General features: G+C 41.3%; 2 protein-coding genes across 2 annotated transcripts; one reads left to right on the plus strand and one right to left on the minus strand.

Moving 5' to 3' along the window:
* Nucleotides 1-8,666: 8,666 nt before the first annotated feature.
* On the minus strand, nucleotides 8,667-36,299 carry haus7 (HAUS augmin-like complex, subunit 7). Its single transcript, XM_078224471.1, has 10 exons — nucleotides 36,202-36,299; nucleotides 32,213-32,328; nucleotides 25,717-25,799; nucleotides 20,382-20,443; nucleotides 18,389-18,498; nucleotides 15,350-15,499; nucleotides 14,448-14,550; nucleotides 13,885-14,091; nucleotides 12,962-13,073; nucleotides 8,667-10,483 (listed from the first exon to the last, which is right to left on the minus strand). Exons 1-10 carry the CDS (start codon nucleotides 36,256-36,258, stop codon nucleotides 10,416-10,418), a joined length of 1,068 nt encoding a protein of 355 aa, XP_078080597.1. The 5' UTR covers nucleotides 36,259-36,299; the 3' UTR covers nucleotides 8,667-10,415.
* A 6,945-nt stretch (nucleotides 36,300-43,244) lies between these two features.
* Nucleotides 43,245-60,141, plus strand: LOC144500973 (deoxyribonuclease-1-like). The gene is made up of 9 exons (XM_078224472.1): nucleotides 43,245-43,382; nucleotides 43,455-43,543; nucleotides 44,462-44,545; nucleotides 47,040-47,155; nucleotides 50,630-50,742; nucleotides 52,639-52,796; nucleotides 53,650-53,746; nucleotides 53,950-54,001; nucleotides 59,936-60,141. The coding sequence occupies exons 1-9, from the start codon at nucleotides 43,245-43,247 to the stop codon at nucleotides 60,139-60,141; spliced, it is 1,053 nt and encodes a 350-aa protein (XP_078080598.1).
* The last annotated feature ends 6,878 nt before the right edge of the window (nucleotides 60,142-67,019 follow it).

Genomic DNA, 67,019 nt, shown 5'->3' on the forward strand with positions numbered 1-67,019 from the left:
AGAGAGATAGTAGACTTAATGTTGCGTGTCTGTATGACTCTTCTTTAAAGCACTGAAGAGTCATACAGACGCAAATATTTTCTCTCTCCACAGTTGCTGCCAGACCTGCTGAGTTTTCCCAGCATTTTCTGTTTTTGGTCAAGAAATAATATCTGTTCAGTTTGCTAAGTCCATACCAGAAATGAGGAAAACCACATGTAAAAAATAGGGGCTTTTTTATTACTTTTTACTGCCTCGGGTGTCAATAAGCAGCACTCGGGTGGTTTAGATGCAGTGTACAGTTCTGTCTGATTTAACACAGCTAAGTAGGGAACTTGGACATTTTGTTATGTTGAAGGCGCTATCTAAATGCAAATTGAGGTCATTATGCCTTAGTCCAAAATATGGAGAACATCACCTACTATATACTATTTTTATTTATCACCATCCCGGTCGGTGCAGGACTGTGAAATGTTTGTGCCACATAATAGGCAGTTTATACTACTGTTGTGCTTATGAGATGAATTCTCCCATTCCGCCTGCCACGGGAATCGTAGCAGACGAGGGGCAGACCATGGAAGGGTCCATTGACCTCGGGCAGGATTTTCCAGTTTTGGAGTGAGTATGGCTGGAAAATCCCACACTTGGTGTACTAGAAAGTGCTCTGAGGCTCTGAAACATATGTTTCTTTAGACTTTTACGATTTTCATTTAGAAAATGACCTCGATGTGGGTACTGTTCTCAAAGAGCAATGTTTTGAGATATTCAAATTTTGCCCCTCCTATTAAAAAAAGAGCTTTTTCTTTCATTAGAAATTGAAAGCCTAAAAAAAATTAGCAAAATAGAATTAATTAAAAAAAACCCTCGACTATCACAGTTCTCTTCACCAAGCTCCAAATGTAATGAAAACATACAGATTTTGTGAAGCCACTGTATGGGCAAAACTTTTAAATTGATTTAATTACTAACTTGTTCATACCAGAAATAATTTACCACAGTAGCAAATATCCATTTTTGCGTACGCTGCTGTAACTGGATTCAATCAATGCTTTGGGACTGTGGGAAGTTCTATAATGTAGTGCAGCTTGAATTTCCAGAAAGCATTTGGCAAAAGCCCATATGAAGTGTTGAGCATTCAAGGTAAAACACAAGGACAGAGGAGGGCTTGGCAGAAGGGTAAGGTGGGCAAAGGGGTAAGGGTCCCTGGGTGAAGGTTAAGGAACTGTACTGTAATAATCGTGGCGGATGGCAGAGAGAGAAGTGTCAAGTGGGATGCCTCAGGAGTTGGATTTGGAACCCCTTTTGTTACAAATTTAGATCAGAAACTGGCACTCAGAAGCTCCATGCAAACTAGGCAAAAGAACAGTTCATGGCAAAACGGGAATAGTCGAATAGTCGAATCTGAGCAGGTAGTTGGGAAACTACAAAATGAGTTGGCAATATGCAAACGAGAGGGACAATGCAAACTAAATTGAATATCATTCAGCAGGCAGTGAGTGATTCCAGAGGATATGATCAAGCTCAACTTTGAAAAATCAACATTACTAGTTTGTTTTGGTTGCACCATTCCAGGAATAACTGCTTACATGCCTACCATGAACTCTCTTATCTCTTGCAAAGGAAATTGTATCCCAACCACACAAAGAGATACTAGTGCCGTTGTGCTGGTGTTATAGACAAGTATGGGAGCATTCAAAGCAGTTAAGTTTGAAGAAGTCAGTCCAAAATTGCCTGATTTGATATTCTTTAACTTAGCAGAGGTACAACTGAAGTTTTCTTTAAGATATTTTGTCCAGTGCAGCTGCTTGCAAGGGAATGTTGATAACTTGTACATTGAAGACTTGGAAAATTGTTAAAGTTAAAGTTTATTTATTAGTCACAAGTAAGGCTTACATTAACACCGCAATGAAGTTACTATGAAATTCCCCTAGTCGCCACAGTCCGGCGCCTGTTCTGGTCAATGCACCTAACCAGCACATCTTTCAGACTGTGGGAGGAAACTGGAGCACCCGGAGGAAACCCACGCAGACACAGGGAGAACTTGCAAACTCCACACACTCAGTGACCTAAGCCGGGAATTGAACCCAGGTCCCTGGCATTGTGAAGCAACAGTGCTAACCACTGTGCCACCGTGCCGCATTGTGTAGTGAAGATGACAACTTGGAACACACAAGTCACTTTTTCTGTCTTTCAGTGTTGTTATTTGAATAGAATGAAAGATTTTTGATTCAACTTTAGTTTCTTCAAATTCAAAATGCAAACATTGAGACTTTAGGGGTATGTTTTTATGCAATCTTTCTTGAAAGCATCAAAATATCGTTTGCCCAATGCAAAATTATAGTTTGGTGTCAGGTAACATGCGTGCCCTGAGACAGAGGGCCCGATTTTACCATCAAGTTGCACCTGTTTTTGGGCACGAAAACTTGGTAAAGTCGGGCATGAAGCAAGTAGCACGATTGGCGCCCTTTTACCAAGACCCGAAAATGGCCATGATCGAGACCGTGCCCGAAACGGGCGCGACGGCCTTTTAAATGCATTTGCATACATTTAAATTGACTTAATGGGCTGCATGCCCAACTTTACCAGCACTTCCTCCTTTACCACTGTGTTCTCCCATCCGAAATCGGCACAAAACAGACATGCTCCATAAAGGTGCGATTCGGGTGCTCCAGTTAGTGAGGAGTTAAGTGCCTAATGTCCAGTGGCTCTGTGTTTGAGATCGGTGGAGGGGAAGGAGGGGGTCCGCTGCCACTCTGCCTGCAATCAGTGGAGGGGAAGGGGGGTCTACTGCCACTCTGACTGAGATTGGTGGAGAAGGGGGGGTCCACTGCCACTCTGCCTGAGATCAGTGGGGAGGAAGGGGCCCGTGATCAGTCTGGGTGGCAGGTGGGGGGGGGGGGGAAAGAATAAGGGGGTCAGTAATGTTGGGGGGGGTGGGGCAATGTCTGTGGAAGCCAGGGGGAGGCATTATCCAGCCCGGGAGGGATGTGGCAGGGAAGTCGCATTCTATTTTTTTTTTCTGCGCATGCGCAGTTGGAGGCACCAATCGGAGCTGCAGGGTTTCGGGCGCGTTAAGCCCCGCCCACAGGCTTCTGCAGTGCGATTCAGAATTGCTGATATTTTTGGAGGCAGAGCGAGTATGGGGGCGCCTAAGAACGGGTCTAAAAGTTGGATCTGAAACACTCCCAGTTTCAAGTCCACTCAACACTTAGAATCAAAATGGTAAAATAGGGCCCAGAGAATCCCTTCCCATAACTGACTAAGAGATTTTGAAACGAGGCCTTAGCGTAAATCGAATTCAAGTACTACAAAGTTAAAGTGAATTTAAAACAGTCACTCGGTTCAAAATCAAAGATTGCTTGTCTGCAAATAAGCTGTGTAATCAAAGCTAAATATATTAAGTGAAATCAACACAGTCCCGGATGACCATAGACTGCTCGCCCCTTTGAGGAGGAGAGCTGACTGATGGTGATTTAACCTGAAGATCACCACACCTCAGGAGAGGGGCAAGGTTGAGGAGACAGGGCCATGAATAACCATTCCCAGCTGGTATGGGAATTGAACCCACACTGCTGGCATCGTTCCACATTATGAACCAGCTGTCCAGTCAACTGAGCTAACCAACTCCCCTAAGTATGGACAGGTGGTTACTTATATTCAAAAGAAGGGACAAGTACACCTTAATCTGAGTTACATGGTTTACCTTTCTGATGGTATGTGCAGAGAGTAACAAAAGTGAAAGAAAAATACATCTTAAAATTCTGCTGTAACTTTACCTCACCAGCTTGATCATTGATGCTGTCACCTGAAGAAGTAAAAATAATTTTTGTAACAATGTACAAAGCAGAACATGAAGCAACTTTCAGAATAATTAGATTTCACCTAAGGTATATTGAACTTGCCACGAATAAGTTGCCAAGCCAAACCCAGAAATCACCGGTAGCTGTTGTAATACTTTTAAAGTAGAACTTTAGGACATTCTACTTCCATTATTGGATAAGAGGACATCCCTTAGGCAACTACGTTGATTTTCAAATACGATACAGATAGTAATGTCTCAAAACTAGCAATCTCAATGCCGAGTCTCTGTTGGATTTTGGATCTCGCTGGTTTTTGGGTCCAGCAGTTCTGTCTGGGCAGATCAGTTAAGAGGCGCTCGCCCACAGGGAAAGACAGGCATGTGAAGCCAACAACTTGTTGGTGTGACACTATGCCAATGGAACACCTAGCCAGTAAATTTTACACATCTAAGAATAATTAAAATTCACGCAAAACAGCTTAACAAAAAGTGTCATGTTTTGAGCACTCGTGTTCTGAATTTGAGACACTGTACTGGTACTCATTAAAGTGATGTTAAAAAAATGAAAAACCAAACAACTTTACACTTGAAGAGGGAACTATGTAATGAAAGAATTACAACTTAATTCACCTCAGGTTACTTTTACAGCGATCTATACGAGATGATATTTGCATTGAGGGTTGGCAAAATAGCCAAATTAACAACCTTAGACAAATCTAAGGTTGTTGCAGAGCTGGGAATAAATCTTCAAATAATTACTATTAATACACTAATGGTTTAATATGAGACTAGAAACTGCAGTTGACTAAAAATTAACATTTTTCATCTGCTATTTTAGCTGAGATATTAACCTACTTTAAAGAAGCTTCTCAGATTGATACCAGCCTACCTTTTGACATCATCTCTACCTCCTTCAGTAAAAGCCCATCCCTCTGAAAAAATCCATCTTAAACCTTTCAACTCTCCATCAAAATGTCTTCCTCAGTGCACTGCTGCCCACAACACGTGCATCTTTCCTATCACTCCAAACCGAGGTATGGTTTCTGACAGCAGAGTATTCTTGACATCGGTTACATCTGTGACTATACTCACTGCTCCTCCTCATGCTCCTTGACTTTCCCTCTGCCTTTAAACCCCGTTGATCATTCTATTCTCCACAATGTCTCTCCTTTGCAGGCAACCTTCAGAAACTGTTCTCTCCTGGTTTGGCTTTTAACAATGGCACTACTCAAAAGGTTTCTTCTCCCTGGTCCTCTCTTCTATCCACATGCTACCCCTTGACAGTATCTGAAAGTACAAATTCCATATGCAAGATAAGACAAAGATTCACATTTTCACTTCCTGTTTTGATTCCAATATTGTTAGTCTACTCTCTAATCTCCTGTTCAACATTAAGTCTCACGTCAAAGTTTTGACAGGTTTGAAGTAGATGAAACGAAAATAAGACTACTTTGGCTTGATCTAACTCCTGACTGCCACTTCTGGTCAAGTCTGGTAATGCAAAACCTGAAGAGTTTCTTTCACTACTTCAGCCCTCATCATTCCCCTAGCTGGTCTTTCTGTTTCCAGCACCACCAACTACAACTATTTCAGAAAACCATCAACCATGTCTTTAGATCCTTGCATAATTTCTCAACTGCAGTCCTTAAGAGTCTGTGTGGAGTTTGCACGTTCTTCCCATGTCTGTATGGGTTTCCTCCGGGTGCTCCGGTTTCCTTCCACAGTCCAAAGATGTGTAGATTAGATGGATTGGCTATGCTAAAATTGCCCCTTAGTGTCAAGGAGACTAGCTAGGGTAAATGCATGGGGATAGGGCCCGGGTGGGATTGTGGTCGGTGCAGACTCAATGGGCCAAATGGCCTCCTTCTGCACTGTAGGGATTCTATGTTTCAGTACTATTTGAAGAGATCAAATGCTTATAGGTTAGCTGCCGCTTGATTTCTTCCAACTATTACTTCAATTCTACAAGTGTTTGGTGGTTTCTATAGTTGTTAAAATTTTGAAAAAGTCTACAGGACTGTAAATGCTGAAGGCATCTTTTGCTGACATCAAGGCTCTAGCATAAACCATTTGCTGCCCAACATGGGTGCACTAATAGCCATTCACCTTGGAATACAGTATGCCTTGAAGCATGAAGCCACACAGAGGACAAGATTCTGGAAGAGGGAGGAGTAGGAGAACAGCTCCCAGCAAGTACCTACATCTTCCCCAAGTGTATTCAGGGAGCAATTCAGTTATCTGAACCTCAGCGAGGAATGACGTGTTGGATTTCAGTGCTTCAAAAAAGATATCCTCGTTGAAATCTATCACCTGCTGCTGCCATAACTTCAACCACTGCCACTGGCTGTTAATGTTATTGTGGCCAATTCAACAGTGCAGCTAAAGCTGGCTGGACACTGAAATCATTGAAATGCGCAGGCAGCTAAAAGTTGCTGTGCCACATGCATCACAATCAAAGGGCATGGATTAAATCACACATCCCTGCACCTGTTTTCATGAGCTATCAAATCTACCCTCTGCCATCTTCAGATTAGTCATTGCCTATTCCCAAAGAGATTTTCCTGTTTAGAAGAGACCCAATAGAAATTGAGCAACTCTGGAGCAAGATGCTCTAAATAACTGAGTGTATTTAACCTTAAGAGCATCAAAAAGATTTTAAACCCATTTAATCTAACAGATAAAAATGCAATATTGGAACTAATCCTGAGACACCTTGGTCATTTTGTAATAAGACTATATCCAAAATTTTAACCGTTAGATTTTATTTAATGTGCATTTTTATCTATCAAGTATTTAAGAATTATATGATTCTTCCCTAATAATCCAATTTCTCAACTTTTCTCATAGGATACAAGCTTTTATAATTTGCTCTAATATCTTACGGAAATAAATAACAGAATGCAAAAAGAGTTTCCTCAATGGTAATTGAGATTCTAAATTGATTATCTTAATCTGGTTTGCAAATTTGACCAAGGCCTTCAAATCAAAGGCCTTGATAGAGATGGAAACATATACTGAAGCAAGTACAAATCCAGGGAAATCAATTTGATTTCTCTGATATATTGAGTATTAAATTGAGCTCCTTGTAAGGATAAGCACCAGAGTGGTACTAAGCATTCTTGCACTGCTTTCCTCTTTTGAACCAACATCTTGTAACCATCTCCAATTAGGTGAACCAGCACCGAAGGCTGCACAACAATACCAATGATCCTTCCAAACAGCATACTGTGAGCATTAAAATATCAGAAAATGACGAGAACTACATATTGTCCTGATAATTAACTCGTGATGAACGAATGAATGTGTATTTGGTGAAGTCACTCCATTTCATGAGAGTTCCAATAGTGTGTAAAAAAAAATTGAAAGTTGGGGAACCAAGTACTAAGCTCTTAATTTCAGAAAAAGTAACTTTGCTGTATACATTGTAGAAGAAAGCAGTCTACATCGGTGAAAATATTTACACTTCACTTACATTCCTACAGTGCAGAAGGAGACTAGTGAGGTTTGCATATTTTGTGAATATCATGAGATGTACAATATATTCTATGTGTAGCTTTGCATGCAAACAGAATTTTGTCATTCAAAAACCCAAGTTATGTTTCTACTTTGTCAGATCTCTGGCAGCAGAAGACTCTGATTGAAGCCTGATCCTTCAAGAGTACCTTCTCCTATAGAATCACAAACTCAAGTTGTTAAAAGGACAACTGTCAGGAAGTCAAAGCACTACTCCAAAAAATGCAAGGAAAGTAAATAACAGTAAATGAGCTGATTAAGCATCGAATCCCAAAGGTTCGGTAATTGGCACCATGATGTAATTACAGAAGACACCAGTGATGAATGGTGCAAATTTAGATAACAGAACAAACAAGTTTACATAGTCTCTAGATAATCTGATTTTTTAGCAGTATTAAGGATGTGGGTAATTTGAATAGCATACTCAAATATAAGAAATTGCATCATCAGGTGTGTGCAATGTTACTACAGAATTCAAGGACTTAACAGTAGTTGATGCAATTTGTCTACTTATAATTCGTATTGTCAACACATACAGCACGTATTACTTCACTGGTGCCATCAACATTCAGTGATTTATAGCTTTTTCTAAAGTTTACTGACCGCTTCCTTTGTTTGTAGATTTCAGATTTGAGGGAACCTGGTCTGTACCAGCCATGGTGGCTCTGCTTATCTGATCTTCCTGTATAAAAGGTGACTGATGAAAGAGAGACGTCACAAAACCCCATCATAGGATCGATATAAACTTGCCCGAAGTAGTTGCTGTGGACACTGCCATTATTACATCATACAGTTAAAGCATTTACTAATGGACCTACTGTGCTGCAATGCAATAAACCATTACCTGAACCTTTGTGATCCATGACATCATAAAAGGTGACCATAACCAACGATACCTGATTAGAATCAGTAGCTATCTGTCAATTCAACAATGGTCCACCATTTACATATAAGCTTACAATAAAGATTTTCTTCAACAAGGAACATGAGAGACAGGGCAATAGAAATACATGGTGTGCGATCAATGATAGTAAACAACAAAATATTCTTATAAAAATTATTCAGCTGAATAAGGTGTCAGGTCTGCCTTTAGTCAGATTTCAAAAACGATGGAAGGCTTCAGCAGCCCCTAGATGAGGGAGAAGGAAAAGAGAACAAAAAGGATTCCAGATGGCTCGATCCTGTATTGGCAGTGCATGTGTATGGACACCAGGTGACAACTGGGCTCCACTGGATGTTCCTGTGGCTAAATTATCTCCCACAACTCTCTGCTTATGAGATTGAAGAATTGCTATTTCAAAAAGGTATTATCTGATTATTAGTGCTACAGAAGAGTATCCAGATGAGGATTCAGCACCTCTGGAATAATCTTTTTAAAAGCAATCCTTTATTTAATTCACTGATATGCCTTGAAATGCCCATATTAACTGCTTGCAACATCAATTTTGATAAACATCAAGAATATTTTATATGCTAAAGGGAGAGATACTTCGTTTATGGAGAACATATCCAAGCACCGATGTAGGGTAATTTCTAAAAGGACACAACTTAAAATAATGCAAGTTTCCATATTAACAAGACCGGTACAACTGTGAAACCCATTGAAAGGACCCGATGATAAATTAGTTTCAGTAATGGCCAATTGTCAACTGCTTGTTCCTTCTCCAAAAATGTTCTGTTTCTCCCTTTAATTGTTAGTGACAGATTTCCACACACACATTTATCTTGATTAACTCTTCCAGCTTTCTAACTTATCAATTGTTCATTTTCTTCATGACCACCACCCTGCGCTATCTGCACTTTTTCGCAATTTTACTCTTCAATTATCTGTTTCACATATTTTCCTCTTTTAATGACAGTAACAAATAGTGGCATCAAAAACGGAGAGCGATGACTAATTTAGTTCGTCTATCCTAGCTCATCTGCTATTCACATTATTCATAATTTGAAGGAATGTGCTGTCATATTTATTGAAGGCAAACTACACAATATGCAGAAATACTTCAAATTGGAAAATGTATATATTCATACATTTTATAAATCATAAACAAATTGAAGAAAGCACACAAAAAAGTATGGTTCCTGGTTCTTCAAATATAAATACTTATATTTGTGGCATTAGCACTGTATGGTTTCTGGTTCTTTAAATATAACCACTTATATTTGCAGCATTAGCACTTAATCTAAGGCATTCGGATTGAACATCTTACACAGATGTTGTACATACAACTCAAATATGAAAAGGTTACAGAAATTTAAAACATCAGTCTATAAGAGATGTAACAAGGGCAAGAATTTCATCTGCGTTTTATCTTTGATTTCAAATTTTGATCAGTTGCAAAGAAAATACTGCCCAGAGTTCAATGGAGAATGTGGACAAGTCATATTCTTGCATGCTTGGAGTGTGAATGCAATTCTTAAATTTATACTTTCATAAGACGTGGACATCGCTGGCAAGGTCAGCATATCTGTCCCTAATTACTTGCTTGCTAGGCTAGTTCAGAGGACAGTTAAGAATCAACCACATTGTTCTGGGTCTGAAGTCACATTTAGGCTTGACCGGGCAGATTTCTTTCCCTAAAGAAGCTTAATGATCCAGATGGGTTTTTACAACAACCGACTGTAGTTCCAAAGTCACTATTACTGAGGCCATTAATTTCTAGATTTATTAACTGAATTTAAATTCCACCAAATGCTGTGGTGTCCATACAGCATTAGCCTGGACCTCTGGATTACTAGTCCAGTGACATTAGTACTATGCCACCATCTTCCCTATTCATTCAATAAGATGTATTCAGGAAAATGTAACACAGCCACACTTCACAAATCTCAGGCCACCAACCATTAAACCAATAAAAGTTTCTGTAAAAAAAATCAACTTGCTCCACTGGAAAAAGCATAGATCTTAGGGAAATCTTATTTAACACCATTTATACCTTGTAGTCTGCTTTAGTCAGCATTTTACCAGCAACTTTTGGCCAAATCTCTGCGTTGTACAGTAAGTTTTAGAAATCAACATTCCAGTCTAGAATTGTACAGTTTATTTTTAAAGAATAAGTGAGAAGAGCTTTGCAGGTGTCAACATTGAAAGAACACACTATGTACATACAGAATTACAATTTCACTATGCATGGCTCCGAAAGACTTCTAGAAATTCTGCGTATTTCTTCTTCATTTCTGTAACCCGTACCGCTGAAAAAAAAAGAAAAATGAACAATCATATTCTTTGACAGATTTCACGTGCTTAATATTCATGTCTATTAATAATTTAGAAACATTGCCTTGGAGTTTGCTACTTCACTTGTCTCAATGACACCATTTTTTAATAATAACAAATTGCTTATATTATGTAGTTACAAATACCTGGCCACCGGCAAACTCTGTTTAACTATAATTGTTACTGTTTTATGTAGTAGTCTGTGGCAACATTGATTTCTGGACAAATGGCAGAGTAGGGCCAGATATCCAAAGCAAGATGATGGGCATAAATTAGATGTGCATTTCATTGCAATCAAACACAATGCAAGTAAAAATTACATATTTAGGTAAGGCAACTTGGCGAAAAAAGTGTTTGGAAATAGATGATGTCCAATGCCGATCAGGCACTTCTAACCAGATAAAATGAAGATCAGATTAGATGAGAACATGCCTAATACACGTGTTTCAATTTTTTCATTTCACAAACTACCTCTTCCTTACAAAGATATGTGGCTTGCAATACCTTTTTACACAATTTTAACCCGTATTTACACCAATAGTAGAATATATTTAGCTGCATTGTAAGCTTCTTCACCAATGAATCTCTGATTCAATGCCTCCACTGAGAGGATGCAAAATGAGAGGATACACGATTACTGCAACCGCTGGAATTACAGAAACAGCAATCAGATGTGTATCATGACACTCACTGAAAATGTCCTCCACCCCAAATGGATCATAGATTTGCACTGGCTGTAAATTTGAGTTGTCCACTGGTTGTAAAATAATCTATATAAATGCAAGTCTTTCTTTGTATTTATTCATTTTTTTAAAATTATGACAATAAAAATCACATTTATTCTTAAGGATATAAAAGCATTAGATACAACTCAATAATATTACATCTTATCTCAACCATTTTTTACACTGGTGTATTTAAGGTGCAGTTGCATCAACTTGTTTGTGAATATTTCTGATTTCTGTTCCCAACCTTTGCATCCTATTCACCTTAACCATATTTTCTGACCCCACATACTTTCTAGTACAAAGTTTCATCTCCATAACATAATATGCTGACATTTCTTACTTTCCCCATCTACTAAAACTCATTTGTGCTTGAAACGGCCAGACTTCACGACTCTAATGATCTCTTGGACAACCCTGTGCCCTCCCTAAACTGCAGCTCATCACAAATTACTGCCCAAATCTCATTCTATGCTACATCCCAAACACCCATCACCCCTGTCCCTCACTGTCAGTGATACTAGCCTTTTGTGCAACCTCTTCCCCATGCATTACTAGTGGTGACTTAAAGTACCTGTGCTACAATTGCTGGGGTTACCTCCAAAAGCTCTTCCACCTATCTCTCCTCCTTTTAAGGATCTTATTTAAAACCAGTCTTTTTAAACAGTCTTTTGATCACCCCTAACATTTACTTTGTTGAGTTGATGCTCAATTAGTCCATACAGCTCTGAGGCAGCTTGAGTTATTTTCTATTTTCAAGGCACCACATAAATACAACTTATTATTAATGACGAATATTGTAACCTGTCTTGTTTAGTATTGCAATGAATTTGTTAAAGGGATATTTCATAAACAGAATGCTCAAGGCAGCTGAAAGAATGATCAGTTTGCCATCTTGACAGTTCCACAAATTCGACAGCAATTAACAGAGTAATGAGAAGTGTCTCAAGTTTGATGTTGTGTCTGTTAGCATGCAAGCTAGTCGCGTGCAACTGAGGTGATAACAAAAACTTCAATTTGTCCAAGATCTTTTAAGCTAAGTCAGAGGCAGGACAAAGAAAAGAAAAATTAGTCAATTAGTGCTCAACATTAGTGACCCCTGCTGGAAATGGTGCATGGATATTATACTAAACTCCTCTGACCTCATTCTGATGCCCCCCATGTGATCAAATGGCCACTGTTCCACTGAGCTATGCGCATGCACAGCTACAGAGCAGCAGGTAGCATGTGTCATGTTAAATACTGCGTTTGGGCAAAAAAATTGACAAGTACACAACAACAAAATGTGAGTAACAGGACACTCCTCATCATAGGTTACATGAATAATGATCCAAAAAGCAATTAACCCAGGGTGCTTAGAGTAATACAACCACATTCGAAGGAGCATACTCCTGGAAAAAAGTGATGGAATTTTAAAAACCCTGCTGTGCACTGACAACTGAACACATAGTTCAACAAATCAATTAATGGGGAATATTAAGTATAATTATAACATGTCAGGTGATATGTACACCAGAGATACATCTTCATGCAATCTTGCAAAACACTGAATATGCACTACGCCTGTGAAGTGTTTTGTCACAATTAACAGTGACTATTTACTGACAACTAAATTTATATCCCAAAGTCAAAGAAAAATTAGCTCTATTTCCTCAATATTTATGTACAATTCTCTGCTGGAAAAAATCAAGCAATATTAAAAGTGGTTGCCAGATTCCTTTTACTTACATAATGTGGCAACTTCACCACCTTCCCAGTTTATCACATCTTGCTGCAATCCATTCACAATTGTCTCCAACTTTCCGCATGTGTCACTTATCTCCGCTAACGCAGTAAGCTCCTTTGTAAAGAGGTGTAAGAGGACATCAGATTACAAGCACTTCAGGATTCTGATATTGTCTAGACACTAAATTTTGTATCTTCAACCATATCAGTCGCAGTAACAGTACAGTACCAAATAGACTGGCCAACTAATATGTGCACAAACTATCATCTGATTTGACTTGATGGAGAGCTCATTTTGTGCAAGGCAGGCAAATTTTATACAATAGGCCTTACATTTAAGTGCACCGATTGCAACTGTGAAGGAACTATGTCAACTCACTGCAATTGCATCAAGTTCATGTAATCAAACCGCAAATCTACTGTCAACACATTCCAAGATGTCATGTGTGTTTTTTTCTCAAACCAGAACATTTCCATAGAAATTCAAGAACTAATATCTATCATTACTGTCATAATGCAGTTCTGTCACTTAGGAAATGGATATTATAGGGGTTAGACTGTACTTGAAACAAATAGTTCTGTTTAAAAGGTTAAAAAACACCCAAATCTTGTAAAGAACATATGCAAGATACTTTATCAATTGTTCAAGAAGTTATCAATTGTTCAAGAAGTTATCAATTGTTCAAGAAGTTATCAATTGTTCAAGAAGTTATCAGAAGCATCCCTCCTCAAGGCAATAATTTCAATTGCAGAAATCAGCAATTACATTTTAGTTTTCCAAAACCTATTTTGCAACTATTTGGACTACCTTGACAGTTACACTTACTATACAACACCTATTAAACAATCAATAATTAGACAACATTAATTATGTTTTAATAATCTCAGTACTGCACTTTAGACTCATAAGTAAGTAAAAGTCTTACATTAATACAAGATGTCAAGAGTTTATGTACAGTTTTGCAGAGTGATCCAAAGTTGCAAAGTTGAGGTGGTGCCTTATTACAATGCACACCAAATTCATGCTCAAATGCTAGTGAAAACACGGTCATTAGCTGATGGAAGTCCGAAAGGGTAAGCTTCAAGGTTTGAAAAGTGGTATCATTACTCTCTGTGGGGCCCAGGAAAACAACCTAAATAAAAAGCAAGGTTAAACATAAAAGTTACTGGCGTTGTTACCAAGGTAATTCCTTACTCAAAAAGTATGAACAAACGGAAATTAATACAAAATCAAATACTGCAGATGCTGGAAATCCAAAATAAAAATAGAAAATACTGCAAAAGCACAGCAGGGCAGACAACATCTGTGACCCTTCATCAGGTCTTTTAGTCACTGACCTGAAATGTTAATATTGTTCATTCCCACAGATGCTGCTGGAACTGCAGCTAATCATCGAACAATCATCGATAGGTTCTTTCTTGCCAAGGTCAAACATTTTTTTCAGGATGCGTCAGGTCTAAGAAGTTTGAAATAAGCTGCAAAACTTACTGTTTTCTTCATCTCTTCAAGGTGTTCATTTGTTTCCTTTAATTCCTCAGAAAGTTTCATCAACAATTTCTCCATGGAATCAATTGAAGGTGGCGAGCATTTCCTGAAAGTATTTTTAGATAAGGAATATAAATAGCAGAACACAGAATTGCTCGTCTCTATTGTAGTTTAAATTTATTGCAAGTCTTACTCTTTCCCGAACATACTGGGTTTATTGACTTCAGGAAAATCAAAAGAACTATAATACATTTGCTAGGAGTCAGCTTTACACGAGTGGTAGGATTCTATCCTTTGAATGAGAAGGTAGTTGATGCAAGTCACACTCCGGAACTTTGAACATTGAATCTGACACTTTAGCGCACTGCTGTTGGAGTGCGACAGTTGCAGAAACCATCTTTTGGATGAAAGGCAAGCAGAAAAACTCAAAGCTTCCCAGGTGGGATTTAAAAACCACATGTTATAATTTTTTTTTAAAATCAGAAGCCAATGTTCTATCATTCAACACTACCAAAACAGATAATCAGTCACTTATTTCATAGTTGTTTGTGAATTTTGCCGTGAGCGCATGAGCTCCCATGTTCCCTGACTACAACAGTGACTCCACTTTGAAAGTACTTAATTGACTGTGGAACACTTTGGGAGTCCCAAAGGTACGGAAGTCACAATATAAATGCAACTTCTGTTTTTACTAGTTGTCTATAATATTGTCTTTAATATTCCTATAACAAACTTGTAGATTCAAAGTAACTTTTTGAAGGGGTTTATCTCATCAATATATGTTTTCTAAGCTTCAGGAACAACTGCATGCACATTTGAGTGTTATAACAACAATTTGTAGGTGGTAAAATGTCGGATCAAAGTCTCTTAAGAGGTTCAGGGTGGCAAAGCAAAATTCTACTTGCTTTCTTCCTCGTAATTCAAAGTTGGCCTCAGCTTTTTTAAGAAGTCTGTGTGCATCAAGAGAAAGGTTGAACTCGAAGTTTGCCGGTGAACGAAGATGAGGGTCATTTCGAACTTCAATCAGCAGCTGTGAATTCCATGCATGAACAGAACTTAGAAAGACAATAAAAATTAGAACCAAATCATAGAACCATTGAAATCCTACAGTGCAGAAAGAGACCTTCCAGCCCATTGTGTCTGCACCGACTCTCCAAAAGAACATCCCACACAGCCCCTCCCCCTCCTTCCTATCCCCATAGCCTCATGCATTTACCATGACTAATCCACTTAATCTATACATCTTTGGACAAGAGGGGGCAATTTAGCACGGTCAATCTCGGTTCATCAGCATGCTTTAAAGTTTCAAAGAGAAGTTTCAATTCACTGGCCCTGGACCCACTGGATTTTCTCAGCACATAATGTTAAGAGTCCATTTTAAACTCTTTGCTTAAAATGGAAAAAAGCATGTCAGCACCAGGCTTATTTAACACATCTGATACACTTCTAGTAGGATACTTTTCATTAATTTCAGATAACTCTCACCAGCATTTAATCATATAGTTTCAAGTGCTCTCTCGACACTTTAACAAAGTCTTTGGGCCGGATTTTACCATTTTGAGTCTAAGTGCCGAATCTGGGCGTCAAATAGGTCCGCGCCTGGAATCCTCTTTCCAGCGCGCCCATACGCGTTTTGTCAGCTCCGGTCCTATTCGCGCTGTGGGCCGATCGGAGCTCTGAACTGCGCATGCGCAATTCAAAAAAAATCTGACAGAGTGCGCCCAGGCGCGAAAGGAAAAAAAAGCAGCTCTCTGACGATCATCCTCTGGTCGGAGGGGTCCGCTGCCACTCTGCGGGCGATCCCTCCTCTCGGAGTGGCCATGCCATCCCACAAAACCTTCAGGATGAAGCGATTCCTCGCTAAGAAGATGAAGCAGAACCGTCCGATTCCACAGTGGATCCACATGAAAACCGGCTACAAGATCAGTACAAGTCCAAGAGGAGGCACTGGAGAAGGACCAAGCTGGGCCTGTAAAGGGATACGCCATCACTGGTACACTACCAGCCACAGATTACTCTTCCCTGCAGGGGCAAGAGAGCGGGAGAGATGGCTGTGGCTGGGAGTGTACCAGTGATGGTGTACCCCAGCTTGGTCCTTCTCCAGTGTCTCCTCTTGGACTTGTACTGATCTTGTAGCCGGTTTTCATGTGGATCCACTGTGGAATCGGACGGTTCTGCTTCATCTTCTTAGCGAGGAATCGCTTCATCCTGCCCCGCTCCGCGCCCCCCCCCCCCCCCTCCTCCCACCCCCCCAACCAGAGGATGACCTGGGTCAGAGAGCCGTCGGAGGCTGCAGCGACGACTTCAGGCTTTTATTTTGCAGGTCGCTTACAGCGCGGATGCGGAATGGACCAGAAGACGGTGAAGTGGGATTTAGCGGTAGCGTTGGGTGCGCGGTTCATTAAGTCGATTTAAATGCATGCAAATGCATTTAAATCGTCGGGCCGCCCGATTCGGGTGCGGGGGTGTCGGTAAAGCCGCGATCTGTTCGGAATCGGGTGCAGATCGCGGTATAGGCCCGACGTCCTTCTTTATCGCGATTTCGCGCCCGAAAACGGGTGCAAAGTTTTGGTAAAATCGGGCCCTTTGTATAGAAAAATTGACCAGAAGTATAAAACCTATAATTGCATCGCATGTTTTTCAGAATTCAAGTGGATTAAGCACAAAAGTTTCTTATAACCATCTTTAGACTTGATTGAAATCTCAGCTGAAGATGGCTACAATACAGGTGTATTAATATTTACACCCCCATTATGCTTTATTAAAATCCTACAAATGACAGTGCAGAAGGAACTTAATGCAGTTGTTTTTATAAGTAAGACATCACATGTAAGAAATCATCATTTCTAACTTACATTAAATGGTATCACAGTATACATTTCTGAATATGTTCATTATTGCTTTGTTATTACAATTCTAGCAGATTTCCTCTGGCCTTCAGAGTCAAAACCAATTGAAGTCTACAAGTGTACTGTGTGAAAGAGCATTGGATAATTGGGGAATGCACAGGCATAATTCAGTCCCTATGTTAAAATCATACATTCAGACCTTATAGAATAGAATTTCATAGAAACCCTCCAGTGCAGAAGGAGGCCATTCGGCCCATCGAGTCTGCACCGACCACAATCCCACCCAGCCCTACCCCCACATATTTACCCACTAATCCCCCTAACCTACGCATTTTAGTATTCTAAGGGGCAATTTTTAACCTGGCCAATCAACCTAACCCGCACATCTTTGGACTGTGGGAGGAAACCGGAGCACCCGGAGGAAACCCACGCAGACACGAGGAGAATGTGCAAACTCCACACAGACAGTGACCCGAGCCGGGAATCGAACCCGGGACCCTGGAGCTGTGAAGCAGCAGTGCTAACCACTGTGCTACCGTGCCGCCGTATCTTTATATATTCTGATTTTATACCTTTTATCATTTAGTAACAACATTTTCAGCAATTTGGAAAGTAGAGTTGGTTAGAGTATAGCAATTTCTCTAAAGTGCAAGTTGAGGTATATGTGCATGTAGATGTCAGTTGTCAACAGGATTATCTGTCACTTTCTTCACCACACCCCAGTCAAATAGCCTACTGACACCTGAAGACAGGTAATCCTGAGATTAAATGTAAGCCAGTTAGGGACTCCATGCCTTTAGGAGAGGATGAGAATGGATCAAAGACAAAAGACAAAAAAAACGATTTGACATAATCAGGGGAAGGGAAGCAGGTGTGGACAATTGGAGTGCTAGAAATAAATCCAAATATTTATGATATATCAATTTTTGAACCTGCCTGCAGAATTGTGATCTACATCAATGCATGACAAATGCATACAGGTCTTGAAAGATAAACAGGAAATGGACTATTTTTTGAAAACAAAAATAGCAGAAATACAAAACAGAATCACAAAACGACAGAAGGAATTTACTTACACAATACTACTCTACTTACCTAATACTTTTAAAATCTGTGGTTTCAACTGCAGTAATTTGTTTATATTGTTGGAGGCCACCCAGCATTTTATCCATCATCACCAACTGTCTATCAGGACTTGCCCTACCCTAATGAAAATATTACAACTTTGTAAATGTTGGTCAGAGCAGCATTTAACATACCATAAAAGCAACGATAATGATAATACCTTTTAATTAACCTACTTCTGCAAACAATGTTGTGTGCACCCATGTAAACTGCCACAATTAAGAATGGCAGAACAAACTGGGTCACAGGTTACCTAAACATTGTGGAACACAGGGAGTTTACATAGATACAGCGCCAACACAAGCATGTTTAGGTCAGTAGTACTGCACGATGCCAATAATTTCAGATCTATAGTCTGAAGACCCAGAGAAGAAATCAGGCTCAGTAGCAGCCATTTGGAGTTTAAACAAAATTCATGGCACACACGCACACTGCTGGTGTGAAGGGTGCCAGACAATATATTGGTAAAGGGGTTACTGGCCAGTGCTCTTCATGCTTGTCTTAAATATGGAGAGCAGGCCTTTGAACAAAAAAAAACTCAAACTGGGCATCCATGAAGCATTGCGGGCCATCAGCTGCAACAGAACCACATTTAGTCACTATCTATTACCTGCAGATCTGGCATATCCCCCACTCCACAATTACCATCGAGCCAGGGAACTAGGAGTGGAAGAGAGCATGCCGGGGTAGCACCAAGCACACCTATAAATGAGGTGTCAGTCAAAAAGCTACAAGAGAAATGCATACTAAACTGCAGAGTCAGCATGCCACAGACAGAAGTAAATGATCCCACAACCAACAGATCAGTTCAAGCTTTACTGACCTGCTACATCCAGTTGTGAATGGTGATGGACAATTAAACAACAGGAAGAGACGGCTTCACAAATAACTCCATCCTCAATGATGTGGGAGACCAGCACACTAGTGCAAAAGACAAGGCTGATGTGTTTGCATTCATCTTCAGCTGGAAGTGCCAAACAGATGATACATCTCAGCCTCCTCTTGAAGTCCCCAATATCACAGATAATAATCTTAGCAAATTCAGTAAGTTGCTTCATCAATGACCTTACTTCCATCACGGCAGAGTGGGAATAATTGCTCAATATTCAGTACCATTCACAACTCCTCAGATACTGAATGATTTTGCGCCCCCATCAAGCAAGATCTGGACAACATTCAAGCTTGGGCTGACAACTGCCAGGTAAAATTCGAGCCAGGTAACGACCATTTCCAACTAGACAGAATCTAACCAGCTCCCCATGGCATTCAACTGCATGACTATCTTCAACATACAACTTCTGACCTTGAGATGTCATTGATGGATCAAAGCTGACATGAGGCCAGGAACCTAGTGGCCCTGACAAAATCCAAACTGAGCATCAGTGAGCATGCTATTGCTGAATAGGTAGGTGCTGCTTGATCACATCTGGACTTGGCCATTCCTTTACTGTCGCTGGGTCAAAATCCTGGAATCCTTTCCCAACAGCAGTGTGTGTACCTACACCAGATGAACTGTGGCAATTAAAAATGGCAGTTCGCCACCCCTTGCCAAGAGCAATTATGGTTAGGTCAGTGATATTCACATCACATGAAGAATTTTTAAAAATCTTCTGCTCATCATGTTGCAGTAGTCTTCAAATGGGCATATTGGGCTGCCTTCCATAACATCCGAATCTAGTGTATTTGCAATGGAAGTCCTGCATTGCCCTTTATGGAAGGAAATTCAATTGTTGGACTACTATAAGCAGCAGAATACTGAAGAAATTCCCAAATCAAAATGCTAACCAAGAATGCAAGGAGATAACTGAAATAACTAGCAGTTAAATTATCCATTCATCAAAAAGAACTCAGCTATGCTATCCTAGTACATCACCCCATGGGAAATTTGAAATCTGATTTTAGAATAGTCTAAACATTAAGGCAAATGAGGTAACTTTTAAAAAAAAGCAAGAAGATACATTACCAAAAAGAGATCAAAGTCCTCAGCACTGCAGACTCCCAAGTTATGCCCAAGCCAGGTCATTTCTGTGAAACAGAAGTGTTAGTGTTTCTCAAAATAAAGCAATTTTATATCAATTTAATGAGGAACAGTATCAATATTCTTTTTAAAAATTATTCTTTCAAATTTGATTGCAGTAGGTACAAGAAAGATATTTTGCCCTGTATTCCTTTGAGTATAGCTGAGCAGATAATTGATACATTTAAAATGATATAAAAAACATTTAATAAGATAGATAGAGAAACTATCTTCCTGATGGGTTCATCTTAAAACTAGCACTAAATTTTCTGAGTGAAATTAGGAAAAACTCCCTCCACACAAAGGATATTAGAAATCTGAAATTCACTTTCCTAAAGGACTGTGGGAACTAGGTCCAATTATAGTCATGGAGCAATCCAGAAACAGGCCCTTAGGCCCAACCGGTCCAGGCCGACCATGGTGCCCTCCCAACTAATCCCAATTGTCTGCGTTTAGCCTATATCCCTCTAATCCTTTCCCATCCATGCACTTATCGAAATGCTTTTCGAATGTTGCTATTGAACCACTTTCGATGGTAGCTCATTCCATACACGCACCATCCTCTGCGTGAAGAAGTTGTCCCTCAGGTCCCTTTTAAATCTTTGAGCTCTTGGTATGAGCTCTTAGGGTGACCACTCCTGGAATACTCAGTACAATTGTCAAGCAAGTTCAGCATTCTTCAAAGTCCAAATTGTCTCATTTCTCTGTGAGCAGTCTCCAGATTCTGATAAGGTTTTCTCTTTTTTTGCCAGTACCCCTTCTCTTCCCTGCTTCCCCCAATCACCCTGCCATTCAGTTTCACTGCATTATTCCCCTCTTGAATTTCCACTCAGTTCATCAAGATCAAAAATAAAAATCAGAAATTTGATGCCCATGTCCCTAAAAATTGTTCGACATATTGCCTGCACAATGCAAAACAATGCAAATTGAGATGGTGCACTACATTATTTAGTCATATCTTTTGATTTGTCACATGTATTAGTATATAGTGAAAAGTATTGTTTCTTGCCCGCTATACAAAGCATACCGCTCATAGAGAAGTAAACGGGAGAGTGCAGAATGTAGTGTTACAGTCATAGCTAGGGTGTAGAAAAAGATCAACTTAATGCAAGGTAGATCCATTCACAAGTCTGATGGCAGCAGGTAAGAAGCCGTTCTTGAGTCAGTTGGTACGTGATCTCAGACTTTGTACCTTTTCCCCGACTGAAGAAGGTGGGAGAGAGAATGTCCGGAGTGCATGGGGTCCTTAATTATGCTAGCTGCTTTGCCGAGGCAACAGGAAGTGTAGACAGAGTCAGTTAATGGGAGCAATGAAGAGGTCAAGTGCCCTTTGGATGGGAGGCTGGTTTGCGTGATGGATTGGGCTACATTCACAACCTTTTGTAGTTTCTTGCGGTCTTGGACAGAGCAGGAGCCACATCAAGCTGTGATAAAACCAGAAAGAATGCTTTCTATGGTGCATCTGTAAATGTTGGTGAGAGTCGTAGCTGCATGGGTATTTTCCAACAGAATGCTGCCATACATTCCATTTCAGATGACCACCCAGTCTTGTCTGGACGGGAAGTTTTTCGACCTTGGTTGGTTCCGAGCAAAAACAAAACCGACCACCATGCACATCCACAACCTTGTTTGCGGATGACTGCTGTGTGATGGTTCATTCGTGCAAAGGGCACTTGACCTCTTCATTGCTTCTCATAAGAGGGTTGACCCATCTTTAAACATTGCCAAGATGAAGGTGACAGCAAGACAGAACAGCTGTGGCAGAGATAGGACAGGGAAGCCAACCTGGGCTACAAATTCCACTCTCCCACGCAATAACATGCCCCCACTGCGGAAGAACCTGTGGATGCAGAGTTAGGCTCCTTAGTCATCTAAAGGCTCACCACGCCTGACAAACGTCATCCTCAATCTCAATGGGCTGCTGACAACACTCCATATCATTCAACAAAGCACTTTTCAAAGCAACTTTTCAAAGCAAACACTTGTGTGATGAATTAAATATCTGCTTTATATATTTCTTTATAGGATTTTGGTAGCTAGCCAGGAGCACTTATATTTAATATGCTTGCTCGGAACAGCATATATAAAAGATACACTGTTTGTGCCAAACCCACTTCAATAACTATATATAAACCGCCTTTTGACAACACTTTGATCTTACTTTGTTCTAGTTCAGACTTCAAAGCAAAATACAGGTCTATCTGCTGCCCATAATCAATCTTTCACTATTGAAGTCCCACACTGCCGAGAATTTAGCAAGCCGAAGCTAACAGACACTTTCTCAATATCTGATTCCACATACAAGACAAGTTTTGGCATATTTATTATTTTGATCCAGATTCAAGATACAGATACTAAAGCCAAGGATTCTGATACTAATGATCAAATGAAGTTTGTTCTTGCTTGCACTTAATTTTATTTAATAACATCGGTGCACAGTTTGTAACCCAAGGTACAAGTTTTTCAGAAGGGTGCTGGGGTCACAACTTTGTACATTTTATATAAACGACTTAGATGAAGGAAACAAAGATATCGTTCTGAAATTTGGTGATCACACAAAGGTAGGTAGGAAAGTTAAAATATGAAGAGAACATACAGAGGCTACAAAGGATTATAGATTGGTTAGGTGAATTGGAAAACATCTGGCAAATGAAGTATAATGTAGGAAAATGTGAAATTGTCCATTTTGGCAGAAAAAAAATTTAAAAACGTACTACCTAAGTGAGAGATTCTAGCGCTGAGATGCAGAGGAATCCGCGTGTCCTAATGCATGAGTTGCAAAAGGCTAGTATGCAAATACAGCAAGTAATTAGGAAAGCTAATATGTTGTCATTTATTGCAAGGGAAATTGAATGCAAAAATAAGGAGGTTATGATTCAGTTATACAAGGTCTAGAGTACTTCGTACCATACTGGTCTCTTTATTTAAGGAAGGATGCAAATGCACTGCAAGCAGTTCAGAGAAGGCTTACTAGATGATTACCTGGAAAGGGCAGGAAAGGTTAGACAGGCTAGGTTTGTATCTGGTGAAGTTTAAAAGAATAAGAATCAACTTGATTGAAACATAAGATTCTGATAGGTCTTGACAGAGTGGATGTGGAGAAGATGTTTCTTCTTGTGAGAGAATTTAGAACTAGAGGTCACTGTTTAAAAATAAGGGGTTGCCATTTAAGGCAGAGATTCTTTCAGAGGGTTGTGAGCCAAAAAGGATGATGATGTAGAGATGCCGGCGTTGGACTGGGGTGGGCATAGTAAGAAGTCTCAGAACACCAGGTTAAAGTCCAACAGATTGATTTGGGATCAGGAGCTTTTGGAGTGCTGCTCCTTCCTCAGATGAGTGAGTGTGTGAAATAATTTTTTACTCACCTGAGGAAGGAGCAGTGCTTCAAAAGCTTGGGATTCCAAAAAAGATGATGGAAGCAGAGTCTTTGAATATTTTTATGGTAGGAGTAAGGGGTGATAAGCAAGGGATGAAAGGTTATAGGTGGATGGGAATGTGGAGTTGAGGTTACAATCAGATCAGCCATGATCTTATTAAATGGAAGAGCAGGCTCATGGGACTAAATGGCCTATTCCTGCTTCTAATTCATATGTTCATATGCTCACTGGCTCAGCCAGTGAAACTCACATCCCATGAATGAATAAAAAAATGTCCATTAGTCAGAAAAGTTACTGTTTCCAGTGTGTTCATTATTCACCCAGGAAAAAATTTCTCCCGAATGACATCTTACAATATTACGTTCTGATTCATAGGAGACGTTGGTTTGCCTGTAGTAGTTCTTTGCACCAAGAGAAATAGCATCTAGAAGAAAAGCTAATTCAAATCCTTTACCTGTGAAACAAAAAAAAGGTGCCAGAGCACAGGAAGAATGTCACAACCATCTAACTAGTCTGAGTGTCTGAGCTGAAAACAATGACTGCAGACATGTATGCCTTAGCTACAACGGTGTCCACGAGCTCCCACCTTCAGCCACAACACATCATCTTCCCTGCCACCTTCAAACATTATAATTAATGAAATATAAATGTCTCCAGTCCTGACTGTGTTTATATTCTTATTATTCGAAAAACATTCTACTTATCTCACTTAAAGTTCCCTAAAAAAATGGGAAATACTCAGCTGCCAATATATTAAGCCTAACTACAAATAGTAAACCTTACACATACTAATCAAACCTTAACATTACTAAAGAATACCTGAGTTCTGAAAGACAAACGAAGAAAATACTTACCAATCAACTACCTGTTTTCCTGTGACGCCACACAATGATTTTTTTCAGAATGCAGTCAGTCCACTCTGGAAAGAGAGATTGAATAGCTCTTCTGAATGCTCTTGTCTGTCTCTGGGTCTTCCTCTCTCCTGCTCTTTTGGATGCTGCTGTCTGTCTCCAGGTCCTCCTCTCTCCCATTCTTTTTTCACCGACTCATGTAACGGCAGTCCATGATTAAATTATGATTCTTTCATGGCCAATTCTATTGCTCCATCAAATGCCATTAATCTCATTATTAGCAAAAACTCAATTACACCTGAATAAAACAAGGTGCAACTTTTTAAAGGGGAGCCACAGCTTGGTATGGCTTCTGCTCTACCAAAGGCCGCAAGGAACTACAAAAGGTTGTGAATGTAGCCCAATCCATCACGCAAACCAGCCTCCCATCCATTGACTTTGTCTACACTTCCCGCTGCCTCGGCAAAGCAGCCAGCATAATTAAGGACCCCACGCACCCTGGACATTCTCTCTTCCACCTTCTTCCGTCGGGAAAAAAATACAAGAGTCTAAGGTCACATACCAACCGACTCAAGAACAACTTCTTCCCTGCTATTGTCAGACCTTTAAATGGGCTTATCTTGCATTAAGTTGATCTTTCGCTACTCCCTAGCTATGACTGTAATACTGCATTCTGCACTCTCTCGTTTCCTTCTCTATGAATAGCACACAAGAAACAATACTTTTCACTATATGTTAATACATGTGACAATAATAAATCAAATCAAATGGCGACGTGGGGACTAGAAATTTGAAAATCCCACTGATTTCATGACCACCCACTCTGAGGTAGCAGGGAAAGGGGGTTCAACAACGCAAACCGTGTCCAAACCATGACAGAGTAATTTCAAAATTTTGTGCTAATTTCCGCATATCTGGAATTCTGAAGTTGCAGACTGTTTTAGAGAGGCTATTATGGCAAAGACTGGCAGTTCACTGTTTCCTTAATCTCACCCACCCTTTGCAAGTTCTAATGTATAATAAGCACTTCAAAAAATAAAGACAATTTCCTACTTTTTATTACAAGATCTGTTCCATAGTCTTGCATGGAGTGAAAATGTAGTTCTGCAAATTTTCTTTCGAGTGGTGGAAAGCAGCTATAAAACAAGAAGAAATGATTTAACCATTAATTCCTTCGCTACTATGATACATTAACATGTTTGTTAGAATGCATCCGGTGACAACTTTGTATTGGATGTAATGTGACAAGCTGTAAGGGTCAGCTGACCCAGTAAACCATGGAACCAATTGCAGAATGATGTAATAGTCAGCTGACCAGCTGACTCACTATAAATAAGAACCTGTTTGGAATTGCTGGGGGGGGTTGGAGTGGCCCAGGGCATGGCCCCAAGTTTGGAGTAAGGATGTGTCTTTATTAAATCCTTTCTTTGATTTATAAGTTGGAGTAAGTTTTGTTCTATTTTTTATGGTCAGCATTTGAAGTTACTTCTGATGAAACATGTTTATTCCAAGCACTTAAGTTGTAGAATTCCGACATAAATGAACAGCAAAAAAAATTGACGTATCAATACCTTAAGAATTAAAACTCAGCATAACAAGATGAAACATTTTATCTCTGTGGGCCTCTTGGTGTATGACATCTCATGGCCTTAAATTGAGTTTAAAATCAATGCTGCCATCAATCTGTTTATATTCCGAGTGAAATTACCAACAAGTTTTGGTGTACTGAGTTATGCAGCAGAGCGCAGCTTTAAGAACATTCCTTTCTGTAACGTCTTATGTTTGGGGTTGTGGGTTGTACACAAAGAAAAAGATGTGGTTTGCACACAGATTCAAATTAAAAACAAAGAGGTTTATTGAAAGTTGTTGCCTGTATAGAGTACAAAATGAAACCAAGCAGGAGCCTGTGAAACACCCTAATGACATCACCAAATCATGTGACTGGCATTTAAATTAATTATGCAACCACTTAAATATATAACATCCCTCCTCCTTTACTTCTGTGGTCATGACTACAAATTACTACGATATTATACATAGGATTAATACGCTAGACGCAGTATAATCATTATACAATCAATAAGAAAATTGATCAGAAGGACATCTATTCCTCTTTGGTTCTATACAAGAGTCTGGAATTTGACTGCCCCTGACTCTAGAACTATGATTGGGAACTTCAGTAGACACTTATCTTGCAACTGATTTTGCATCATTCTCACACAATCATCAGGCAACTCAGATTCAATTAAGTCTTCCGTAGTAGTATTCAAAACACCAGGGACTAAAGAAGTTTGTAATTCTGGAGATGATTCTGAGAAATCATTTCGAGATGACAACAATTGATCAGCGTAATTCATCTTCGGTTTCAACCATGTAAGAAATTGGACCTGTGTTTGCTAAAACTATGGCTGGTACTCATTTCTCACTCATGGCATAATTACACACTAACACTTGATCTCCTTGTTGAAATGAGTTTTGTTTTGCCCTCCATTCTTGTCTAGCAATTTGAGATTGCCGTTGATGCTCTACTGTCTCTGAGGTTTCTGGAGATAATAAATCAAACGTAGTTCTCAACTTTTTTTCAAGGCTAGTAATGCAGGTGAACTTTCAGAAGTTCCATGAGTAGTGTTCTGATAAGATGCCAAAAAGCTATTCACATGATATAATAACAAACCTTGCTTTCTTGAAGCTTTTAAAGAATGTTTTAAAGATGGCACAAATCTTTCCGGTAATCCATTTGCTGATGAACGATAAAGGTGCATATTTTATATGCTGAATACCATTTATGTTGAGATCCTCAAACCCTTGTGAAATAAACTGTCAACCATAATCACTAATAATTAGTACCAATTTACCAAATCTTGCAAAAATTGTCAGTTTTTCAATAGTTTGAGATGCAGTAGATCTTATGATAACAAGCTCTGGCATGTGTGCATTAATTATGCTAAGAACATGTAACCCTCAAATGGACCAGCAAAATCTATATGCAATCGTTGGCATGGCATTTTAGGCCACTCCCAAGAGTGTATAGGAGACTATGGTGGTGTCTTTCTTTGTGCACAGGATTGATACTGTCCCACCTTTTCTTCAATCTGAGCATCCAGATCGGGCCATCAAAAATAACTATGCGCTAATTCCTTCATCCAGACTGTACCAGGACGTTGTTGCTCAAGAACTTCACGCAGACTAGCAGGAATGATCACTTGGATTATTTTGGATCCCAAAATAGACACCCACCTTGGATGGGTGTCTATTTGACACATATGGTTTAAAATCAAGGTGTGGATGATGCATTCTGGCTATCTTCCTTTCAACACCATATCCATCACTTTCCCCCAACACAAGACCATTTCTAGTATGTCTCTGAACTTGACAAGCTGTCACAGACAAATGATCTACTAGCGAAAAAATAAAGTGTTAGCAAAACTAGTTGGTGGCACCTGCTCAATCAGCATTAGCATGGCACTCTGATGAAGATCAGTGACTATCTTTGCAATCAACTAGCAGCTAACGATGCTTTGCCTCTATAAAGCCCAAAAATAGTAAAGGGTCAATGATCAGTTAATGTGAGATGATGACTATGTAAATAATGATGAAACCTTTGTATGCTAAAACTGTACTCAATGCTTTTTCCAACTGAGCATAGTTAGATTTAGCACGAGTCAGAGTACGCAAAGTAAAAGCAATTGGCTGTTCTTCTCCCAAATGTATAATATGTGAAACTACTGCCCCATTCCATAAGGTGAAGCGTCGCAAGCAAGCAGTAATGGTAGCTCTGGATTCAAATGGAACAACACTTCCGCAAAGCATCTTTGACATCCTTGTATGCTTTCTGACATCGTTGTCCAGTCCCAGAGTAAATTATGCAGTGGCTTCAATAATGTAGCTAAGCAAGGAACAAAATTGCCATAATAATTTACTAATCTTGGAAAGGACCTCAATTGTGTCACATTCGTCAGACATGGTGCTTCTAAAATAGCATCCATCTTTTTAGGTGCTTTATGTAGGCCTTTACGATCAACAATGTGATCCAAATACTGCACTGATGTCTGGAAAAGGTCACACTTTTTCTTGATTATGCGGACCTGGTGCTTGAAGGCATTCCAATGTTTCTTCTAAATTATTCAAGTGCTCTTGTTCACTGGACCTTGTATTAGAACATCATTCAGGTAACATTGTACATCAGGTAAAACAGTTAAAATCTGATCCATCGATCTCTGGAATAGGGCTTGTACAGACGCTATTCCGAAAGGCAAATCTTTTATAATGAGAAAGACCTTTATGAGTAACGATGGGAAGCAATGGTTGAGGTTCAGTGGCTTCATTCATCTGTAAATATGTTTGTGAAAGATTGATCTTGCCAAATTTGTGCCCATCTGATAATCCAGCAAACAAATCTTCAATTAAATAAAGAAGATATTGGGCAACACACAGCACTGGATTTATGGTTATTTTAAAATCACCACAAATATGAACTGAACCATCTGGTTTCATGACAGGTACAATGGGGGTAGCCCAGTCACTTATTGTAACCGGCTCTAACACACCAGTGTTAGCAAGTCATACTAATTCTTCTTCGACCTTGGGATGAATTGCATATGGCACTGCTCTTGCTTTGAGACTTAGGCTTGATCTTGAGTTTCACTTGAACTCCCTTCACTGAGCCAAGTCCCTTTGAATATACTCTTGTATTTATCCACAAGGTGCTCTAAGTCTGTTTTGACATCAACCAATTTGTTGGCAGCATTCTAGTTAAGCTTTTGCTTCTCTAATCATGATCTCCCAAATACAACTGGAAAATTGCCACGGACCATATGGAGAGGCAACTTGTTGTCTGCCCACTCAACTCTACATTGATGATGTAACGTGTTAATGGCATGATCTCTTCTGAATGTCCTTAAAATCACATCAGCTGGTTTTAAGGGAAGATGCTTCAGCTTTTCTTGGTATACAGTCTCAGAAATTAAAGATACAACAGCACCACTATCAACCTCCATCATAACAGGTTGTCCATTTAACTTCACGATCACTCAGAATCTGTGGTTCACCCTGTATGGATAAGACATCCATTTGGAGAGCATCATCATATTTCTGGACATTCGCTTTTTCACAGTGGTAGTTCTTTTCTTCCATGTTGCAAATTCTTTTTGTAGATGCAACTTGTACATCTTCTAGAAAATACCGATTCTTCTGCTGAATATTTTTCTCAGGGGAAACTGGTCTGGCCCAACAGCTTTTGCAATGTGACCCATTTTGCCACAATTCTTGCATTGACTATCCTTGCTTCAACGTTCACTCACTGGCCCATTTTGACATTTCTGTGACATGCCTGTTGCTGTTTTGACTTCTTATGGGCAGATCCCAACTTGTGGATCTTCATTCCTGCACTGAATCGTGAAACCTCTTTAGCAGCCAGTTCCATCTGTACTCCAATTTCTACTGTTGTCATTAAAGTCAAAGCATGTTAAGTAAACAATCTTCTTTGGATAGCTTTATTTTGGAGACCACAAACTAAACGATCTCGAAGACTATCTTCTCCTGACTCACCAAATTCAAGATGTTACGCAGACCTTTTTAAAGATTGCCACAAAGCAATGCCTTCGCCTTCTATTTGATTTCTTTGACGGAACCTGAGCTGTTCCGCAATGATCAATGGCGTTGGAGAGTAATGCTCTTCAAGGATCTTTGTCAAGTCATTGTAAGTTTTGATTCCTGGCTTTGCTGGATGAACAAGTTCCAGAGAAAATTGAATGTTTTACTTCCTATTATACTAAGAAAAACTGATACGAGCAACTTGCCTGCAATTTTATCCGCTTATACAAAGTACTGAAAACACTCTGCATAGGAATTCCATGATTCATTTTTTCATTGAAAAGAACCCATGGATCCTAATTAACCCACTATTTCTCATGCAGGCATTAGCAAATTGAGACTGCTGGGTAAATTTTTTCTGTCTTCCCAGTATTCCCCTTTTTACCATGGAGGCCGTTGACTTGATTTTTTTTTCCAAACGGCCCCAGCAAAGCATTCCTTCTTTTAAAAATGCCAGATACTACCTGGAATCTCATCCTTTTCTGATTGGGAAAAAAATCCTTCATTTGAACCCACACAGAGCTTCCACCTTTTTTCAACTATGTAGAGAGTCTGCTGATACAGACTGTAACGCATGTACAAACACTGTAACTTAGCAGAATCTACCCGAATTTCTTTCCGATAAGAGACATAATTTTTTTTCTTACTTGGTCTTGCTACACTGTCACTTCAATCTTTAATCCTGTTGTTGATTTTCCCCATCCTTCTCATATTCAAAGTGCGAGGACCCACAACATTTTCTTTTCTCTACTTAGGAGTTTTTCTTGATGAAACCAAATCCCAACTTGTAGGCATTTTCCTTTTTGTGATGTCCAAACTATGTTAGGGGTTTTACAGAAAAAAGAAAAAGATGTGGTCTGCACATGTAGATTCGAACTAACAACAAGAGGTTTATTGAAGGAGCTGTTGCCTGTACAACTAAGGAGGAACCTGTGAAACACCCTAATGACATTATCATCAAATCATGTGACTAGCTCTGAAAGCAATCATGCAACTACTTAGATATATAACACTTTCCATATCTTCAGGCACATAGTATTCAACAACCCAACAAGTGAAAAATAAAAAAAGGAAGCAAACATTGTTTGGGCTTTGAGGATGCACATGATCTATGGGAATAGTTTGTGCAACCTTGCTGAACACTTGAGATTTCAAATGAACGTTGCTTTCTTCCTCTTAAGTCAAATAAATCATAGGTTAGAGTAAAATGCCTCTACACAGCTCCAACAATGTAGTTAAGCTTCAAAATAGCAGCTCCCCTTATGATGTCAAACGACATTTTCAGTTCCCACATCGGTCATTCACGAGGCTGTAGAGTGATGATATTTCCTGAATTATGGAAAGATTTTTGCTGAATCTTTACACAGGAACAAGACTATTACGGCCAAGATACTGTTCATGTAGGTTCCTTACAGTTTGCAGGTGGTACAGATGAAATGTATGAATATTTTCTTGTAAAGAATTCAAGACAAGCATATCAGATTAGCATCCTGACCAACAAATAGTTAATATCTTCCGCAGCCCAGCATAAAACATAACATTTATTTAGGAGGTCTCCAAATTTTAGAAGCTACAACGTGGTAACTTAGAGGCACAGATGTGGCTTTCAACTAATCTATGGTCACATGTTTGATATCAAGGATGTCCCAATATTTAATACCTAGGTGATAAGGTGACTATTTTCTTAAGGGACCAGGCTGCAATATGGATTATAGGAAACAAATAGCATTGCATTGTTAGGTTCTTCCGTTTTCATTACTGATTGCTAACTGCAGCAAAAAAAAAGGAATGCTGTTTGGATTATCAAGACTAGGAAAGGATTATTCAGCTCCCACTATCATTTAGGTCAAAGCATAGGCTCCACATAAGGCTCTAATCCGACATTTCTCTATTCTTTTAAGATAAAACATTCCATAAACACCGAACATTAAAACACACATTGGAGACCATTGAATACCTGATGCATAACCATTCTAAGATTTGAAGTCTGTCCATTCCTGGCGTGCACAGCAACCGAACAACCGCATCTGAATCATTCACACCGACTCCTTCTAGAAATGGACATTTCAGATTCTGAAAGAGAAATTACGAATATTAGGATAAGACGAGGTATTCTAATGCTGAGACTAAGGAAATTTGGCATGTCAGCCATGACTCTCACCAACTTTTACAGATGCACCATAGAAAGCATTCTTTCTGGTTGTATCACAGCTTGGTATGGCTCCTGCTCTGCCCAAGATCGCAAGAAACTACAAAAGGTCGTGAATATAGCCCAATCTATCACGCAAACCAGCCTCCCATTCATTGGTTTTGTCTACACTTCCCGCTGCCTCGGCAAAGCAACCTGCATAATTAACGACTCCATGCACCCCAGACATTCTCTCTTCCACCTTCTTCAGTCGGGAAAAAGATACAAAAGTCTGAGGTCACGCACCAACCGACTCAAGAACAGTTTTTTCCCTGCTGCTGTCCAATTTTTGAATGGACCTACCTTGCATTAAGTTGATCGTTCTCTACTCCCTAGCTATGAGCGTAACACACATTCTGCATTCTCTCGTTTCCTTCTCTATGAACGGTATGCTTTATATAGCATGCAAGAAACAATACTTTTCACTATTTAATACGTGTGACGACAATAGATCAAATCAATGAAACTTCATAATATTTTTATGCAGAGGCTGCATCATGCCAAAACAGAAATTGAACGTGCACTTGTCAAGATACAGAAGTAAAATGAAGATTCAAGAATTGAGTAAAATCAAGATTAAAAATAAAATTGGGATAAAATAAAGAATTTGATACAAGTGGATTTGCTTGAAGGTGTTTTGATATGCAAATTAGCTAGGTAGCAGGAAAACAAACGTCTACCTGAGTGACTAAGGGGTTAAACAATGGTGTACAGAAATAGGTGTTAGGACTGTAGAAGAGGTGAGTTCAAAGTGGAAAGACAAGAAAATAATTTGCACCTATAAGCTAAAAGCCTGGTCCACGGGGTTACCTAGATAGGATAACGTTAAAGGAGAGAAACAGTATATCCAAAGCAGGATAACTGAATACAGTAGGATAGGAGCAGCTACTACCATAGCTACGCCCAGCTGGAGAAAGCAGGCTCTCCCGAAAACAAATTGATGCAGAAAGATATTGTTTTAAAAACTCTCAAAGAGAAGAAACACTGAAGAAAACGTTTCCTAAACTGGAACGTAACATAGAGGTCGTAACTTTATGCTGGATTTAACTCAGAATTATATAATATTGGATGTTGTTCGAGAAAGGGGCATTTCTCAAAGTTTAGGAATGTACATAGTTCGAAACATGGGTTAACTTCATGAGATACTGTGTGTCTATAGATATTATCATAGTTAAGTGAATTGTTGTGATGCATTGTTGTCTTTGTCTGTTTCTTATAAATTAATAAATATTTATGAACTGATTACAACAAGACTCAACTGTTTTCTCACTGGTTTACATATCTTTCCGCATATTATACCAAATTGAAAATATACACCACTAAGAACCCGTGTTCCAAGTTACATAATATAACCTAAAACATGCAAGAAATATCAAATAAAGGATGAGACAATTCTTCATAACATACCAGATGTCTGTCCATCTATGAAACATTTTTGGGCATAATAAAATGAAGATTCCCATAACAATCCTATTGCAGAATGTGACAAGTCCACATTGTAATCATACATATTTTCAACAGGAGTATTTTATTTATTTTTGAAAGCACAAACTTGTGCTGGAGGAAAGTGGAAAGCAAAATATTCTTAAATGATACAATTTCAGGCACTACAGTGCTCTCTTAGGCAAGTTACACCATTCACAAGATAAACCTATTTTGCTATGGGATTGATGTTTGAATGACTAATCTAATAACTTTTGAAACTTCATGCTCAACTTGCCCTTCTGCATTTTGTTTAAATGGATTTGGATCACCTTCCTTCCCAAATAAAAGTTCAGGAATACTCACCTTACCTTCTCAATTGCTCCTGTACCTTTAAGGGAAAATCATACTAAAGATGTCTTGTTTAACATGGGCAACATGTTTTTACCCTGCCCTGAACATAATAACATCTCCATAGCAGCCAATAAACCATTTTAACCGTTGGATTTTGTACAAGGATAATGTACATTTAAACCGTCCTATTGGGCAACAAAGATACACATAAATCCTGTAACTTAACACTTGACTGTTATGCACCTTACATAGAAACACAGAAAATAGAAATAGGCCATTCAGTCCTTCAGGCCAATTCCACCTACTCAACACGATCATGCCTCATCCTGTATCTCAACACCTTACTCCCTGTGCTCTCCTCATATCCCTTGACAACTTTCGAGTCCAGAAATCTATCTATTTCCTCCTTAAATATATTCAGTGACTTGGCCTCCATCATGTGGAGATGCCGGCATTAGATTGGGGTAATAAACACAGTAAGAAGTCTCACAACACCAGGTTAAAGTCCAACAGGTTTATTTGGTAGCACAAGCCACTGGCTTTCGGAGCACTGCCCCTTCATCAGGTGAGTGGGAGTTCTGTTCACAAACAGAGTATATAAAGACACAAACTCAATTTACAAAATAATGGTTGGAATGCGAGTCTTTACATGTAATCAAGTCTTAAAGGTACAGACAATGAGTGGAGAGAGGGTTAAGCACAGGTTAAAGAGATGTGTATTGTCTCCAGCCAGGACAGTTAGTGAGATTTTACAAGCCCAGTCAAGTTGTGGGGGTTACATATAGTGTGACATGAACCCAAGATCCCGGTTGTGGCTGTCCTCATGTGGCTGGAGACAATACACATCTCTTTAATCTGTGCTTAACCCTCTCTCCACTCACATTGTCTATACCGTTAAGACTTGATTACCTGTAAAGACTCGCATTCCAACCATTATTTTGTAAATTGAGTTTGTGTCTTTATATGCCCTGTTTGTGAACAGAATTCCCACTCACCTGACGAAGGGGCAGCGCTAGTGGCTTGTGCCACCAAATAAACCTGTTGGACTTTAACCTGGTGTTGTGAGACTTCTTACTTGGCCTCCATCATCAGTGGTAGAGAATTCTACAGGGTTGCCACCCTCTGAGTGAGCAGATTTCACATCAAGGGGAGGTGCATTCACCTCATTTCAGGGGGTTCCAGTTCACATCAATGCTGCAGTAACAATAGAAACACGGCCCAAATCTGACAGTCAACACCCACTTGGCAAAGATGTGCAGGTTAGGTGGATTGGCTATGCTAAATTGCCCAAAAAGGTGTAGATTTAGGGGGATTAGCCGGGTCAAGGCATAGAGTAATAGGCATAGCGTGGGCAAGATGCTCTGTCAGAGTGACAGTACAGACCCGATCGGCTGAATAGCCTCCTTCAGCACTGTAGGGATTCAATTATTCTAAAGACAGATGTTAGGGGATTCATGGGTTCAATGTATGGGGTTACAGGGATGCAGGGCAGTGATCCTGGGTAGGAAGCTCTGCCATAGGGTCAGTACAGACTCAACGGGCTGAATGGCCACTTTCTGCACTGGAGAGAATCCATGATTGTAAAGAAAGGTGTTGGAGGATTAGTGGGTTCAATGTGTGAGGTTACATAGATGCAGGGCAGTGATCCTGAGTAAGATACTCTGCCACAGGGTCAGTACAGACTCAACGGGCTGAATGGCCTCCTTCTGCAGCGTTGGGGTTGGAAAGAAAGATGCAAAGGGAGACAGGTCTCGATTCACTACAAGATTTGGACACCTGATTATAATCCAACTGCTGTAGAACTAAAATTGGAAAGGAAATCACTCTGAATCCTGAATTTTCATGTTTTTAATTATTTGTGTGTCTGCAAAGAGAGAAATTGCCATAAACATATCAAAGCTGTTTCAATGCCGCCACGAATTCGCTATTTTCCGTCGGCCTCCTCAGCGCACACATTTAAATAGCTTTTATCCTCCTCTTACCAAGAATTTTTGCAACACCCGAGCTCCCAATTGCGCTTCGCTCAAACCTGCCGCCATTACCAACCGTCACCCTGACAGGAGCCGCCGCCCAGCCCGGGAGGCAGTCACCCTCCCCGCCCATTGGCTCAATGTGCCTGACAATCACACGTCGCGTTTACTGATTGGATAGAGGAGCTGTCAATCTAGAGCGCCTTGTCCATGGATTGGCTGTCCGTAGCTGTCAATCTACATCATCCCGTCCATTAATTGGCTTATGGCGGCTGTCAATCTGTGCCATCCCGCCCCATAACAGGGCTGGGAGAGATGGGCCTATGCGCATGCGCTTTATCACTCCACCGTCCCCACCATTGCCCCCAAGTGGAAAAACCAAAGTACCCCTTCCTCAAGGGGCAGAACTAATAAAGAACTTGACCAAAGAACAAAGGGAAATTTATTAAACTTAAGTAATATTATAATGACCATTGATTTGATTTGATTTATTATTGTATTGGGATACAGTGAAAATTATTGTTTGTTGCGTGCTATTCAGGTAAAGCACACCGTTCATAGAGTACATATGAACAGTGGTTAGCACTGCTGTCTCACAGCGCCAGGGTCCCAAGTTCGATTCCTAGCTTGGGTCACTGTCTGCAGAGCCTGCAGGTTCATTGAATCACAGAATCCCGACAGTGCAGAAGGAGGCTATTCGGCCCATTGAGTCTGCACTGACCACAATCCCACCCAGGCCCTATTCCCATAACCCCACATATTTACTCTGCTAATCCCCTGACACTAGGGTCAATTTAGCATGGCCAGTCAACCTAACCCGCATATCTTTGGATTGTGGGGGGAAACCGGAGCACCCAGAGGAAACCCACGCAGACACGGGAAGAATGTGCAATTCCACACAGTGACCCGAGGTCAGAATTGAATCCAAGTCCCTGGTGTTGTGAAGCAGCAGTGCCAACCACTGTGCTGCCCCCACCACTGCAGCCCACCCCCCTCCCCCCCCCCCCCCCCCCCCGTGCCACTGTGCCGCCCCATTCTCCCCGTATCTGTGTAGGTTTCCTCCAGGTGCTCCGGTTTCCTCCCACAATCTGAAAGACATGCTGGTTAGGTGAATTGGCCCTCTGTGTACCCGAACAGGCGCCGGAGTATGGCAACTAGGGGATTGTCACAGTAACTTCATTGCAGTGTTAATGTAAGCCTACTTGTGACACTAATAAATAAACTTTTAAAACATAGGGGAGAAGGAAAGGAGGGGGTGCAGAATATAGCGTTACAGTCATTGCTAGGGTGTAGAGAGAGATCAACTTAATATAAGGTAGGTCCATTCAAAAGTCTGATGGCAGCAGGGAAGAAGTTGTTCTTGAGTCAGTTGGTACGGGATCACAGACTTTTGCATCTTTTTCCCGACGGAAGAAGGTGAAAGAAAGTATGTCCCAGGTGCGTGCGGTTCTTGATTATGCTGGCTGCTTTTCCGAGTAAGAAGTTTAACGACACCAGGTTAAAGTCCAACAGGTTTATTTGGTAGCAAAAGCTACCAAGTGTGGCTTTTGCTACCAAATAAACCTGTTGGACTTTAACCTGGTGTTGTTAAACTTCTTACTGTGTTTACCCCAGTCCAACGCTGGCATCTCCACATCATGCTTTTCCGAGGCAGGGACATTGTCTTGTCCTGTGATATACTTATGGTTACCAAACCCTCCAGATTGCCCTGGAATTAAAAAATAATCTCCAGGACACTGCTGCATGGCATGCAAGAGCAAGAATCGTAGGAGCATTAAATTAATTCTGTTTTTATCTTCACTTTATTTGTACACTTTGGTTCATTGGAGATGGATAAAAGGTTGTTTGATTGGATGGGCCAGAAGATCACGTGATAAACATAGAATGTCATAGAATCATTCTATGACATTCTATGTTTATCACGTGATCTTCTGTGCAGAAGAAGACCATTCAGCCCATTAGGACTACATTGACAACAATTCCAATCAGGCCCATAACCCCACAAATTTATTCTGTTAATCTCCCTCACAGTAAGGGTGAATTTAGCATGGCCAATCCACCTAACCCGCACATCTATGGACTGTGGGAGGAAACTGGAGCACCCGGAGGAAACCTATGCAGACACAGGTAGAACATGCAAACTCCGAACGGACAGTCACTCAAGGCCGGTATTGAACCCAAGTCCCTGGCATTCTGAGGCAGTAGTGCTAACCACTGTGCCACCGTACCACCCATTAAGGATACAGAATCAAAAACAAAAACTTAAATAGAAAATAGAAGCAGGAGTAGGCCATTCGGCATTCCGAGCCTGCTCTGCCATTCATTATGATCATGCCTCTTGATGGTTCATGTGGTAAAACCTCCAGGCTTACATCCAGCCAGAAATAGCACCCCTAGGTGCCCATCAGTCAAGATAGGCCTCAACCATACTGGTGGATAGTACATGCTTCTTCTCACAGGCAACACAACATGGGTAAATGTGCTCCTGTATATAACTAATACAGTTATATATTTGAACAAAAATCATTGCTTTGCAGATGCTGGAAACCTGAACCAAAATCCGAAAATGCTGAAAACAGATGGTGATACAGGCGGCATCTGTGGAGGACAGACAAGTTGACTTTTCAGGTATGTGGAACCATATTTAATATTAGAAAATACTACTGATGAATAGTATAAGAACAGATATAGGCTGGAATTCTCCAGCTGTTCATGCCAACGGGATTCTCCGGTCCCGCTGGCAGCGCACCCCCACCCGCAGGTTTCCTGCTGGCATGCGGTGATGTCAATGGGAATTCCCATTGACAGCAGCAGGACCAGAGAATCCCGCCGCTAGCAAACAACACACCACCTCCCACTGGTGGGAAATGGTTTCTTGTTCTGGCTGTTTCACTCAGTGGCATTCAACCATCCAGCAATTTAAACAATGAATTTCCCCATTTTAATAAAAATATGTTAATTACTAATACACAAAAAATAGCAACTTGCATAACAAGTTGACTTCAAAACATAAAAAAAAGAAGCAGCTGTTAAATATTTACTCAGACTTTGCCAAAGATAGAAAATGGTTTTCCATTGGGGTCTGCGCCATTACTACTGTTGTTTACCATTTACCAGGTATTGGAAGTGCAGTTGAATGATGGAACTTCACATTGTGCTAAAATTATTGGAAAAAGCTTATCATCATCCCATCTTCCAAAAAGTGCATGACCTATTCATGTAATGCCAAAACTGACGTAGTCATAGAATAGAACCATAGAATCTCTACAGTACAGAAGGAAGCCATTCGGCCCATTGAGTCTGTACCGACCACAATCCCAACCAGGCCCTATTCCTGCAACCCTCATTTACCCTGCTAATCCCCCTGACACTAGGGTCAATTTAGAATGGCCAATCAATCCAACCCGCACATCTTTTGACTGTGGAAGGAAACTGGAGCACCCGGAAGAAACCCACGCAGACATGGAGAGAACATACAAACTTCACACAGACAGGGTCACTGGTGCTGTGAGGCAACAGTGCTAACCACTGTGCCACCATGCCGCCCCAATATAATGCACTGAGGTAACATTTACACTAACATTTGTTTCAAAAAAGCATATCTCAGTGAAAATATCAGAAATCAAAGATGAAGAAATTTTATTTTAAAATTGGACAGTATCGTTTGCTGACCTCACAAGGACAAGGACCTCACAAGGACAAGGAATAAATATGGACCTAATAATGTAGAGGAAAAGTAGTTTGGTTAAATAGGCTTGGTAAACTCTTTCTTTGCAAGCCTGAATACTCCATCAACATCTATTGCTTCAGGGGAACCTCAGCAGCAAACTTACACTGTTGCTTATTGCACATTGAGCAACATGAGCCAGTGACTGACTGCGTGAAAGAACAGCAATGATTTGATTTATTTGATTTATTATTGTCACATGTATTAGTATACAGTGAAAAGTATTGTTTCTTGCAAGCTATACAGACAAAGCATACCGTTCATAGAGAAGGAGAGAGAGAGTGCAGAATGTAGTGTTACAGTCATAGCTAGGATGTAGAGAAAGATCAACTTAATGCGAGGTAGGTCCATTCAGATGTCTGATGGCAACAGGGAAGAAGCTGTTCTTGAGTCGGTTGGTACATGTCTTCAGATTTTTTATCTTTTTCCCGACGGAAGGTGGAAGAGAGAATGTCCAGGATGAGTGGGGTCCTTAATTAGGCTGGCTGCTTTTCTGAGGCAGCGGTAAGTGTAGACAGAGTCAATGGATGGGAGGCTGGTTTGAGTGATGGATTGGACTTTTTGTGGTTTCTTTTGTAGTGTAGCAATGATTCTAGCTGTCACTGATCCATTTTTTAAAAAATACAAAAGTGAAATGCTGCAGAATTTGGAAATCTAAAACAAAACAGAAAATGCTATAAATACTCAACAGGTCAGGCCATGGAGTGAGAAAGAGACATTTCAGATACTGTCCAACCTGCTGCGTAATTCCCAACATTTTCTATTTTATTTTAATCAATTACAGAAGGGATAAACAACAAGAGAAACTGGACATGGTAGATTTCTATGTGGAGGTAACAGGTGTAAAGTAATGTAAAGTGCCCTCATTATCAGCAAAACATTTAAAAATATGCACTTTCCCAGGAAATGTCTCCCAATCCCTTCTTATATAAACACAAATGTTCATTCACATAGCCTGGTGCAATTCTGAAAGCAGGTGTCTTTAAATAGATTTTCCCATGTCCTAAAGTAATAAATTAATCATGCTTATCAAATCGCAATGGATATTAATACCTGGAGAAAATAAACTCAATGTCGTCTCATTTCCCTGAGATCCATTGCACTAAAGAGTGTTTTGTTCACAGGTATGGTACATCTAAGATCTATGTTATAATTGTGAGAATTTTCTTCTACAAATATAGAAATGTTATTATTAATGTACATATGTGTCGACTCTTTAGCTCAATATATTTTCTTGCAATATTATTGTCTATTATTGAATTTGATGATTTTTTAATGAAAAGAAGCAGCAACATTTGGGTAAGTGTTATCAAGAATCAGCAGTTTTGTTCTTGTTATTGTAAAATACTTAATGCTTTAAGAGTTTCTATGTTTGCCAACACACGGGCTGTATAATCTTAATGGGATAATGTCATTCAGAGGAATCACTTTCCAATGTGTTTGCTTAAAATTATTGCAAGCCATGTTTCTAAAAGGAAAAGGTGTGGGAAAAAATATTTACTTCTTTTGTGTTGTTTTGAGGTTTTAAAAAAAACCTTTCCCATGGATGCATATAATTGTTTATGAAACAACCTTAAAAATAGAAAAAGGAACATCCCTGACGCTATTGTTAATTAAGATGCCAACCTGTGTGATATTGAGTCATCCAACCCAAGAAGGTCCCTAGGCTGACTATGCTGAAATAACAATGCGGTTAGCACTGCTGCCTCACAGCGCCAGGGAGTTGGGTTTGATTCCCGGCTTGGGTCACTGTCTATGCGGAGTCTGCACATTCTCCCCATGTCTGCATGGGTTTCCTCCCAGTGCTCCAGTTTCCTCCCGCACTCCAAAGGACGTGCTGGTTTGGTGCACTGGCCATGCTAAATTCTCCCTTGGTGTACCTGAACAGGCGCCGGAGTGTGGCAACTAGGGGATTTTCACAGTAACTTCGTTGCAACGTTAATGTAAGCCCACTTCTGACACTAATAAATAAACTTTAAACTTCACATCCCTAGATCAGACAGAGATCCCACTTTTGCTGACTACCCATTGATCCTTGCTGGAATGGAAATTGGCTGAAAAGTATGCGAAGGCCCCACTATGGTAAAACAATCTGTCAGTGCTCACTATCCAAACTCACATGTGAAGAATTACCATTTAGGTCACATGGCAGAAAGCTACCAAGACATGAGACTATATTTCAGTAAAATTTGTTGTCTCCATGAAAGGGGGAAAACATGTGAGGAGGAAAAATATTTAGGTTTAGTCAATCTTTCTGTTCAAAGAGGCTTATGGTGCAGGGTGCACTGATGTTGAAATAATTGGAGAGAATATAATATAATTCAAGGAGCTGCTGATTATGTGATGTAACTTCTGGTTTATAAAGCTTGCAAGAGAAAAGAGGTGGACATTTGAACAGAAGTCTTGGAAATAATAAATTGGAGCAAGCAACAATTGTATGAATCTTATTCAAAGGATCATGATAATGCAGGGAGGAAGAATCTGCAACATATGCAGTCTTGGTTTACATGATACCAGATTCTATACTTAGATGATGAGGGTGTTTTTTTGATAGATTTGTACCCGCACTGCTTTCTTCGACAATCTTCACCAGTATAACAAAGAAGTTTGAAATTTCAATGCATTAGTCATCAAAAAAATGTGTATCCAAAAAATCCAGTGGAACAGCTAGCATATGTTAGCACAAGAACTGAAGCTAACAAATTGACGATGAGATCAATATATTGTAATGTTGTACTTAAAGTTTATTTTTATTAGTGTCACAAGTAGGCTTACATTAACACTGCAATGAAATTACTGTGAAAATCACCTAGTCGCCACACTCCGGTACCTGTTCGGGTACACTGAGGGAGAATTTTTAGCATGGCCAATGCACCTAACCTGCAAGTCTTTGGACTGCGGGTGAAAACCGGAGCACCCAGAGGAAACCCATGCAGACAAGGAGAGAATGTGCAAACTCCACACAGACAGTGACCCAAGCCGGGAATCGAATCCGGGTCCCTGGTACTGTGAGGCAGCAGTGCTAACCATTGTGCCACTGTGCCACCCCTTGGCTAGTGCACGTCTAATTAAATATCAACCCAAGTCTTAAAGTCTTTAGCAGAAACAGAAAATGCTGAAAGATCTCAGCAGGTCTGACAGCATCTGTGGAGAGAGAATAGAGCCAGCGTTTACCTTGGCTCTATTCTCTTTTCACAGATGCTGTCAGACCTGCTGAGACTTCCCAGCTTTTTCTGTTTTTGTTTCAGGTTCCAGCATTGGCAGTGTTTTGCCTTTATCATAAAATCATTTATTTGCTCATTTCTCTTTTAATTCAAGGTTCACAACAATGGCGTTTCTTGTGATGATGATTCTGATTGGCTGCTTTATGCAGGGAAGTCAAGGGCTTAAGATTGCTGCATTTAACATTCAGAGATTTGATCAGTCAAAAGTCAATGATCGTGTGACCCGTGACATTCTCATCCAGGTGAGCACAATCGGAGCAAATATTTTAGGGTAGAAGTGGATTGAGCACACACCTATTTTTATTTTCTTTTAGATCTTACAAAGGTATGACCTTATCACCATTGAAGAAGTCATGAAAGCTGACAATTCAGCAATGACAGAACTGGTGAGGGAACTGAATCGGTAAGTCAGCAGAAGCATTAGCCTTGATTTTAGCTTGGGCGGGCATTTGCATTTATTCTTTCATGGGATGTGGGCATCACTGGCAAAGCCAGCATTTGTTGCCCATCCCTAATTGCAATTGGCTTATTAGGCCACTTAAGAGTCAACCACATTGCTGTGGATCTGGAGTCACATGTAGGTCAGACTGGGTAAGAGTGAAAGATTTCCTTCCTGAAAGGACGTAATGAACCAGATTCGTTTTTACAACAATGATAGCTTCACAATATGAGGGGCTATGCAGATAAGGTGGGATTGTTGCAGGCTTGATGGACCGAATGGTCTCCCTCTGCACTGCAGGGATTTTATGATTCTTATGAAATGGCCAAGCAATCATCATTATTGACACAAGCTTTCAATTCCACTTTTTTTTTTAATGAACTTGAAACTTACACAGGCTTCATCAATCTCCTGCCCAAATTCAGTGGGTGGGAGGGGAATTTTGGGAGGCAGTACTGAAGAAACAGTCTTGAAAACTTTGGTAAATCATTGGATGTGGAAGGGTCATGCCATCCTGACGAGGAAAGGAAGCATATCAATAATCTGTGCATCACACCAACAGTGTGTTACACCAAATACTACCATTTTGAACAATCGTGATTCACAATAGCAATAAGTTTCTTCTTTCTGCTGTATGGCATAAAGTGTTTCCGTTACTCTTGAGTAAGATTTTCTGACTAATGGTTGCATTTTAGTGGAATTAGATACAGTAACAGAAAATGCAAACAGATCCCACACTCTCTTGGTGACGGAGATCAAAATTTGAATTCATCACATAATACCATCATGAAATAGCTTATTTTTTCCATATTGCAATAGAACTTAAAAGATTTTGTATATCCATCTCTTTCAAATAAGCAGCAAAAATTATTTGTTTTTCAGCTCAACCAAATTGCAATACAATTACATCATCTCTGATCACCTTGGCCGCAGTTCATACCGGGAAAAATATGCATTTGTCTATAAGTAAGTCTCTTACCTCAGTACAGGTTGTTCATCAATTGACCACCCATCATTACAGTGGTGGACAGTTGGGTTAAGTTGGCTGGATTCAATGTATTTGCACTACTTTCTCAACTCGTTAGTTGCCTCATCTCATAACTACATGATATTTCATGCTTTGTAAAATAAAAGACAGTCGATCAAAGCAGCACAAATAATATTCTTTGACTGCAAAGCAGAAGATACAGTGGAGTAAGGTGGGAAACTGCCTTTCTGGCAGGTATCCATGTCAGAACAAACTAGCTCAATGGCAAACTTCCCCTTCACTATCTCACACCTCCTCCCAGAACTGAATGTATTAAAGTTCACAGTCAGGGCTGATTTCTATGCGCTCTCCCAAGGTAAGTTTGGAGGTTGAGAGCAGCATTTAATCAAGCTAGAGGGTGTGGTGTTGGACCCCACCACCTTCCCACCTCTGCCTCACTTAAGTCTGGAGAAGAAAGGTTGTGGACAGCCCTCCCATCCCAACACTAATTGAGGCCCCGAAATGAACAATTAATAGCCATTTAAGAGCCTCATCCCACTGTCGCTGATATTCAACAAGTGTCAGGGTGGGTAGTCAACACAATGGAAGCCCCAAAAGCAAACCCTGTCAAGTCTTGGGATGATGTGAAGATGCTGACGTTGGACTGGGGTAAACACAGTAAGAAGTCTCACAACACCAGGTTAAAGTCCAACAGGTTTATAAGTCTTGGGGTGCCAGAGGGTGGAGGTGGACAGTCAGGGGAGTGGTTCCCTCATTCATAAACACCCAGTGCCTGATTGAGGTACCCGATGTCAAGAAGTGATGACACGGTGTCATGGTGTCACAGTGGTTAGCATTGCTGCCTCACAGCATAGAGTTGGGATGGGGGGGAACTGGTAATGACTGCTAAGAGCCCACGTGTTGTCCAATTACTGTCTCTAAGGCTGTCTCTAAGGAACATCCCGAGATCAATTAGAGGCCAATTGTTCTCAATGAAGAAAGTTTGAAGATTGTTCAGTACTTTGAAATTTCAAGATTAACAGAAGATAGTTGGAAACAGTAATCTTTCAATCTCATTCTTATCCTTTTTACAGTTCATGTGGACTTGGTTTTATGGATTGAATTCTTTGATAAAGCACAATGTTTCGAATTAACAATTCCAGAGCCAAAAAAGCAATTTATTGCAAAAGTGCATATCCTATCCAGAATAAAAGCAAATAACCGCAGATGCTGGAATCTGAAATCAAAAGAGGAAATGCTGGAAAATCTCAGCAGGTCTGGCAGCATCTGTAAGGAGAGAAAAGAGCTGATGTTTCAAGTCCCGATGACCCTTTGTCAAAGCTAAAAGGCATAGAAAGTGGAAGATATTTATACTGTAGGGTGAGGGAATGAAAGATGAGTCATAGCCACAAAAACAAGGGGAAAGGCTAAGAGGTGCTAATGGCAGTTCATAGAGAGAATAGAAGGTGCGTATCCCATCCAGAATCTGTTTATCTGCTAAGTACTGATTGTCATTCTTGGTTATGGCTTTTCCAGTTGTGATAATTTTTGAACGTTGAGCATTCAATATTAAACTTATGTAGGTAATGATAACCTAAAACACAGTGGTGGTATTTAATTGATACTAATTTAGTAAGCACAGAATGTTTGAACTCCACGGTACTCATTTGTTTTTCATATTGTTTTACAACACAATTTAAAGTGCCAGATCTTGTTTTGAAATATGTATCTGATCTGTACTATATTATTTCTCCTGATTTCTTTAGATGATCCAGGCTTCTATTAAAATTAAAGGATTTTGCTCCTGAAATGTCTGCCTCTAACATTTCTCACTAATCAAAGCTGATGACTATTAATTTGGGCGGCACGGTGGCACAGAGTTTAGCACTGCTACCTTACAGCACCCAGGGTGCATTGATTCACAATATGCTCAGAGCTCAATGGCTGTTCACTTCTGAGTGAAACTTCACAAAACGTGCAACTCAGAACAATACGTCAATAGAGCTGATTGGATCTAATTTTGGGGACTTAACAAAGCCTGGCTTTGGCCTACTTAGCAGTTTAACTCTAGCTTCAGTAAGTGCATATGCAATACCCTTACAATATGCTAGCTATGACTGTAACACTACATTCTGCACTCTCTCCTTTCCTTCTCTATGAACGGTATGCTTTGTCTGTATAGCGCACAAGAAACAATACTTTTTACTGTATACTAATACAACTGACAATAATAAATCAAATCAAATATAGAAACACCCCGAGGCAATGCTTTCAGGGGAAACAGGGAGAAAAATGGACAGAAAATGTAGATTTCGCTGTTTGGAATGCTAAAGATAAGGATTCAAAGAAGCATTCCCAGTTTGACCATATTTAGACTTCAATGCACCTGCAAAATTATTGCATACACCTTTGGTAGCGTTCAAATGTAATTTACCTGGCAGTCAAACATGGCTACTGGCTTTGTTTCATCCTCCACATTTTTATTTCTATCAGTGAGAATATTCTCAAGCCGATGGCGTGGTATCACTTTGACGATGGCTGTGAACAGTGTGGGACCGACACTTTCATCCGTGAGCCTTTTATCGTGCACTTCCACTCCCTCACTACAAGTAAGGCTTTAGATATTTATTTTTGAGGGAATCTTGGCAGCGCTTAAAGCTAGTAAATAATGGGGCGCCTGCTGACACATGAAAAACCAAGGCTCAAGACCTGAGTGGAAAGGAGGCCTGCTTCAGTCCTGATGAAATATGCCGTTAGTAGCCAGTTGGAAGTACAAATAATTTACTGCCACATTACACCGGTTTGTGCTCTGACAAGAAATATGGTACTCCAGAAAATTGGTTTGTACTGCAGATTTTTAATGTCAGCACTAAGCAGCACCAGGATCCTGTTAGCTGCACGCTTGCCCTTTACAAAGTCACTATCATGGACAAGTTGAACTGGTTTAAATTGGTTTCATCTCTCAAGCCCCATTTAACTTTATATTATGGACCATCTGACATATAGCAAAGGACGATTTATTATTAAGACTGTGGGAAAATGGTACCATAGTACCATAAAAATTATTATTTTAATTTTTCCTCCTTCCAACCCAAGTCAGAAAAGAAAGAAAGGCTTTTCCCAATATTTCTCTACATCATGAGGTAATTCAGTAATTTACCATCCGATGCTCTTTCCCTCTTGGTGAGGGGCTACATGGGCCTGATTCTAACTCACTCACACAAGACATAAAATCAACTCTTAAACTCTGATGCTTCCTTATAACAGGCTGCGATCATGAACTCACCAGATGGAAAATTATTGTCACAAGTGTAGGGAAATGTGAAGTTATGCACTTTGGTAGGAAGAATAAAGGAGCTTAAAGCTGCAGCACAGAGAGATTTGGGGTTCCTCATGCATAAATCGCAATGGGCTGATATGCAAGTTCAGCAAGTAATAGGGAAGACAATTGGAGTGTTGGCAACCAAAAGAGAAAATGCTGGAAAATCTCAGCAGGTCTGGCAGCATCTGTAAGGAGAGAAAAGAGCTGATGTTTAGAGTCCAGACGATCCTTTGTCAAAGGGTCATCTGGACTCGAAACGTCAGCTCTTTTCTCTCCTTACAGATGCTGCCAGACCTGCTGAGATTTTCCAGCATTTTCTCTTTTGGTTTCAGATTCCAGCATCCGCAGTAATTTGCGTTTATCAAATGGAATGTTGGCCTTTATTTCAAAGGTAATGGAATATAAAAATAGGGGGAAGACTTGCTGAAACTAGATAAGGCACTTGTTAGGCCACACCTGGAATACTGTGAACAGTTTTTGTCCCCTTATCTAAGGAAAAATGCATTGGCATTGGGGCCAGTCCACTTGAAGGTTCACTAGGTTGATCCCGGGTATGGGGGGAACTTTCTTTTGAGGAAAGGTTGCGTAGGTTGGGCCTGTACTTATTGAAGTTTAGAAGAATGAGAGGTGACCTTATTGAGGCATATTGGATTCTCGGGGTACTTGACAAGATAGATGCTGAGAGGTTGATTCCTCTTGTGGGAGAGTCTAGGACCAGAGGGCATACAGAGTAAGGGGCCACCCATTTAAGACAAAGATGAGAAGGAATTTCTTCTCTTAGAGGGTAGTGAATCTGTGCGATACTTTATCATTGAGGGTTGTAAAGGCTGAGTCATTAAGAACAAAGAAAATACGGCACAGGAACAGGCCCTTTGGCCCTCCAAGCCCGTGCCGATCATGATGCCCTAACTAAACTAAAAGCCCTTACTCAGACCATATCCCTCTATTCCCTCCCTATTCATGTACCCATCCAGATGCCTCTTAAATGTTACTCATGTGCCTACTTCCACCACCTCCTCTGGCAGCACATTCCAGGCACCCACCCCTCTTTGAGTGAAAACTTTCCCCCTCTCACCTTGAACCTCTGCCCCCTTGTAATTGACACTTCCACCTTGGGAAAAAGCCTCTGACTATCCACCCTGTCTATGCCTCTCATAATTTTGTGGACATTAAGTACGTTCAAGGCTGAGATAGACAGGAAATCACGGGTTATGGGGAAAAGGCAGGAAAGTGGAGTGGAGAATTATCATATCAGTCATGATCTCAATGAATGGCACAGCATATTAAATGGGTTGAATGTCCTACTTGTGCTCTTACATTTTATGGTCCTATAACTTACCACCCCATGGTAAAGCCTTGGTTCAAACATGGACACAAGAACTGGACCCCACAGGTGAAGTGAGAATGACTGCCTTGATGTTAAGGCCACATTTGACTGAGGTATCAAGGATCCCTAGCAAAACTGGTTGGAGTCATATCTGATACAAATGAAGATGGTTTTGGTTGTTGAAAGTCTATCACCTCAGTTGCAGAACATCACCACAGGAGTTCCTTAGACCGAACCATCCTCAGCTGCTTCATCAATAACCTTCCCTCCATCCTAAGGTCAGAACTAGGAATGTTCCCTGATAATTGCATGATGTTCAGCACCATTCACTACTCCTCAGATACTGAAGCAGTCCATGCCCACATTCTGGCTTGGGCTGACAAGTGGCACGTAACATTCACACCAGGCCAGGTGACAATCATCTCCAGCAAGAGAAAGCCTGGTCATCAGTCCTTGACTTTGAAAGGCATTACCATTGATGAGTCTCCCACAACCAACATCCTGGGGCTGTTTCCACTGACCAGAAACTGAACTGGACTAGCCATATAAATGCTATGGCTGCAGAGCAGGTCAGATGCTAGGCAAGTAATTTACCTACTGATTTCTCTCAGCCTGTCCACCATCTACAAGGCACAAATCAGGAAGATGAGAGAATACTCTCCACTTGGAGTTCCAGCAATAATAAATAAAAATTGATACCATCCAGGAATTAGCATCCCACCCACAAACATTGACTCCCTCCACCACCGATGCAGATTGGCAGCAGTGTGTATCATCTATAAGATTCACTGCAAAAACTCAGACACATGCGAACCATCTGGAAGTTCCTCTTGAAGCCACTCACCATCCTAAATTGGAATTACATCCCAATTCCTTCACTGTCGCTGGGTCAAAATCCTGGAACTCCCTCCCTCACAGCACTGTGGGTACCGATACCACATGGACTGCAATGGTTCAAAGAGGCAGCTCACCACCACTTTCTCGAGGGCAATTAGGGATGAACAATAAATGCTGGCCTAGCCAGTGACCACCCCCCGCCCCCCACCCCCCCACCCCCCACCCCACCCCACCCACCAACATCCCTGGAATTATTTTTTTAAAATAGTGCACCAACACACGTTTCACTCTATGATGAGAATCATTTTGTTTTTATATGATTATATATCTATTTTAGACTGTGTAAAACTGCAAACTAGCACAATTTTGAGTCAATTGCACCCAAAGCGGAAACCCTTGGTGATTGTGTTCCTTGATGTTTTATCTTTATTTCTATTGCTCTTGAAGGAAATGATATTGAATGGATTTTTATATCTCCTAAATAAAAATCTGAATATAGCTCTCATCCTCAAAATAACCTTCAATTAGTTAAATCCAAGAAGCAACGGCCTTCACAAACTCTTCGATAATAACGTCTGTTACAATGTGTTTTGACAGTTGTCAAGGATTTTGTCCTCGTAGCCATCCACACCAGTCCAAGCTATGCAGTCAGAGAGGTTGATGCATTGTATGATGTTTGGGTTGACGCAAGGAATCACTTCAATACAGAGGTATGATTGATTAAGCTAAGTAGCACATGTATTACCTTTCTATTCATTCATGGGACATTGGCGTCGCTGGCTGGCCAACATTTATTGCCCATCCCTAGTTGTCCTTGGAGGGCAGTTGAGGTTCAATCACATTGCTATGGCTCTGGAGTCACATGTAGGCCAGAACAGGTAAGGACGGCAGATTTCCTTCCCTAGAGGACATTAGCGAACCAGATGGGTTTTTCTGACAACCGACAATGGTTTCATGGTCATCAGTAGATTCTTAATTCCAGATCATTTTTATTGAATTCGAATTCCACCATCTGCTGTGGCGGGATTCGAACCCGGGTCCCCCAGAACATTAGCTGAGTTTTTGGATTAATAGTCAAGCGATAATACATTAGGCCATTGCCTCCCCTTAATCCAAATTGTCAAAGTCAACACCTTTAGACAAATTAATTAGGCAAAAAAGCAGGGGTTTGGCATATACATGAAGAATATTTTTGAAGGGTTGAAATCTATTCATGTTGAGGGACAACTGTTGTCTTCAACATGAAAAATATTTACCAATTACCAGTAAATTATGCCATGCTTTCAGTAGGATAAGCAACAGTTGCGATAGCCTAGATTTTTTCTTGGGTATGACGAGGGCAAAACCACACACAATTGCCATATTCCACATTAATATCTAAAAATATTGATCTCCACGCTTTAACTTACACTAATTGTTGCACCATTCTACACCATTGTCTTGTTATCTAACTGTTTACACCAGTGTATGAGCTGGTCACAGAGTTTCCAGGGCAGAGACTATCCCTGCCAAGCCCGTCCCCAAAGCTCGCCTCATTTTAAAATAGTACACCCTAGTTCTGCACTCACCCATGAGAGGAAACATCCTTTCACCTTTCAACATCCACCCTTGTCAATATCATTCGGGATCGTATATACTTCCGGGCAGCACAGTGGCACAGTGATTAGCACTGCTACCTCACAATGCCAGGGTCTCGGATTCGATTCCAGCCTTGGGTCACTGTCTGTGTGGAGTTTGTACGTTCTCCCCATAACTGTGTGCGTTTTCTCCAAATGCTCCAGTTTCCTTCCACAGTCCAAAGATGTGCGGGTTAGGTGGATTGCCCATGCTAAATTGCCCCTTAGTGTCAGGGGGTCTAGTAGAGTAAATACGTGGGGTTACGGGGATAGGGCCTGGGTGGGATTGTTGTCGCTGCAGGCTGGATGGGCTGAATGGCCTCCTTCCGCACTGTGGCGATTCTATGACTCTCTGTTTTAAAAACTCCATTCAAGTCACTCCTCACTCTTCGACATTCTAGTGGAAACAAGCCTGGCCTTGTTTCATTGATCAAGATCTCTGAATTCACATCCACCACAGCACCTCAGTTCTTAACAGTCCCCACATCCCTCTCTGGCTTGAACTATTGACTACTTACCTTCTGGTCTATTTGGTCACACCGTGTTTACAGTTGTATATAGTGCCAATGTCAGGTACCTCAAGTCAATTAAAGCATAACTGGATGCAGAGTAAAGTCCTCTCTGTTGACTTTTTTATTCTGAATAGCTTACCCCTAAAGTAATTCTATTTAAAACTAGTTTGCAAGTTGTATTTTGTCAGATGAAAGAGTGTCTATTTTGGAACCTGCAATAGATGTTCAGTACATTCAGTCTTTTGATTTTCCTCCATAATCCTTGCCATTGGCCATATCTGTCTCAATGTTGTCTTTGGTGGCGCAGTATAAAATTTTCCTTTATATTATTACTATAAATTGCTTGGGCTGTTTTATTTTATTACAGGTGAATATTATTGCCAGTAGCAGCTGCTGTTTTTGTCCATCATGGCTTGTTCGCCCAGAGAAATAGGACACTTCGTGTCTAACTCTTCTTGTCTCTTGCTTTCCAATGCAGAACATCCTGATACTTGGAGATTACAACTCGGCTTGCAGATATGTCAGGGATAGCGATTGGCACCATATACGGCTGCGTCAACATAAGAATTTTCATTGGCTGATTGATGATGCGATAGATACAACTGTCAGTAAATACACACACTGTGCCTATGACAGGTAATGTTTGGTGCACATGGACAAAAGTATTTTTACTGACGGTACTTTATATTTCAAAAATATGTTCACTGATTCAACCCAGTCACATTTTTGAGTCTGACAGTGATGTGTGATGGTAGAAGTCATGGCTAGATTGGCAGTGCTCTCGCTTGTGACATAGAAGGTTGTGGGTTCAAGTCACATTCTAGTGTGACGCTGTCAAATATGTTGGATGAGACATTAAACTGAGGCATTGTCTGCCCTCTTGGATAGATATAAAAGATCCTGTGCAGCTCATTTGAAGAATGGCAGGGCAGTTATTCCCTATGTTCTGGCTAATTCCTATCCCTCGACGCACCGAATGGCCTCTTCTGCACTGTAGGTATCCTATGATTCTTCTATGATTCTCAATCAACATCACAAGAGAAAGTCGCCTCACAGCGTCAGGGACCCAGGTTCAATTTCGGCCTCAGGTGACTGTGTGGAGTTTCTACGTTCGCCCCGTGTCTGTGTGGGTTTCCTCCGGGTGCTCCAGTTTCCTCTCACACACCAAAGATGTGAGGGCAAGGTTAATTGGACATGTTAAATTGCCCCTTAGTGTCAGGGGGATTAGCAAGGGTTAAGGAGATAGGGCCTGGGCAGGATTGTTGTCGGCGCAGGCTCAATGGGTTGAATAGCCTCCTCGTGCACTGTAGGGATTCGATGATTCTATGATTATCACATTGCTTTTTGTGGCAGCATGCTGTGTACAAATCGGCTGCCATGTTGCCTAGATTACAATAGTGACTGCACTTCAAAAGTGCTTAATCATCTGTGAAGTGCTTTGGGATGTTGTGAAAGGCACTGTATAAATGCAAGTCTTTTTTTTGCTTAGGTTTGTTGTGTCCACTGAAGGATTGCTTCAGGCCATAGTTCCTGGCTCAGTCAAGGCCTTCAATTTCCAGAGAGCTTATGACCTCCCTTATTATAAAGTAAGAATGAAAGAATTGCAAATCTTTGTTAATTTGTAAGAGAAATTCCTCACAGTGTCAGTAGGCTGAAACTATTTACTAATACAATACTGGAGAAACACACTGCGGGAGTTACAATTTATAGTCTTTGATCAAATGCAAGAATTGGAATATTTTTTGCATATTTTTGAACAATGTACTTACATTTTAGATTTAATTCACAGGTCAAAGAAGTCTCAGATCATTACCCCATTGAACTTGAACTGAAGGATGATCGTAAGTAAATAAGCATTACCTCTTACTATAATAATTAGAACTGCTCTTTATGAATGTGAAACAAAACAATATAGTGAAACCTAAGGTTGTATAATCTTGCTAAAAATAAGGAAGAACCAGCTTAAAAGCTATTACCAATCAATATATTTTCATATAATGTTAAGGTATATTTTTAACAATTTTTTAAAAACAAAATTTCCTTATTCATAAGTCAAGTTTCTTACTTTTTCTAACAAGCACAGAATAGTGGTATAATTCCTGCAGATCCTAATACCAGTCAAATACAGCGTATGAGAAGCAAAATGCGTGGCCGGTGTTTTTCTGTCATGTTTTATTTTTATCTTGAGAAAGACTTTGGGAAGGATTTTCTCTCGCCCCATGCCAGAAAATCCCGCCCAAGGTCAACGGACCTTTGCATGATCCATGTTCTGCCCACTATGATTCCCGTGGCAGGCGAGACGGGAGAATTCTGCCCTTTGACTTGACAAGTTTAACAAGCCATTAAATGAAGGAAAGATAAGATTCTGCCATCTAACTTTGTTGTTGGCCTACATACAGAGAGAAACCACAGAACGGGTTGTTTTCTGCTGGTGTTTATTGCTGTGATGGTGGAACAAATTTTTTTTAAAATATTCATATGTGGGATTATGGCATCCCTAGCAAGGCAAGCATTTGTTGTCCATCCATAATCACCTTCTGGACCATTTCAGAGAGCAATCACAGTGCTGCATGTCTGGAGTAACATATATAATCATAGAATTTTACAGCACAGAAGGAGGCCATTTGGCCCATCATGTCTGCATCGGCTCCAGAGAGAGCTACCCAGCTGATCCCATTCTTCAGCCCTATCTCTGTAGCCCTCTAAATCCATCACTTTCAAATATGTATCCAGCTCTCTTTTGAAATCTACCGTGGAATCCGCCTCCACCTCTCTCCCAGGCAGCGCATTCCAAATCCCAACAACACTCTGAGTAAAGAAGTTTCTCCTCATCTCACTCCTAGCTCTCTTACTGACTCTCTTGAAACTGTGACTCCTACTCACTGACTAGTGGAAACATAATATCTTTCTTTACCCTGTCAAAATTGTTTGTCATTTTGAACACTTCAGTGAGGTCGCCTCTTAATCTTCTCTGCTCCAAGGAGAATAAGCCCAATTTCTCTAATTTTCCTTGTATCTAAAATTCCCCATTCCTGGTATCATTCTAGTAAATCTTCTTTGCACTCTCTCTCGGGCTTTAACATCCTTCCTTAAATAAGGTACCCAAAAATGAACACAATGCTCCCAAATGTGGTCTGGTCAATGATTTGTAGAGGTGCATCATTTTGATGCTTTTATAATCCGTGCCTCTATTTACAAACCCAAGCATCCTATAAGCCATCTTAGCAACTGTTTCAACTTGCCTGACCACCTTCAGAGAATTATGTGCTTGAACCCCGAGGTCCCTCTGCTCCTGTACTCCCCTCAAGGTTGTACCATTGAGCCTGCATTGTCTGCCCATGTTTCTTTTAGCAAATGCATTACCTCACATTTCATTGCATTGAAATCCATCTGCCAAATATCTGCCTGTTTGGCCAACTTATCAATGTCCCTCCTGAAGCTGCTCAGCATCATCCTCACAATTCACTATTCTCCCTCGCTTAGTATCATCTGCAAATTTAGAGACTTTGCCCTCAACACACATCTCTAAACCATTTATATAAATCAGAAAAAGCAAGGATGCTAACACTGATCCCGGGGGAACACCACTTTCGACTCATCTCCAGTCTGAGAAATGCCCATCTATACTTACCCTCTGTTTCCTATCTCTTAGCCAACTTCTGATCCATGCAGCCAAGGGCCCATGTGGCACCATCTCAAATGCTTGCTGAAAGTCCAAATACACAACATTCACAGCACTACCCTCATTCTCTGTATCACCTTGTCAAGGAACTCAATTAAATTTGTCAGACATGACTGCCCTTGACAAAGCCATGTTGACTGTCTAATATTAACTTATTTTTCTCTAAGTGTATATTTATCTTATCCCGTATTTTGGCCTCCATCAGTTTTTCCACGATTGATGTCAAGCTGACAGGCCTGTAGTTTCCTGGATTATCCTTTGCCCCCTTCCTTCATCAACAGTGTCACATCTGCAATTCTCCTGGGACAGATCCTGTGTCCAGAGCGGTCTGGAAAACTTCTGTCAGCAGTTCCTCAATTTGCTCTCTTACCTCTCAGCAATCTACGATGCATCCCATCCAAGCCTGGAAATCTTCCTACCTTTTTAGCACCTCTTCTTTATCCATCACTATCTTTTGCGTTGAATTTTCCAATAATTTATCAGTGTCAGGCTCTGACTGGAAACCAGCATGCATCTCTGCAGATCACAGCCAAGTTTTCAGACCTATTTTTCAGCCACCCTGAGCAAAGAAAATCTAGGGGTGTGGTTTATGTCATCACTCTGGTGGGGTGAGACCTGATAGAGCTGGCAAGGCCAGCATCACAGAGATCAGGCGCTACCTTTAAAGGGCGCCTCAATCAACGGTACAAATAAACTCTCCCAACCCCACGAGCATGGAGGATCCCCTCCACAAGCATTGGGGGGGGGGTTCATCCACCTCCCCCCCGCCCCCCCCCCCCCCCCGCTCCCCCCCCCCCCCACCCCCCCCCCCCCACACCCCCACACCACCACCACCACCACCACGGAAGTATCGGAATCCCTCCCCATTCCCTCAAACCTGCTACACAGGCATTGGCCCTTCCTTCTCCCATCACACATCAGAGGAACCCCATTCCCCCCACCACCTGGCCAAATTGGGCTTCCCAGAGGGCCCGCTCTGTTACTTCCTCCTGGCATAGGTTTGCACCACTAGGTTGGCACTGTCAACCTCTGCCAGATGTTAGTGCCAAACTGTGCCAAGGGGGCAGTGCCAGAGGGCATGTCCCTCTCTGCACAGGGGCTATACTTGCCTTGGTGTCCCTGGCAGGATCCCCTTGACTGATCCCATTTTTAAATACCTGTTGTCAACCTTGCAATATTTAGTGAGGAGGGAATCATGTGGCGGGGAGGCACGGTGGCACAGTGGTTGGCACTGCTACCTCACAGTGCCAAGAACCCGGGTTCGATTCCGGCCTTGGGTCACTATCTGTGTGGAATTTGCACATTCTCCCCGTGTCTGCGTGGGTTTCCTCCGGATGCTCCGGTTTCCTCCCCCAGCCCAAAGATGTGTGGGTTAGGTTCATTGGCCATGCTAAATTGACCCTAGTGTCAGGGTGATTAGCAAGGTAAATATGAACAGGAATAGGGCTTCGGTGGGTGTGGTCAGTGCAGACTTGATGGGCTGAATGGTCTCCTTCTGCACTGTAGTGATTCCATGATTAATAATATTAAACTGCAGTCAAATCTATTTAAATTAGGTTCCCGCACTTTGTGGGCAAGAACCTCGTTATGTCACTGGCAAGGGGCGGGGAAAATTAGGAAACAAGATCTTGCCACGAGAATCTCATTTCCCGACTCCAGTGGGATCTTGCGCCCATGTTGCTGTTAATACTCGTGGCGGATATGGACTCAAAATCGCCTCTGTCGGCCCAACTGGGTAAGGACAGCAAATTTCCTTCCCTAAAGGACTTCAGTGGACCAAATGGAATTTTACAACAAATTGGTTGTTTCCTGGTCACCAATCCCATTACGAGCTCCACATTCCAGATTTACATGGGCAGCACAGTGGCATAGTGGTTAGCACTGCTGCCACACAGTAAGAAGTCTCACAACACCAGGTTCAAGTCCAACAGGTTTATTTGATAGCAAATACCATAAGCTTTCGGAGCAATGCTCCTTCGTCAGACGGAGTGGTCTCTGTTCTCAAACAGGGCACAGACACAGAAATCAAATTACAGAATACTGATTAGAATGCAAATCTCTACAGCCAGCCAGGTCTTAAATGTACAGACAATGTGGGTGGAGGGAGCATTCAACACAGGTTAAAGAGATGTGTATTGTCTCCAGACAGTACAGCTTGTGAAATTGTGCAAGTCCATCGACGCCACACAGTGCCAGGGACCCAGGATTCAATTCTTGCCTCAGGTCATTGTCTATGCGGAGTCTGCATGTTCTCCCCGTGTCTGCGTGAGCTTCCTCCAGATGCTCCGGTTTCCTCCCAGTCCATAGATGAGCGGGTTTGGTGGATTGGCCATGCTAAATTGCCCCTTAGCAGGGGGACTAGCTAGGGTAAATACATGAGGTTACAGGGATAGGGCCTGGGTGGGATTGTTGTCGGTGCAGGGTTGATGGGCCAAATGGCCTCCTTCTGCACTATAGGGATTCCATTCTATTATTCTAATTAAATTTCAATTTCTGGATTGCCATAATGGGATTTGAATTGGTGTCTCTGGATCATTAGTCTAGATCTCTGGATTTCTGATCCAATAATGTAACCATGATACTACCAGTTTGAAACCACCCGTTTCCTTAGTTTCAGTGATATTTTCAATTTTCCAGATTTGTAATAGAGTAAAGTTAAAGTAAAGTTTATTTATTAGTCACAAGTAGGTTGACATTAACATTGCAATGAAGTTACTGTGAAAATCCCCTAGTCGCCACATTCTGGCACTTGTCCGGGTACACTGAGGGAGAATTTAGCACGGCCAATCCACCTAACCAGCTCATCTCTGGAGTGTGGGAGGAAACCGGAGCACCCGGAGGAAACCCATGCAGACACGAGGAGAACGTACAAACTCCACACAGACAATGACCCAAGCCAGGAATCGAACCCAGGTCCATGGCGCTGTGAGGCAGCAGTGCTAACCACTGTGCCACCGTGCCATCCCTATGTTGAACTAGTTAAGAAATCAGCTTTTCGCTTGATAAGATCAATAAAAAGTTATGCTGCTTTACAAACTGATACAATAATGACTAGATGCAATGAGGTACTCTGACAACAGGCACCAAGGCATTAAAGTATCATCAGCCTTTACTGGGTGAATACCAAAGGCCAGAGGCAGCCAACCTGTTGGCAATTGGAACTGATGGCAGCACAAATATTCAGTTCTAGCCTGATATTATCTAACTACATGGTACGACTCTTGAAACTTAATTAAGCTGATTAAAAGTGGTGAACTATAGAGACCTGGGGGAGATTTTAACCCACAAAACGGAGGAGTTTGGGTTGGGCAGGGGTGTAAGTAGATAAAAATCTGAAATAGGAACCCAACCTACCACAAACTCAAACACCTCCAGTTTTAATGCAGACAGGAGAAGAGGCAGGCCAGCCAATCTGCTCTCTGAAGATTGAAGAAACCTTTTAAGGAGGCCGCATACATCCATTTTTACATCAACTTTTGACCCATGTCAGCCAGGTTTCCCAAGCCTTGGGAAACCAGCAGGTGAGAAATGATGAATTCATTGGGTGAGTGTTTTTACAGCACTGCTTGTGGGCCGGGAACGGCAGAAATGTGTGCTCCAGGCTCACAAGGTTACCTCAGCTCAGCGATCCCTCTCGACATCACCGTTCATCACTGAACCCCACCTGATCTTCTCCTGACATCCCTCCCATCACAGACACCCACATCACCCCCAATCACACTCTACCCATTTTCCACTTCATGCCACAGCTCCCTCCCTGCCCCGATCTCTACCTCCAACACTATGAAATTGACCTGATCCTTGGCTCTGGTATATATAATATGTTTGATACACACGTGAATTGAAACAATTGGTCGATAATTTCTGACAGTAATTTGTTTTGGGAAGTGTGGCGCAGTCAGTTTGCGGCAATATGAGCAGTAAATTAGGCAAACTGAAGAAAGTATCTTTCCATATATGTATTCATTATTTTTTTGAACAATGAAAATGGGTTTGCAATTAATTAGAATGTATGTGTGCTGCAAACTAGTCCTTGCAATGATAACGGAGTGGAGATTTCCCTTGCCTTATCTGGTTTTCTCTTCTTGTGTAGCTAACTCTGTTGGTGCAAGATATGAGACTGGGCCAAGTATTGGCATCAGTGGTGGAATCAGCGGTGGTCCATGCAGCTGCAAAGGTGTAGATTTCACTACCTGCGCTGGACGATGTGGTGCATATTCACCGAATTTTCCATGCAGCTGCACTGCAAGTTGTTCCAAGTATCGCGATTGCTGTGCTGACTACAAAAATTATTGTTAAGGTGTGTGAAGGCCCGGGCCTGTCTGCGAATCTATTCAGAAATTGTTAAACCCCTTCTCATAGAAGCTGAGCATAAATCTGTGCCTTTTGAGTCAGTTGGTTGTTTAGGAAGCAAGTGTCAATTGTAACATGAACGTACCCGGTGCCATCTGTCTCACTCACATTCTGCTGGAGGATCCCATTGCAAACAGGGTTAATTGATGCCAAATCATTGTTTGCAGTTGATATCAAACAAGGCTGGGCAATTAACCCGGAGGCGCATCTTCAACAAGCTAATGATGAAGCTGAAAGGGCCCAAGAAACTGTAGTCGGCTTCATTCTCAAGATGTCAAACCACTAGAAAGGAGCAAACAACAAATGTTAAAACTTTGCAGCAAAGCAGTAGAACTCAACTTGTTGATCAAATCTCATCACAGAATCATCATAGGATCCCTACAGTGCAGAAGGAGACCATACGGCCCATCGAATCTGCATCCACTCAGCATCTTACGCAGATCCACACACTCCCCAGTCTGCCCAATCTCCTTAACCCTAAATCCACCCTAGCTACACAACGTAGGACACTAAGGGACAATTTAGCATGGCCAGTCGATCTAATTTGCACACCTTTGGACTGTGGGAGAAACTGGAGCACCCAGACGAAACCCACGCAGACACCATGCAAACCCCACACAGTCACCCAAGGCCAGAATTGAACCTGGGTCTCTGGCGCTGTGAGGCAGCAGTGCTAACCACTGTGCCACCGTGCCATCTTCACAGTCATGTCAGCCCACACTTTGTATACTGTGTGCAGTTGTGGTCACAAAAACTGGTGGGGTGGGGGGGGGGGGGGGGTGGAGGTGGGTGGTGGAACATTCACTGCAGCCAAGAACCATGAGGCCAAAATTTAGGGCAGAACTTTTAAATAACCCCGGGGTGAGACCAGGTTTGGATAGTCTCTCACTTTCCTGTCACTGAACGGTACAACAGTTTGCCAGCATGGCCTTAGGGCCATTTCTTGAAGAGCCTGGTTGGAGGAAATGACTAACCACTCACAAGTGGTGGGAACTTTTCAGTCAGAAGTTGGGTGAGACCGAATTCCAGTTGCTGAATGGAGGTGTTTCCAGAGGCAGACCAGTGAGCCAGTAATCCATTTATCATTATTAACCACCTACATCCTGTCCTGGCCAAAAGTACAAGATGGCCACAGTTGTGGCCACAGGCCACCCTGTAGAGGGTTACCCCCTCTGTGATGCTAACCTGACAGGTGCGGCCACTTCTTATTTTTCAAGTTTCTTTTAAAATATCTTCAGAAGGCACCCCCTTCCTGAGGCGCCCTTTCTTTCTCCTAGCCATAGCGGCTGCTCTCACATCCGATGGTGGGTCTCCCCATGTGTCAGTGCTGGAGGGTATCCTGTTGGCCCTGCGCCTTTGGGAGGCCACCCACTGTCTTTGATTACAGGGTTCCCACAGGTAGCCACTTAATTAGGCACGTCCTCAAAATCCCCTCTGGTTCCTGACGTGTGGTCCCCAAATCTCCTATGAGTGGACTCAGAACCTACAGATAAAAAATTCAGCCCTTGATGTTAAAGGTTTGAGTTATGAGGAAACTATAGACATAAAAATCAGTTTATCCCCACTGTTGTCATGCACATAACCCCACCAGATTATCCTGTATTTGTAGAGCGACACTTATGGAGATATATTGGCAAGCAAATTTCCTGGAATGGTGAACTTGGTGCCAAATGCCTTTGTGTTCCCGATCCTCCAGTGGAAAATTTATCCCCAAATTTTCTGGAGGAAATGCTACAGTGAGGATAATGGTAGTTTGGAAGTGGTACAATTAATAACCAATGTATTGATCCCATCATGTTAATGGGTAAAAAGATGTGCAGAAAATCTCCAGTGAAGTGAAGTAAAAATACCATACTGCGTTACATGAATTATTTGGTGGTTAAATGTGAAATCATACCTGATTAGCGGAACTGGATGAAAAGATTATCCTGGAAGTCAAAGTATGAGGATCATTGATCCGACTGTACTCCCCAAGAGTCCGATTAAACAGAGCAATTAGAAACAGCAAGGTGACCTTCAAGATAGGGTAAATTGACCATTAAACTAAAACAACTACATTAAAGAATAAAGTTATATTGTTGCCAAGGTTAAAAATTCTGTCAGACACGATCTTCAATCACAAGATATTGTGTCAGATCTGCAATCTGCACATACATGTCTCAATAATTTAATATGATAATTAATATTTATTAGAATACTAAGATCTTTTATAACTAACTAAACCAGAGCCTTGATGCACTATCAATTATGCCACGAAGACTCCTGTGAGTGAGGGAAACTAATAGGCTTTTATTCACAGAGAACAGGAGCACACCCTTGTAGCTGACCTGGTCTAGACTGAGGTGAGGAGGAGGGACCATCACCTTTATACCCCACTCTGGGTGGAAAGGGAGGAGTCTCAGGTGGAAAGGGAGGAGTCTCGGGCCAGGTGCAGCACGGGTGTGTCCAAGCACATACATGTAGTAACAGTGGTTCACCACAAGCCTCCTCAAGCCTATTAAGGTTCCCCATAAAGTTATTTTCCTTTCTTACATTATAGAAGTGACTACCCTTCAAAAGTATCTCATTGGTTGTAAGACACTTTAGGATGTCCTAAGGTCATGAAAGGAGATGTAGCAATCCAGGTATTTACTCTAATACCAACCACAATGCTGTCTGGTTACCAGCACCATTTCCAACAGACTCAGAGACAGCATGACCAAAGATGCAAATACAACAAGAATGAGAGGAGGTCTAATTGAGGTATAGAAGATGCTAAAGAGGATTGACAGGGTAGACACAGCGCAATGTTTCCCCTTGTTGGACATTCTAAAACAAGGAGGCCATGGTTTTAGGCCAAAAGGGGCAGATTTGAAGCAGAAATGAGGAGGAATTACTTCATTCAAAAGGTCATGAGTCTGTGGAATTCTCTATCCCAGAGTGCAGTGGTTGCTGGAACACTAAACAAATTTAAGGAGATAGATAGGTTTTCAATTAGTAGCGGGATGAAGAGTTACGGGAAGCGGGCAGCAAGCGGGAGATGAAGCCGAGATTAATTCAGCTATGATGGCATTGAATGGTTCAGCAGGCTCGAGGGGCTGAATTGCCAACTCCAGTTCCTAGCTCTTATGGCATTGTGACAGCATGCTGGCACAGTGCTTAGCAATGCTACCTCACAGCGCCAGGGACCCAGGTTCAATTCCGGCCTTGGGTGATTGTCCGTGTGGAGTTTGCACGTTCTTCCTGTGCTTCCAAGTGCTTTGGTTTCCTTCCACAGTCCAAAGATGTGCAGGATATGTGGATTAGCCATGGGAAATGTACAGGGTTACGGCGATAGGGTGGAGGGGAGGGTCTTGGTGGGATGCTCTTTCAGAGAGTCGGTGCAGACCTGATGGGCCAAACAGACTCTTTCTGCACTGTAGGAATTCTATGGTTCTATGGTTGATTAGCCTGATGGAGTGGAACTATGATAATGGGACTCTGCCTGTTTAACAAGGGTCACGGAAGTGTAGAGGGTTCAGAAAATTCTGGTACGGCACAGTAACAGCATGAATCACTTAGAGGAAAGTTTTCTGGTAAACCTGTGCTGTATTCACACCACCAATGCACCGTGCTAGCTTTCAGGAAAGTATGGGCTAATTATTTTACCATTTGGATTATTAATGATTTCTTTTTCTTCCAGGTCCCATGTGATGATGGTGAGAAAGTTACCAGATGCCATGAAAGCCTAACAAAAAAAAAATATTGAATGAATTCCAGAAAAAGAGAATAAAACTAATAATTGCAATTTGGGTATATGTCAGTTTTATTAAACAAATAGGCTTATCACCAGAATACTTGGAACTTGAAAAGTCACATTGGCACAGTGTACCAGAGAACGGAAGGATAAAAGTCAACATTATAAACAACATTATCATGCAGGTTCAGTTCTTGAATATCTGGGAACTACCTGGATCCAAAATCATGCAAATGGACAATATTTATGTCTGCTATAAAGGGCTCAACCAGCCTTCTTTGTTTCATTCTTTTTTCATGGGATGTGGGTGTCGCTGGCTGGGCCAGCATTTATTGTCCACCCTTAACTGCCCTTGAACTGAATGGCTTGCTAGTTCTTTTCAGAGGGCATTTAAGAGTCAACCACATAGTTGTGGATCACATGTAGGCCAGACCAGGTAAGGACGGCAGAGTTCCTTCCCTAAAGGACATTAGTGAACCAGATGGGTTTTTATGACAATTAACAATGGTTTCATGGCCATCATTTGACTTTTAATTCCAGATTTTTTATTGAATTCAAATTTCACCATCTGCCGTGGTGGGATTTGAACCCAGGTCTCCAGAGCTTTAAAGTTTTTTTCCTGGGTCTCTAGATTACTAGTCCAATGAAAGTACCACAATGCCATTGGCTCCCCCTTTTAAAGGAGCTGTGTCATCGTTAGGTATATTTTACAGATACCAACCCCCTTTCGGTGTTATCCTTATCAGCCTAAGCAAATGTGTGTCCACAAGCCTGTTCACAACCTTCCTGTTGCATGCCATTTTAACTCAGCAGCTTGCTCTCATGCCCACTCCGGGTGCTCCAGTTTCCTCCCACAGTCCGAAAGACGTGCTGATTAGGTGCTAAATTCTCCCTCACTGTCCCCAAACAGGTGCCGGAGTGTGGCGACTAGGGGATTTTCGCAGTAACTTCGTTGCAGTGTTAATGTAAGCCTACTTGTGACACCAATAAATAAACTTTAAAACATGTCCATCCTTGGCCTGCTGCAACGCTCCAGTGAAGCCCGGCACAAGCTGGAGGTGCAGCATCTCGACTTCCAGTTGGGCACGTAACAGCCCTCGGAACTCTACGTTGAATTTGGCAACTTTGACCTTTCTCCTCCATCTTAAACCCCCCATTCTCTTTTAAAAAAATATTCCATACATGTATTGTCTCAATGCAAAACACCCTTCCCCTTCTCACACCAGGCCACCTGTCGTTTTTTTCCTTAAAGTTGGTACTTTTTGTTGAAATTTCTGTAGCTCGAAAACATTCTCCATCCTTTCAGTTCTGACAAAGAGTATGACTTGAAATGTTAATTCTGTTTCTCTTCAGATAGATGCTGGCAGGCCAGCTAAGTTTTTCCAGCATTCTCTGTTCCTGTTTCAGATTCCAGCATCCACAGTATATCGCTTATTTTATTTGAGTGTCACCAGCTACTTACCGAGTCCCTGCCAGATTTCCTGGTATGCGTTTTCCAGCAGGAATTGTTGGACAGCAGTAAGAAGCTGAAATCCTTGCTGGTTTAGCCTCTCCTGCCCTGGTGATCATAGAATCCCTACAGTGCAGAACATGCCATTTGGCCCATCGAGTCTCCACCAACCACAATTCCACTCAGGCCCTATTCCCATAACCCCATGTATTAACACTGCTAGTCCCCTGACACTAAGGGGCATGGCCAATCAACCTAACCTGCACATCTTTGGACTGTGGGAGGACGCGGAAGAAACCCACGCAGACACGGGGAGAACGTGCAAACTCCACACAGACAGTGACCCAAGCCGGGATTAGAACCTGGGTCCCTGGTGCTGTGAGGCCACTGTGCCGCCCCGATGTTGAAACCAATTGCAGCGCCCTCAGCATCGGTCAGGCTGAGATAAGTTAACAACAAGCAGTGTTGCATTTATTTCCATACCCATTTAATCAAAGCCATTAATTATAACAAAGGCAGATTAATCCTTTAAAACTTGAACTTGACTGATGATTGAACTGCAGTTCTTAGAATTGAACCGAGTCTGAGCTGAAATTATGTGGTACATTATATTAGTCCTGAATTCAAACAACCAAGCAAGGAATATTAAATCATTCACCACTGAAAAACATCATTAGCTCATGGCACCTGTTCCTTAATTCCATCATCTCACCTCACTGAATTATCCCCCCCGCTCCCATTCTACAGACACAAATGTCCACTCCTTAAAACTGAATACAATTTACAGCTGAATGAGCCATGAAGCGGTTTCTTGGAGGCTGAATAACATCTGATCACCCAACTGGCATAATGATCAAATTTTGCTCAGGGTACGCTTTGCTATTGAGAACATTTCTGCAACGGTAAATCCAGTTAACAACATACACAAGTACGCCATTCTCTGGGCGAACAAAAACATTTTAGGTTGACTGACTGATGGGTATATAGCACTAAACTGAGACAAAAAGATAATTTAGAAAAGAATCCTTACAATGCATAAAGAGGCTATTCAGCCCATCAAGTTTACACCAACAACAATCCTATCCAGGCCCTATCCACATATTTTCCCTGCTAATCTCCCTGACACTAAAGGGCAATTTTAGCATGGCCAATCAACCTAACCCACACATCTTTGGACTGTGGGAGGAAACCAGAGAACTCTGAGGAAACCCACGCAGAGAACATGCAAACTCCACACAGACAGTGACCCAGGGCTGGAATTGAGTGAGGCAACAGTGCTAACCACTGTCCCACCACGTCGCCCCATCGACATCGGGGTAATGCCCCATTTGCATCAACAAAGTCTTGGCTGAACCTGAATCTGTGCACTGGTCATGTGGAATGGTCACCATGCGTCACTGCGAGATATTACTGGAGAAAATGTGCCACGCCATCATTTTAGTCGCAGCCACTTCCAGGTGTTAACCTGATCGCAGCCCAGGGTATCTAAAGTGCAGAAGGGAAGGAAACAGTGCCAGAACTAGTTCTGGGGAATGATATCGGGGAGGATTTGGGAAAGGCTGATTATGATGTCATCAGATTATGGGAAAAGATCGGTGACAATAATGCGCTAAATTACTTAACTGGAAGAGGGGAACTTTAGTGAAAGGCACTTGGCTC

Source organism: Mustelus asterias, chromosome 11 (assembly GCF_964213995.1).
Source record: "Mustelus asterias chromosome 11, sMusAst1.hap1.1, whole genome shotgun sequence".
Taxonomy (NCBI): Eukaryota; Metazoa; Chordata; class Chondrichthyes; order Carcharhiniformes; family Triakidae; genus Mustelus; species Mustelus asterias.

What these genes read in the sequence shown, in the direction of transcription:
- haus7 (XM_078224471.1), bottom strand. Translation starts at nt 36,258, where the DNA reads ATGGCGGCAGGTTTGAGCGAAGCGCAATTGGGAGCTCGGGTGTTGCAA. An exon ending in TTAGAATGGTTATGCATCAG is followed by an intron (nt 25,800 to 32,212) that starts GTATTCAATGGT and finishes CTTGTTTTATAG; the next exon opens with CTGCTTTCCACCACTCGAAA. An exon ending in TTGAAGAGATGAAGAAAACA is followed by an intron (nt 14,092 to 14,447) that starts GTAAGTTTTGCA and finishes CTTTTTATTTAG; the next exon opens with GTTGTTTTCCTGGGCCCCAC.
- LOC144500973 (XM_078224472.1), top strand. Translation starts at nt 43,245, where the DNA reads ATGGCGTTTCTTGTGATGATGATTCTGATTGGCTGCTTTATGCAGGGA. An exon ending in CTGGTGAGGGAACTGAATCG is followed by an intron (nt 43,544 to 44,461) that starts GTAAGTCAGCAG and finishes TTTGTTTTTCAG; the next exon opens with CTCAACCAAATTGCAATACA. An exon ending in CTTCCACTCCCTCACTACAA is followed by an intron (nt 47,156 to 50,629) that starts GTAAGGCTTTAG and finishes GTGTTTTGACAG; the next exon opens with TTGTCAAGGATTTTGTCCTC.